The 72,089-nt window shown below is 36.7% G+C and overlaps 1 protein-coding gene across 1 annotated transcript; it reads right to left on the reverse strand.

Moving 5' to 3' along the window:
- Positions 1-21,972: 21,972 nt before the first annotated feature.
- LOC105049882 (glutamate--glyoxylate aminotransferase 2) lies at positions 21,973-31,871 on the reverse strand. The gene is made up of 14 exons (XM_010929661.4): positions 31,590-31,871; positions 31,249-31,413; positions 29,452-29,517; positions 29,124-29,241; positions 26,400-26,481; positions 26,224-26,311; positions 25,916-26,074; positions 25,422-25,595; positions 25,187-25,318; positions 24,379-24,444; positions 24,118-24,182; positions 23,575-23,666; positions 23,326-23,482; positions 21,973-22,285 (listed from the first exon to the last, which is right to left on the reverse strand). The coding sequence occupies exons 2-14, from the start codon at positions 31,363-31,365 to the stop codon at positions 22,156-22,158; spliced, it is 1,446 nt and encodes a 481-aa protein (XP_010927963.1). The 5' UTR covers positions 31,366-31,413; positions 31,590-31,871; the 3' UTR covers positions 21,973-22,155.
- Positions 31,872-72,089: the final 40,218 nt, after the last annotated feature.

Here is a 72,089-nt window from a genome sequence, read left to right on the forward strand (position 1 = left end):
TCAATATCGAGATGTGGTCCGATGAGTCTTGAGTTCTTATACTTTTGCTTTTAACTGTACCTATTGTACTTGTTTTTAGCAGTTTTTGTAACTAAACTTCATTGATGTAATGAAATGATCTTATTTTTTGAAGTCTAATGTCTTATTGTTATTTGCATGATTTTGATTTGTTGTTCTATTATCGAGAAAAAAAATTTTGAGTCATGAGCTTCGATGGACCTCCAATCTTCTGGATGATTCTTAGCTCATCTTTTAAGTGCAGTCATCTCAAGACATCTCCAGAAGGGAGTCGAAGCAATTTTCCAAAGTTTTCTAGGGTTTGAGATTTCTCCAAGTTGTTGAGTTTGCATAGATTCTCGATGTAGACTTCCCATGCAAATTTGCAGATGATGCTAGAGAGAGTTTGTCGAGTTGAAGAATTCGATCGTGTCATCGAATGTATTCTGAGGACTTTGTTCATGGGGATCCAAGCTTGGGCTAAGATATCTCCTTGTCATCAGTGCTACATCAACCAAAGCTTTGGAGATCTTAGTCGAAATCGAGATATCACTTAGCGGTCGATCTTTCGATCCTATGGTCAAGTTTTGTTTCATATTTATCTACATATCATCTTGTGACATGGGCTGTCTTTAAGGAAGGAGGAATGTTTTTGAGAGAATGTCCATGGAGATCACCTTCAATCCAATCCAAACTTGCCACATGGCATTTTATGATACATCCCTTAGGACTTTGAGTAGATAAGGGTGCAATAAAGGGCCGTATCGTTAGCTACTTCAGGATTAGCTAAGTGGCATAATCTGATTGTAGGGATTTTGTGGTGCCCCCATAGCCTTGGAGGTGACCACAGGTGGAGTCAGTGCAATACACTCCAGGTTCGCTAGGACGGGAGTGGTCCTAAGGTGGAGGCAGAGCACAGCTTCCATAGGCTCGAAGTTCGAACTGGTGAGGACTTCAAAGAGCTTGGTTGGGGCATTGGATATCTAGGATATAAGGTGGAGTAAGAAACTAAGCAAAGAGCTTCTGCTAGTAGAGGAGTCGACTCGGATCAGGTCGAGCTGGCTCAGACCCTTGAGAGAGCTGGCTCGAAATCCAAACAGAGAGCAGCATTTCGTGCCATGCGGTGGCACGATAGTCAAGCTAACTCAGGGTTCGATCGAGCCAACTCAAGTGTGGTCGAGTCGACTCAAACTTTGATTGAGTCAACTCGAGCTTTGATCGAGTTGGCTTGAGTCATGAAAACAGATGTGTAGGATTTTTGTTTGGGTTTGAGATCGGGTTTTAATCCTAGGATCTTAAGACTTGGTTTGATGGGTCTTAAGAGGATTAACTCAAGAGGTGAGTTCATGATTAGACCATGGGTGTACGTAGATTTGGGTGAGTGCATTTGGGTTAGTTCAGAAAGTTTTTTCAAGTTTGAATTTTGACCCATTGTATAGGCTATACATATGTAACCTGTAATATTATGGAATGAATCGAATCTTTTTTTTTCAAAATCCTCATTTTCTCTTTTCTCTCTGGTTGCACACCATCATAGGAGGGGAGCAAACCCTAGCAGCCACCTCCAAAGGTTGAAAGGAGTGAGGCATTCCCTTCTCAAGCAAAATCCTAGTGCCACCTCTTTCGTGTGTGGTTTGCTGGTGTTCTCAAGTTTTCACAATCTGAAAAAATTATATAATAATTGGTATCAGAGCCAGGTGGAGCATGGAAAAGGAAGAAGATGTCAGGATCTAAAATTTTCTATCAAAGATATTTTTTCTCAATCAGATCTATGTTGTTTGTGGTTGTGGTGTTGAAACATCATGAGTAGCAGGCTAAAGATTGATTTTGAAAAGTTTGATGGAAAGAAAAATTTCTCGATGTAGAGGACAAAGGTGGAAGATCTGTTGGTTCAGCAAGAACTAGATCTGACTTTAGAAAACAAGTCAAAGGAGATGACGATCGAGCTTGAAGTTCTTTGGAGAAGAGGGTCCATTCATTGATCAGATGGTGTTTGGCAGACTCGGTGCTATATGGCATGTTGGAAAACAAGACACCCAAAGGTTTGTGATCAAGGTTGCACTCCCTATTCATGGAAAGGAATATGTACCACAAGCTTATGCTGAAGAAACAACTCTACAACCTTTGGATGGAAGAAGATGGAGATGTGTTGGGATATATTCAGCGGTTCGATCAGTTAAGTATGGATCTACTCAATTTGGATGTGGCTATGCAGGAGGATGGCAAGTTCCTAATGTTGCTATGCTCACTATCCAGGAGTTTCAATCCACTGGTGATGACTCTATTGTATCAGAAGGAGATACTAGTCTATCAAGAGATAGTGTTAGACCTTCAGATGAACGAGTAGAGGGAGCAGATGGTGAAGGGTAGTGTGGAGCTTCTCCAAGATGCTATTATGGCCGGTGAAAGGTCTTGGAGGGGGAAGGATAGATACGAGGCAGTGGGGAGGCAGAGTTTCCCAAAAAGTATCAGAGAGGTAAGGTGTTATATGTGCCGGCAGCGAGAGCACATGAAGGGAGATTATCCTCAGAGGAAGAAAGGAAAGGGAGAAGGTTTCAAATTAGAGTCATCCAGTGCAGTGGCTGAGAGAGATGCATCAGATCATCTTCTAATGTTACTGGCTGAATGCAGGGAGGAGGCAGATCGATGGGTACTAGACTCTGCTAGCTCTTATCACTGTATACCTCACTAGACATGGTTCACTTCTTATACATAGGTGGGTGAGGGACAGTGAGTGATACTAGGAGATAGAAGCTCTTATGGTGTAGCAGAAGTAAATTCCATCAGGCTAAGGATGTATGATGGGAGGGTGCTGATCTTGACAGATGTACATCATGTCTCAGATCTCAGGAGGAACATAGTATCACTTAGATACTTGGAGGAAAAGGGCTTCATTTTTAGAAGTGATTTAGGGGTGCTGAATGTCTCCAAGGATAACAAAATTATGATGAGAAGGAAGAGGTTGAGGAGTTATCTGTACCAGATGGAGAGATATATTATGTACAAAGAGGCCGAGGTGATTGCTTCAGCTATGGAGGATCGGCTGGAGGTCCAGTCAATATAGCTTGGATAGTTGATGGTATATTTATCGAAGCCCCTATTGTGGGGTTGCCAGATCACAGAGAGGTGGAGCACTGAGGATAGGTGCATCCACATGTAGAGGAGCACCGAAAAGAGGTTCTTTCACAGATGATGATAAAGACCATGGCCATAGCATGATCTTTAGGCAAAGAGGTGCAGAGGGAGGTGGAGTCTTTCGGGTGCTCGGACAATGATGAGCTGGCACCAAGAAAGGGCCTAGGGTATATGCATCGGAGATAGATGATATGACGGTGACAGAATGTGGAGAGGATCCAAAGACCTATGAGGAGACTTCCACCAGCACAGACCATAGATGGGTCGGAGGTAGGGGAGTGGAGCTGCGGTCACTCAGGATTTTTTGATGCTGTGGTAGAGCATATCGCAGGAGCAATAACGGTCAGAGTCGTTGGGTCAGTGGTGACTAGAGTCACTAGAGCAGCGATGAGAAGAGTCGCTGGCGCTACGGTGGTTGAAAATCGTAAGTAGAGTAGCTAGTGGCGCGATAGGTGGAGTTGTGGAGGTAGCAGCGGGAACAACTGCTGGATCAATGGTAGGCATAGCCATTGATGATAGGACCTACAGGAGAGGTGTTTGGATGTAGGATAAGAGCTTCAGCCATAAGAGAGGTGATGGCAATCTCTCGGACAGCTACGAGACTGAGATATACTACGGTGGTGAGGAGGTCTGCACTATTGGCTTCACTTCTTATTGGCCAGGTTATGTAGAGGATCGAAGCTCGATAAAAAGTGGTGCTTGTCAAGGCTTAAGGGGCATCAAGGTGAAGATTGTAGGAATTTTATGGTACCCTTATAATCTTAGAGGTGATCATAGGTGGAGTCGATGCGATAGGCTCCGAGTTCGCTAGAACGAAAATGATCCTAGGGTAGAGGCGGAGCACAACTTCCATAAGCTTAAGGTTCGGGCTGGTGAGGACTTTGAGGAGCTTGGTTGGAGCTCTAGATATCTGAGATGAAAGGTGGAGTAAAGAACCAAGAAAAAACTTTTGCCAGCAGAGGAGTCGACTCAGATCAAGTCGAGCCGGCTCAGACCCCTGAGAGAGCCAGCTCGAAATTCAAACAGAGAGCAACATTTCATGGCATGCTGGTGGCATGAAAGCCAAGCCGACTCAGGGTTCGATCGAGCCGACTCAAGTGTGGTCGAGTTGACTCAAGCTCTGATCATGTCGACTCGAGTGGTGAAAACAAATATGTGAGATTTCTGTTTGGGTCTGGGATCAGATTTTGATCCTAGGATCATAAGGTCTGGTTTGATGGGTCTTAAGGGGACTAACTTAAGGAGTGAGTACATGATCAAACTATAAGTATACATGAGTTTGGATGAGTGTATTTGGGTTAGTCCAAAAAAATTTTTCAGGTTTGAATTTTGACCCATTGTATAGGCTATATATATATATAACCTATAACATTGTGGAATGAATCAAATCCTTTCTCTTGAACCCTCATTTTTTTTCTTTTCTCTCTGGTTGTACACCATCATAGGAGGGGAGCAAACCCTAGCCCCACCTCTTTCATGTGTGGTTTGTTGGTATTCTCGAGTTTCCACGATCTGAGAAAATTGCACAATATTGATTGCCTAATAGCTAGATGTGTATTGTTTGGGACCTATAAATAGTTCACTTGCCCTATAGAATCTCAGTGTATCTGTTAAGGAACATTCTCCCTCCTATTATCTTGCTGCTATGGAGCCATCACCGTGGTTAGTGAAGGGGATCACAAAGGAGAAAATGGCCACCACACATAGAGAGTCTTCATCCAAAGGGGCAAAGGGGGCTCAACCAGAGTCATCTACATCCAGCCAAGCCCCACCTCCTCTGAAGGCTCTAGAGGGATCGGTGAGGTCCACTTCTCCGCTTGCTGGCAGGGTAGGACACTCTGGGACTACAGCAAAGGCCTTTGTCGAGGCCAAACTCCATTGCATTGAGGAGAGTATAGGACCTTGGAGGACTTGAGGAGCTCGTCAGGGTGTCAGTGGCAGGATTCATCTAGGGCTTCGAAGACAGCAAGGCCAGTTTGAAGCGCATGGTCCCAAAGCTGGACCTGAAGTGCCTTTGCTCCATGAACAGCGATGAGGAAGTCAGAGGATTTTCTTCAGATAAAGACTAGGTCTTCATCTTTTTTATGTTTCACTCTTTGGTGTCCTCTGTTGGCACCTTTTGTAAATATGAAATGAATTAAAAGTATTGTTGCATCATATGCACCTTTTGTCTGAGTGCTTTTGCTTTTCTCATGTTGTCGGTGTCTTTTAGCCGAAGTTTCTCTTAACTTTAGGCACCAGATCTCTACCAAGTCATTTTCCTCAGATGAAGTCAGAACTTTTTCTGTTGTCATCTAAAAGTCATCGATGTGATTTAATTTTCATGGGTAGGAGGTCATACACTACCCAATGAAGAATTCTGTGGCCTTGTTTTGAACTGTTCATTTGGGCTGCAATTTTACCAAGTCATTTTCTTGGTTGACTCGACCCCAAATGTTGTTAGATCACTTCTGAGATCTTAGCTTATCAAGGTCCTAACTTGGGTCTGTATATCTCCTCATCATTTGGGATATGGTCATCTTATCTGCAGGTTGTCTCTTTCAGATGTCAGCTATTCCTGAGGTCATATTCTTTGCCGATGTAGATTTTTGAAGTTTACTTCAACTTAGTCAGGTAGAATCTGCCAAGTCGATGACTCCGGCTATGTCCTCAGATCAGTTTCAAAGATCTCATTCATGGAGGTCCTAATTTTGGCTAGGATATTTTCTTATTATCATCAAATCGCTTTCGACTGATATTCGAAGATTTTAGTCTGAGTCGAGATATCTTCAAAATTTGCTTGTGGAGATCCTAACTTGGATCAGGATATCCCCAATCGTCGGTGCCTTATTGACTATTATTCAAAGGTCTTAGCCTAAGCTGAGATATCTTCGAGAGATCGGTCTATCGATCCAATCATCAAGGTTCAGTTTGGTGTCTGAATATCCTATAGTCTTTGTTGTCATCGATGATTTACTAGGCCTGATGTTTGAGATCTCAGGCAGATCTGAGATATCTTGGGGGATCATACACCGAAGGATCACATCTCTTAGGATTCTAAGGATGTGAAGCATTTAATGTTGGTACTTCCCAATAATGATAGTTTGCTAGGATGGGAGTTTGATCGTCAGAAGGGATGGTCCTCGAGACCACTCCCATGGTGACACCTGTCATAGAGTCAGTGGAGGGTAGTTCAAGTCTGGCTCCTCTATAAATGGAGCCTTTCTCCCATTTTAGATTGGTATCGACTCAACATTTTCGATAATGTGGTGGCACCATCTTGTCCATCATTAGGAGATCGTTAGCACTTTCCTTCGAGTAAGGAAACCTCCACCATCACTCAATCAGTCATCAAGTGCCTCGAAGGAGCAAGTTGGCAAGTGGTTTGGTTTGGCATGGGAAGTATTGAAAAAATCTATTGCTCTAAAGAGGGAGCCGGACAAGTGGTTATCAGAGGCTGCTTCGACATTGTGCTCCATAAAAAGGTCTTTGACCTTTCTATGGGGCCGCTTCTCCTTCCCTCGAGGTGGCCTTCCATCCAACCTTAGCAGAATATCCTGAAGGTGGATGGGCTGTTGAGAGGGCACTTGCTACACCATCATCGATATCCTTTACCACGGTCTACTGGCTATTGGGAGGAAGGTCCATGGAAGCTGAGGTTACTACAGATTTCATCGAGGGTTGGTCAGTCCGAGGATGTTATCGGAGCTCCGATCTTGTAGCTTTTCTTTTTTGTTATCATAGCCTTTGTACGAGCAAAGTTGCCTTTGTAAGCCTTGTATGATTGTCAATGTTATTTGCAACCAGATTTTCATGGGGGGATCATAGAGGATCATTCCAAAGCATCATCCAAGGTCGATCTAAAATAGCTATTTATGGGCTTCGCTCGACCTATCAGAGCATCAAGTGGTCGGGTGGGGTTCCCAGAGGATCATCCACATCATCGATGCCCTCGATCACTATCCAACCCATAAATAGATAAGGAGCGCTATGTGGCCAATTGGGGTCCCTAGAGGACTGTCCCCTTTGTCGACATCCTTGTGAAAAAAGAGTACCCTATAAGCCAATCGTAAGTATATTGCGATGGAACTTTCTTTAAAATTTTTCAACTCATGAAACGATATTTATTATTTGAGACATTGATTCATCATATTAGCTGCATCTTAATATATCTAAGATTATGATGAACCCCAAAGATTAGGATAATGATTTTAGGAGATATGAATGGGTCATGCTAGTGAGATCTAAAATTTTAAAATCCTAATCTTAAATATTTCTGATCGTAGGAGCATTGAGTCGGGGATCAATATTCCAGATAGACTGGCACATCCTATGTATGTTCAATGGAGAGGGTGGCAGATCTCACTAGCCACTTGTGTGAGACACTAATACAAGGATGTGGGTGCTCATTTAAGAAATAAGTCTACTGAATTGACTCGATGAAAGAGAACATCTAATGGAAGCCTTATTTACATGTCAAAGATGGTTCCCTAAGTGGGAGTTGTGCAAGTGATCCTTAGACCTAAAATCACCATGAAATCTTATGCACATGAACCCATATTTTAGTTCATATCTAGGCATGGCATTAAGATATGTACGAAGTATTCTGAATATGGTAGAGTGTGTATGAAGGCTGTGAGTAGGTCAATATAGAATCGATCACTCCTAGTAAGAGGAGATCGCATCCTGTGTATTTTCAATCCTAGATGACTCAGAAAAATCTTTTGGCCAAAAGCAGGAAGGAGATTAGAAAGAGTTTCTAATGCTTCTTCATTGAAGTCATTATTGGTTAATTAAGAATCGATATGAATATGTATTTGAGTTTGACATGATTCCATACTCATGAACATATTCAAGGTGCAAGGATGATCGAAGGATTGAATTGCACGGTAATTTACCACTGAAGGATAGATTTAGTATTTTTATCAAATTTCGTATCTTCTGGGTAGTCATGATATATTGCTAGATGTCAATCTTAACTTGTAAATTTTTGATTGAATTAAAAAGTTTAATTCGATTCCCAATTAGAAATGATTCTAATTATTGAACTCGGGTTAGCTCGATTGGACCAAAATCGATTAGATTGAAATCTAATCAAATTTGGTTAACTTATATCTGAAACTACTACCAGCTAGATGTAAAACCCAATGGGTCACACACATATAAAAATTGGCTAAGGACCCTTTTGAAAAAGGTTGATTAAAATTTTGGATTCAATCAAGGTTTCGGTAAGCATGCTAGCACGTGTAAAAACCCTTGCTCCTTTAGAGACCAATTTGATCCCATCCCTTACTAATTAGCTAGCCCAATTTGGTAGATATTTGGGTCAGGTCATATCACTTAGAATCAGGCCAAATTGGGGCACCACATCCCATGTTAACACCAATTATGAAGAGTCCAAGTTGTGGTGGACTCTTGGTGCAAAACAGGTTCTGCGTATAAGTGTTGGCATAGGCAGAAGAAAAAATTTATTTTTTTTGTGAGATTAAATTATGTGTAGTAGTATAAATCACCCTCTATCCTCTGGTGCATATCTCAAAGTATGAGATATATTTTTTCTAGAATTTTTGGAGAAGAAAAAAAATTAAAAAAAGAAGGATGTCTCACGCATGCGCGCAAAAGTGTCGCATCTCTCCATGATTTGGAGAGTCCTTCTCCCTATCAAATGCTTTCAGATTAGAATGATCTTTTGTAATAACATTTTAAATTTGATAAGATATGCTTGATAATTTTTTTGGAATTTTTCCAGACTTATCTGGATGCCAAATGGATGCCATAAGTCGGTCCTGATGCTTGCACGCATGGTGATCAGCACTTGCATGAAGAGGTGCGAGGATAGCATCCTTTCATGAGAATTTTATCACTATTTTTAATTTTCTAGAATCTAGATTGAATTTTCAATCCACATGAATTTTTGAGGATTTTTTTGATTTGAGAAGGGACATGAAAACATCCCTTCTTTGGTTGCATATGTGCAGACCAGGGTGCTGATCGACGTATCATGGATAAGAGTCCTTCTGCTTGAAGAAACTCTTATCTCTGATAATCAAATCAGATATGCCTTTTGGATAAGGCATGTCCCTCTCTTTTGACATCCCTCTGGTGGCTATAAATAGGTTGGGGTGCTGGGTATCCGATGGATCGAAGAGGGGTTTCCAATTTCTCTCCTGTTGCTCTCTTTTCTTTCTTACAACCTATCTTAGTTTTAGGACAAGGCTTTGGGATTTAGGACAAGGCTTTGGGATTTAAGACAAGGCTTTGGGATTTAAGACAAAGCTTTATCTAGTCCTAACAAGGGTTATAAGGATCCTAAAAAAGGAGAATCAAAAGTTCAGAGGAGGTTCTAAGAGGGTGAGGTCAGGTTCTTGAAGAAACTTGATCGGTACGAGGCTAGTCGAGTTCTAGGGGCTAGAACTCTTGAAGTAAGGTGAAGAAGGAGTGCTGTCTTTGGTTCAATTTTCGTGTGGATCACCATCGGAGGGTGGACACTTGGACACCTTGTAGAAATTAAGATTAGTGCTACATGTATTCTTCTTATCCTAATTTATATTTATTATGCTTTGATTATTATAGTCAAGAGTTTCTGGGCATTAGGGCTTCCGGTGCATTGGATGTTTTGAATGAAAATTTTAAACACCTAACTCTTCTGCTGTGCCACTGAAATCCAACAGTGGTATCAGAGCCTATCTTGATTTATGTAATCAAAGATTAAATTATTATCTTGATTGTGATCAAGTATGAGTTTTTGGTTTGGTTCAAGTTGGGTCAAGGGTTGAACCCGATTGAACATCCAAATTCTATCATGTCTTAGAGATATGTTTTAAATATAAAATGCATAATATATGTATAAATTTTTTTAGTAGCTTAGTACTCTAATTAGAGTTCATCACCAGGCCATCCGGTCATAAAAGCAAGTAGGGTTCAGAGATCCTCTCTTCCTATTCAATAGGGTACTCTTATGGCGTATAGGGGTGCCACTGTGATATTTCAAGAAGAAGAACCACAGAAAAAGAGTTTTATATTCATGTATATTATTAGAACTTTATGTATATATGATATGCTTGAGATGTTTAGTTATAATCATATTGTATGATTCTGCTTCCATATCTTAGAGATATGATAAGATGCCATAATTAGTTGTTATGATTATTAAGATACAACTAGTATAGTGCATTCTTGTGATAGATTGAATTAGGATGTGTTTGAGATCATTAAAGCTCTCATAAAAATCATATTAAGTTGTAGTGTTGTGAACCAGAAGCTGACCTATTTTTTTGAATCGATTAATTAATTGGTGTCTAAGGAGTGTTTCAAGTACGGTGGTTATTTAATTGGTTCTGTTGCTGATCTGACCAATTTTATTAGTGTCTAAAAAAAGCAATGGAGGGATCCCCACCAATCTTAACACTTTTCTGATCAATTGGATTAGTTCGAATCTTGAATGAAGGTAGCTTAGTATTTTAAACACTACTAAGGGCCTTCCTTCATGCTAGGTTAATGTTACATCATGAACTATGGCTAGTTTGTTATGTTACCATAAGGCTTGTCATAAGGATTGATATAACATAATCCTGGTGCATAAAAGATGCTTACTATAATTTTGGATATACTGCTTTGTTGTGCTAACACAAAGGCAGTTATATTCGATTTTGACTGTGTTGAAATGAAGGATTTTACTTAACTAAAATATTATAGCTTGTTGTGTTAACACAAGGCTAATAATATTTTAGAGGCCAAGATAAAATATTGAGAATTGCATGAGATGTAATTGGAAAGAGTTTCCTACCTATGAACTCATAAAGGTTTGTTATGTTAACACAAGATCGTTATGAGGAATTAGGATCTCAATTCTACTAAGATAAATATAAAATATATCTCGTTTACCATCGAAGAGGGCTATAGTATCTGATAAAATAGTGAGAGACATAACTAGTTTTAAAAGTCCTCATCTAGTTATGCATGCCAAACATGAGTGGTCTACTGATACTATTATTTTATGTAGATTTAAGTCTATATTATGGCTTCTTTATTTTTACCCCATGATATAATAAATAAAACTATATTAATCAATACAACTATGTAGATTGATTGAAAAACTTATAAATTAGGTTTATATTAGAAAAAAATTTGATATTCTAGATTTTTCTAACCCTAGTTTGGTCAGTAATAATGAGAAGGTAATGATGTCCATATGGATATTATTTATGGTAAATTTAAAAATTGGGAGTATAATTACAAGAATAATCTTGTAAGATTGAAGTAGGGTGCAAGTGTAACACCAAAAGGTGTGTATATAATACAGACCTATTTTTATTGAGTGATTCAACTCTGATATTTGGATATTGGATACCACTAGTAGATCGCACTTTTGTAGTTCATTACTACAACTACAGAATATCAAAGATCTGAAAAGAGGTAACCTCAAGCTTTATGATGCAACTGGAGAGTCCATTAGCACAGAGGCTGTGAAAACCTGTATGCTTGATTTACCTTCAGGCAAAACTTTAGAATTAAAAGACTGTTATTACATGTCAAAGGTCATTAGAAATATTATTTCTATACCTTTGTTATTAAAACAAGATTATGAAATAAAGCTAATGAAAAATGGATGCCCTATTTTTTTTTTGAATTTTATGATAGTGGTTATATTGATAACAATCTTTTAATTTTTACACTCAATAAAAATATTTTTCATATTGAAAGAAATATGAAAGAAAGAGAGAAAATATGAATGTCACATATCTCTAGCATTGTCGCCTTGGTCATATTAGTGAGTCAAGGATAAACAAGTTATACAAAGAAGAATTCTTTGACCCAAATGATTATGAATCATTAGAAACTTATAAATCTTGTCTCATGGGTAAGATGACCAAGACTCCATTTTCTGGATATGGAGAGAGGACAGGTGAGTTGTTAGCTCTAGTACATATAGATGTATATGGACTGATAACAATTCAGGTCAGAAGAAGATACTCCTATTTTATTACCTTTACAGATGATTTATTAAGGTTCGGATATGTATATCTTATGAAACATAAATTCAAAGCCTTTGATAAGTTCAAGGAGTACCAAGGTATGGTCGAGAAACAAATTGGAAAAAGTATCAAAGTTCTTCGATCTGATCGAAGAGGAGAGTACTTATCCAGTGAATTTTTTGATCATCTTAAAAGTAAAGGTATTCTCTCTGAATGGACCCCTCCTTATACACCTCAGTTAAATGGTGTAGCAGAAAGAAAGAATCATACTTTAATAGATATGGTGCAGTCTATGATATGCTTCACCGATCTCTCAATATCTTTCTAGGGATAATACCTTAGAGACTGCCACATATATATTAAACAGAATACCTTCAAAGTCTGTTGCAAGTACTCCATATAAGATATGGAATGGAAGGAAGCCTAATCTTAAACATCTTAAGACTTTGGGCTGTCCTACTTATGTCAAAAATATTTTTGGACATAAGCTTAATGCTAGATCAGACAAGTGTAGGTTTGTAGAGTATCTTAATGAAATTAATGGATATTATTTCAACCATCCTACTGAACAAAAAGTATTTGTTAATAGGCACGCCACTTTCTTGAAACATGAATTTATCCAAGAAGGAGGCAGTGGGAGGAATATTGAATTTATGAAAGTTCATGATCTACAAACCGATCCAGAAATACCAGTGGTTGGACCATAAGAAGATCCTCAATCAAAAGTACCCAAGGATGAGGTACATCCACTATACACACCTCTTCTTCGAAGATCAGATAGAGTGCATCAAGCATCTCTGAGATATAATTTTATCATTGAGAATAACAATTCTATCAACATCATTTAGAATGTTGATCCACTGACCTATTCCGAAGCTGTCATGAATAGAGACTCAAACAGATAACTGAAAGCTATGAAATCTGAGATGGACTCGATGAATACCAACCAAGTATAGACCTGGGTTGATGCACCTGAGGGTGTGACCCCAATAGGGTGCAAGTGGATCTTCAAAAGAAAGATCAGAGTAGATGGTCAAGTAGAAACCTACAAAATTAGGTTAGTGGCGAAGGATTTCAGTCAAAGGAAAGGAATTGACCATGATGAAACCTTCTCGCTAGTGGCTATGCTCAAGTCCGTCTGGATTTTTCTTGCTATAGCAGCATACTACGATTATGAAATCTGGTAGATGAATGTCAAGATCGATTTTCAATAGTAATCTAGAAGAAGAGGTCTATATGACTCAGCCAGAGAGATTTATCTCAAGTGGGAGAGCAAATCAAGTATGCAGGCTAATAAGATCCATCTATGGATCGAAGCAGATTTTGAGGAGCTGGAACATCCGATTTGATATAACAGTCAAAAAGTTTGGCTTTATCAAAAATACAGATGAACCATGTGTATATAAGAAGACAAGTGGGAGTGTTATTGTCTTCTTGGTTCTGTATGTCGGTGACATACTACTCATTGGAAATGATATCCCAATGATGCAATCGGTCAAAACTTGGCTATCAAATAAGTTTTTCATAAAAGACTAGGGTGAAGCATCCTATATATTGGGTATAAAGATCTATAGAGATAGATCTAAAAGGATGTTAGGCTTATCCCAGTCATGGTACATAGACCTCATATTAAAGAGATTTAATATGGAGGCAAGTAAGAAAGGTTACTTGTCTGTAAGTTATGGTATACGTGTCTTTAAGAAAATATGTCTTAAAGATACCAGAAGAGAGGAAAAGGATGAATGAAATCTCTTATGCTTCGGTTGTGGGATCAATTATGTATGCCATGCTATGTACCAAGCCTGATGTAGCTTATGCTTTGGGCATAGCTAGTAGATTTCAGGCTGATCCAAGGAAGGATCATTGGAAAGCAGATGATAGCAAGTCAATATCAGGGTATGTGTTTATCCTAATTGATGGGACAGTGAGTTGGAATTGTTCCAAACAGCAGATAGTAGCTGACTCAACTACTAAGCCAGAGTATGTTGCTGCTAGTGAAGCCATTAAGAAAACTGTCTGGATGAAGAAACTCATCATGGATTTAAGAGTCGTTCCTAAGATTAAAGGATCGATGTCACTCTATTTTCATAACACTGGGATCGTTATTCAAAATAAGGAACTTAAGTCTCATTATAGATCCAAGCACATCCTCAGACATTTCCATCTCGTTAAAGATAAGATGTTGTCTTTGAACGATTAGACAGAAAGAATAATATAGCAGATCTATTCATTAAGGCTATACCACAGTAGCTATATGATCGCCATCTTAATTGTATGAGATACAAAGGCGATTGGCTTTAGTACAAGTGGGAGATTGAAAGAAGAGTGTCCTATAAGTCAATCATAAGTGTGTTGCAATGGGACTTTCTTTAAAATTTTCTAACTCATGAAATGATATTTATTATTTGAGATATTGATTCATCATATTAGCTGCATCTTAATATATCTAAGATTATGGTGAACCCCAAAGATTAGGATAATGATCTTAGGAGACATGAATGGGTCATGCTAGTGAGACCTAAAATCCTAAAATTTTAATCTTAAATATTCCTGATCGTAGGAGCATTGAGTCGGAGATCAATATTCCAGATAGACTGGTACATCCTATGTATGCTCAATGGAGAGGGTGGCAGATCTCACTAGCCACTTGTGTAAGACACTAATACAAGGATGTGGGTGCTCATTTGAGAAATGAGTCCACTGAATTGACTCGATAAAAGAGAATATCTAATGGAAGCCTTATTTGCATGTCAAAGATGGTTCTCTAAGTGAGAGTTGTGCAAGTGATCCTTAGACCTGAAACCACCATGGAATCTTGTGCATATGAACTCATATTTTGGTTCATATCCAGGCATGGCATTAAGACATGTATGGAGTGTTCTGGATATGGTAGAGTGTGTATGAAGGTTGTGAGTAGATCAATATAGAATCGATCACTTCTAATAAGAGGAGATCGCATCCTGTGTATTCTCAATCCTAGATGACTCAGAAAAGTCTTTTGGCCAAAAGCAGGAAGGAGATTAGAAAGAATTTCTAATACTTCTTCATTAGAGTCATTATTGATTAATTGAGAATCAATATGAATATGTGTTTGAGTTTGACATGATTCCATACTTATGAACATATTCAGGGTGTAAGGATGATCGAAGGATCGAATTGCACGATAATTTACCACTGAAGGATAGATTTGGTATTTTCATCAAATTTCACATCTTCTGGATAGTCATGATACGTTGCTAGATGTCAATCTTGATTTGTAGATTTTTTATCAAATTAAAGAGTTTAATTCGATTGCCAATTAGAAATGATTCTAATTATTGAACTCAGATTAGCTCGATTGGACCAAAATCGATTAGATTGAAATCTAATCAAATTTGATCAACTTATACCTGGACTTACTATCGACTAGATGTGGAACCCAATAAGTCACACACATATGAAAATTGGCCAAGGATCCTTTGGAAAAAGGTTGATTGAAATTTTGGATTCAATCAGGGTTTCGATAAGCATCTAGCACGTGTGGAAACCCTTGCTCCTTTGGAGACCAATTTGGTCCCATCCCTTGCTAATTAGCTAGCTCAATTTGATAGACATTTGGGTTAGGTCATATCATCTGGAAGTAGCCCAAATTGGGGCACCACATCCTATGTTAACACCAATTATGAAGAGTCCACGTTGTGGTGGACTCTTGGTGCAAAACAGGTTCTGCATATAAGTGTTGGCATAGGTAGAAGAAAAAATTTATTTTTTTATGGGATTAAATTATGTGTGGTAGCACAAATCACCCTCCATCCTCTGGTGCACATCTCAAAGTATGAGATATATTTTTTCTAAAATTTTTGGGGAAGAGAAAAAATTAGAAAAAGAAGGATGTCTTGCGTGCATGCACAGAAGCGTCGCGTCTCTCTATGATTTGGAGAGCCCTTCTCCCTATCAAATGCTTTCAGATTAGAATGATTTTTGGTGATAACATTTTACATTTGATAAGCTATGTTTGATAATTTTTTTGGAACTTTTTCAGACTTATCTGGATGCCGAACGGATGCCATAACTTGGTCCTGATGCTTGCACACATGGTGATCAGCACTTGTGTAAAGAGGTAAGAGGATAGCTTCCTTTCATGAAAATTTTATCACTATTTTTAATTTTCTAGAATCTAGATTAAATCCCCAATCCACATGGATTTTTGAGAATTTTTTTGATTTGAGAAGAGATGTGAAAACATCCCTTCTTTGGTTGCATACGTGCAGACCAGGGTGCTGATCAACGTATCATGGATAAGAGTCCTTCTGCTTGAAGGAACTCTTATCTCTGATAATCAGATCAGATATACCTTTTGGATAAGGCATGTCCCTATCTTTTGGTATCCCTCTGGTGGCTATAAATAGGCCGGGGTGTTGGGTATCCAATGGATCGAAGAGGGATTTCCAATTTCTCTCCTGTTACTCTCTTTTCTTTCTTACAACCTATCTTAGTTTTAGGATAAGGCTTTGGGATTTAAGACAATGCCTTATTTGGTCCTAACAAGGGTTGTAAGGATCCTAAAGAAGGAGAATCAAAAGTTCAGAGGAGGTTCTAAGAGGGTGAAGTCAGGTTCTTGAAGAAACTTGATCAGTACGAGGCTAGTCGAGTTTTAGGGGCTAGAACTCTTGAAGTAAGGTGAAGAAGGAGTGCTGTCTTTGGTTCAATTTTTGTGTGGATCACCATCGGAGGGCGGACACTTGGAAACCTTGTGGAAATTGAGATTAGTGCTACAGGTATTCTTCTTATCCTAATTTATATTTATTATTCTTTGATTATTATAGTCAAGAGTTTCTGGGTATTAAGGCTTCCAGTGCATTGGGTGTTTTGAATGAAAATTTTAAACACCTAACCCTTCCGCTGTGCCATCGGAACCCAACACCTTGGCCCCCCACTCGATCTGTCTGTGGATAAGGAGCGCCATATGGTCGAAAGGGGTCAAAGCTTTACCCAATGAGGGTTTTCGAGGCTGATCGACTGTATTCGATACGTCAGCCAAAGCTTATCATCGAATCATTTTTGAGATATTTGCTTGTAGTCGGATATGATCGGTTGTAATCAGGCTCCCCACTTGCTTGCTTTTATAAAAATCTGTATAGAAACTCAGTTCTTTTATATCAATATAATCAATAAACTCTCAACTTACCGACATGAAGTCCTCAAGTTTTCAGCAACCAAATTTGGGGAATAGAGGTTCCGTTGGTGGCTCTGGTTCGCTACCATCGTTGATGGGGTGACTGTGCCATCGCAACATCTTTTGATCATCCTTCTTGCTTTTTTTGATTTTTGGCATGATCTTCTGCCCCCTCTGCTGCTGCAAATGCCGTAATTGTGCCTACAACACTGGCTATAGGTTGATTATCATTGTCTTGCCATTTGCTGCGGACACCGGATGATGTGGACCCATACCAGGGCCCGACAGTCCAAGGTGTCAAATCATTAGTCATCATGAGCAGTTGCACCAAACGTATGGGCTCGTGAGAAATGGGTGGTTGGGCGACTCCTTCCTTACTCCACAGATAGATTGTCAGCAGGATATGATGGAGCAGTTGCTACGTCCTACCATGCTCTTTCTCTCTAATTGAGTTGCTGGATCCTTCCTCTAGTGCCAAACAATTACGTCAAGGCTCTGGAACGAGCTGATGTGGTGGAAGAAAGACATCGACTGGGACACTGGGGTGTTGTGGGAGATCTGCAAAAGAAGTCCACTCGTATCGAAGGGGAGTGCTTCAGTGGGGGACCCTCCGATGCTTAAGTCAGCCAGAGTTTTGAGCACAATATGAGAGAGAAAGAGAGAGAGCTAGCTTAGTATGGAGTTGTGTCTATTATCTTTTTTGGGATTCTTTTTTTACCTTTATATAGAGGAGGTGCCGAAGTTTGTTACACCTAAACCCATAGGTTGTTAGGATAGGAGGTCCACTCACTAACTAGGTTTAGTCGTGGGTGTCTATCATGGCCACGTTCTGAGAGTTTATTGGGAGATCTAACTAATTGCTTACATGACCCAACTTGGACAGTGTGCTAAAATCGGCCTATGGCCGAGGTGTTGTTCCGTTCAGATCCGCCTTAAAGGCAAATCATGGGATTTTATCTTTTGTGGTCAGGGAGATACCGACTCGGAGGTCGATAAGAGCCCGAATTAGCATTGGTCGGAGGACTCCGTCATTGATAAGATGCCGACCTGGGGTGGCGGCTCCTCGATATGAGGGTTGGAAGGAAGCCGTTGAGATCACCTCATCACAATACTCCACGATGGGTTCAATGGTGCACGCCATCATAGTTCACATTTATGCTTTCATTAGTTTGAGGATAAGTTTCAAAGACATTGGCTGAGATGGCATGACCCTATAACAAGGGTTTGATGGACTAGATGGGGTCTGAGAAATAGTGGGAGAACAAAAGATATAATGGAGCCTAGACAGACTTCGAGGAGAAAAAATTATTGGCCTAGAATTGACGGTCAGTTTTACTGCGTTGGAACATAAAAGTGCAGAAATAATAGACTTGAGGCTTATTATGTGTCGATTGTTCAGTTGATATCTATGTTAATCTTACAAACTTTTTTAAGAATGAATTGACTATCGATCTTGTGATTTGGATAGCTTATATTCAACGAATAATTTTTTCAATCTTATAAATGACCACCGCACTCTTTCGTACACGCAAAAAATTTGCCTGGGCTAACTAATACTAGCATTTTCACTTCATGATCAAGCTATTTCTCATGTACCGTACTAATTCTTTTTTTTTTTTTTCTTGAGGGGACGCATGGCAGTGTTTGTGCGGGTGTGTATTATGTATACTCTGTTGTACAAAGTATTGACAGATTTAAAACTTAAATCATTACTCACAAAGCACCAACCCTCTTGTAACGCATGGCAGTGTTTTGTGTTTGTGTGTGTGTGTGTGTTTTATGTATACTCTGTTGTACAAAGTATTGACAGATTAAAAACTTAAATCTAGACCATTCAGTTAAGATAAATGGCCAGGTCAAAAAAAAAAAAAAGAAAAAGAAGGAAAGTAGACACCAAAGGAAGTAAACATGAACATAGTGAAAAACAGCCATTTCAAAAGTCATTTGACGCAACAGAGATAGGCAATATCAAACAAAACCAGATGCTTAAAATGATTTGGCCCGGTTACGAAAAAAAGATATATAATTTCTCGAATTATCTGGAGCTGCTTTCTTCTGTCTTTTTTATTTTTTTTAATCTCATGCTGAAAGACCACCCATCATCTGTGCATCGAAACTGCATACATAACCTTCTGTTTAATAAAATATATTCTCATTAATCTAATTTTTACTTATTTAAAGGATAGATATCATACGGAGGATTTAAAATAATTAGATAAAATAATAATAATAATAATAATAATAATAATAATAATAATAATAATAATAATAATAAAGTTTTCTCATATACATCTCATGTGCGCCCAGCGACAGCTGTCAGTAGGGATAGCAATCGGATCGGATATAAATGGATCGGATCAAAAATGGATTGACTCAAAAAATTGTGAACCTGAACCCAATTTATTTAAATAAATAGGTCAGATTTTAAATAGATCAAATTTTAAAATCCAAATCCGACCTACTTAATAAATGGGTTATCCAATCCGATCTGTTTACGATCCGTTTATAATAATCTATTAAAAAAAAATCAATCGGATCAAGACCAACCCAGCAACTCATTTAAAAAAAAATAAAAAATAAAAATCTGAGAGCTCTGTCTTATCGGATCTGCACCCAATCGCCCTCCTCCCGCTCTTCGCCTCTGTCTGACCGCCGCACTGTCCTCGCCTCCATCTCTGCCCGACTACTGCGCTGTCGACCACCGTTGAAGCTCGAGCTAAGCCCCTCTATCTTCACACCCGAAGACAAGCTCCTGATGACCGACGATGACGAAATCGTGGCCGATCTCCTCGAGCTCTAGATCTGGCTTTGGTAATCAGAGAAGATCAAATAGAAGGACGAGAAGAAAGGGAGGATAAACGGTATCGTCACGGTGGAGGAGCAAGGCGGCGATGAGGAGGTTCAGAGAACGACTGATGGAGTGCAGGAACGGAGGGCCATCATCGTCGCGGGCTTTTTTCAAGGAGGAGGAGAGAGGGAAGGAAGGGGACATCACGGTCGCCGTCATCGGTGCGAGCAATGGAGCGACTAGCTGTGGGGGCAGTGCAGATGTTGCAGGGGCGACGGCATGGAGGAACTCTCCCGCCGGCATGAAAGAGGGAGGCGATGGAGGGTGAGGTGGTGAGAACTGAGAAGTATTTAGGAATTTTAAGTTTTTTAGGAAGAAGAAGAAGATAAAGAGAAAGCATGCTGGGTCATTCAAATTTTTTGGAAAGAGAGATCAAAATTGAAACGAACTGTCTAAATTTTATTAAAATTTAAATATTTTAAATAAAAAATATAAACGAGTTAAATCGATTGGACAGATTGAAAATTTTAAATCCAAATCTGATCTATTTAATAGATGAGTTAAACAGATCGATCTGTTTATGATTTGAATCTATTTAATATCAAACTCATATTTATTTATGATGAATCGAATAAAAATTAGATTGATGGATTGGATCATATGTTTATAGAAAAGGAGGTGGCGGCAGTGTCAGCATTATTTTAGGCGAGCTGTGGGCCCGTGCAGGTGACGGAGCTCATCAGCTCTGGGCCACGATGGGTGGATGGAAATGATACGTGAGCCCCAACAGGAGTCAGCGTTGGCAATGCCTACGTTTCTTCCGCGGACGGCGACGGCGGTGGTTCCTCCCGCCAGGATGCAGACGGCGCCGTAGGTTGACCACGGCTTCCCCATCTCGCCGACGTCACGACAGGGGGCGGTTATCGTCGTCCCGATGCGACGGATCAGGCCTGACGCGGGTTTCCGGGAGGGAATCCCGCCGGCCAGGGGAGTTCCCGAGCAGCACGTCATCCGTGGTACGAAAACCATACGCGATCAATCAACGGACACAGATCTCAATGTCCCACGAAGCGTGGGGGACCGAGATGTTTACAGAGGTCCGTATGACCGTGAGCGTGAGGTTAAACGACAGTAGCTGGACCTGCTGTGCCCGAGCAAATAATTGAAGATGCATCAAAATCAACACAAACCCTTGTATCAATCGGCATCTTTCGCGCAAAATAATGATCGGTATTCTTTTACGAAGACGTGGTCCATTGGATCGCACTGAACACAGATCTCAGAATACTCTTAAACTCTCGTTCATCAATCTGCACAGATCTCAAAATGATAATTGCACGATCCATCAATAAATTTATACGACAGAAGGTGAATCCTTGACCCCGACCAGATATCAAGAAGGCAAAAGAACCATCATCCAGAAGTACAACCATCATGTTCTACTGTTCCCTAATTGTTTCAATATGTCGAACCTATAACATCCAGATTACAAAAGAGCAGTCTTACCAATACACCAAGATCCACCAGGATAGAATCTTAGTAAGTGTTTGCCATTGGAGATCAAACTGCACAAACGAACCCCATCATATCCTACATGCAAATGCTTAACAATATTCCATGAATCACATTAATGATCTCCATGAAGTATCCTACAAAAATGTAACATAAAAAGATAGGAAAGGATCTATTCCTTGCTAGTGCAAGACCAGTAGAACAAAATTTCACATGCCACTTGCACAAACAGAACTCCCTCACCTATGTGGGCTAAACGGTCAAAAACTTGCATAAACTTAAGCTCATCAACAAAGCCATTTTTTTGGAGGATGTTATGAACGCATGATGAAGACAGTGATATATGATAGCTGCTTTCAAATTTGAAAATAATCATAAGTTTCAAACAGAATAACCCCTGACCAATTGAAGAATAATGGCAAAGAGAGAAATCAACAGAAGTCAATACACTGATTCCTTTGGCAAATTTCAATACATGGACTGGGGATTGTTTTAATCTTTCCTCTACAAATCATTATATACTAAAATCTTGAGAAATCAGCATTGACTTGCCTTCTCAGAAGTTCTTTTCCCATGCTCCTTCAGCATGCTTTAGTTTATTTCATATAACAAACCTACATCCTGGAGTAGCCTCTGCAGTCTTCATATTGTTCCATAAACTCATCATTGAATTTCTTGAAACTAGCCATGATTGCAGGCATTTCTTCCTCTGCTGGCAGGATGGTTGTTCTCAGATGGAAAACCCTGCCCCAAGGTGGGGAAAGCATTAATTAATGATTTCCATTGAAACCAATTTGCAGAAGTTAAAATGGGAATTCTGTTCGCTAAACATTATCATCATGTAAATTCAAATACAGTCAAGCTCCTAGTGATGAAAAAGGCATCAATTGGGTAAACAGAGTTGCAGATGAGATCAAATCCAACATATCAGATCAAATATTTTCTCAATATTGTTATACTGAAGTTTGTAATGTTTCCAAACAGGTTTAATCTCCAGATGAACACTATGGGAAATGTGAAATAGAGGATTTTAGAAAGCTCAATTAACAGGGCACTCTCTCTCTCTCTCTCCGGGGTATTAGGATGGTCCAATCCCCACCTTTCTACCCACCCCTCAAGGGTTACTCCAACCAGAATCAAACCCTTGCCCCCTTTGCCTAAGTGGCAAGAAATGATACCATCCAAGCAAGTGGTCGTTCGTAACAGGAGCATTTTGACTCACTTAGAAGGTATTAATCAAGATTTTTGCTCACTTTGAATTTTAAGCCTTCATGTTAGGTACGTAAGTTGAAAATCCTGATGTGTCTAGGTGGGTTTTTTTCTGATTGAATGGAATCACCAAGAGTTGTCAATTTGTTTGTTTTACTCTGAGAAATGAATCACAACAAGATATTTAAAATATGAGAACTTATATGACATGGGCATTTAATTCGTGAGTCAACATGAATGCTCAATTTGGACTCCACATCTCACCTTACAAAGAAAGTACATTGTGGTTTCAATCAAAGGAATCAACGCAAGAAAGAAAAGTCAGGGTGCCAAACCAGAGTGATGCAGACTTGACGTATGGCTTACATTGCAGGACATGAACCACAGTCACTTATATAATATGCAGTTTTGATCATTATCTATGAATTTACCATATAACATACATACATATACACAAATATGTAACTATATGTGTATCTTTGTGTGTGTAATACTTCTGTCAAAAATTTCGTCATCCAAAACCACAAGATGCTAGAAAATGGTACACTCAAGAATAAAAGAACTAGAATACTTACCCTTCTTTCTGCCCAAAACCTGAGCCTGGAACAGTGGAAATTCCAGTCGCTTCCAAGAGCTTGAGGCAATAGAAAACATCAGGAGCTTTGCCAACCTTTTTGGCGGCTTCAATTGCTTTTGGTGGTAAGCATATTTGTGGGAACGAATACATGGCTCCTGAACCAACTTTCAAATGAGCAGCCCAGTTCGAGAGTTGATGGAAATTTTGAGAATAATCAAAGACAGATACAATACTTGGTGTGTGTTACCTTCTGTAAAATTGCAAACTACATTTCTGCAACTATTGAATCCATCAGTCATTATATGCGCTCTTCTCCTCAGGGACTCGAGGACAGCCTTACTGCAGAATAAAACAATAGCGCATTATATCATAAACATGACAATATTCAGGAGTGTAAAAGTATATATCAACTCAGCATTGTCAATATGACAACCTTATGATATGGGAACTTTTTTCTATCTACAAACTTCAATTAGCCAAACAAAGATAACCCTTAGACTAGTTTTTGTTATCATATCGACACATCTATAGTAAATCACCATAGCTTAAGGTATTAAATGTATATTTGGACCAATGAATAAGACTCATAGATAACAGTGGTTTGTACCTCTCGAAAGGTACATAGCCTGTTGGGAACTATGTATCATGTATCAACCTTTATCACAGCATAAAATTTTAACTGTGTTTGCTTGGGAACGATACAAAATGATATAGATGGGTCAAAGTTAAATGCTCAAACTGTATCATTCATACACGTATATTAATATTATTACATCAAATAGTATCATACCTCTCTACAACAAACTTCAAGTGTGAGATATCTCCTGGTTTGGGAGGATTAACCATCAGCCCTAACTGGAAAATAAAGTAGTTTTTTGCATCATGAAACAGTATAATAATGGGAATAGGACAAACCAAGTAGATATAACTTTAACTAACATCATATTACGAGTATGCAACAAGAAACTTTGATATTCTCATAATACTGCAATTTGTATTGTTGTAAGAATATTAAAAAAACAGACCATTTTAATAAAAGTTATTGACTTACAAAGATCTGCCCGGGGACATTCGGACTGAGTGAAACAGATGCAACCTTGTAGATCTCATCTACTGTCTGTGCCAGATCAAAGTTAAGGAAATACCAGCATCAGTATTTTATGTACCAGAACCAATTACAAGCATACACCTATTGGATCTGTCCACAATGTCAACCAGACAAGTTACAGTAAATTGATATAGGGACTGATATTATTGGGTATTCATGTTGAGATATCTAAAGTCCCCATTTCCTGATTCTTCATATATCTCAGAACCATTTATTCATCACCATAAGAAAGAAAACTTCATTGTTTCCTTTTTTCGTTTGTCATGTATATGCTCAATTAGTTTCCATAATGTTTGAACTGACAAAAAGCACCATTAATATCAATAGAGGGTTCAAAGAGGACATTGTATCCGTCCAATGTCCATTAGTAAAAGCACTAAACTTCAGAATGGTTGAAATTTGTGTTTACTTTTTAAATTATTCCAGTTGCAGTAAAGGAGTAAATGTACAAATCATCCAAAAAAATATGCTGAGTTGGCAACCACAATGAGTATACAGAAATCAAAATAGTAATTTTTAAAATCTAGTCTACCTTTTTCGGAAATTCTAAGATAATAATTATTTACATTGTGGGGTGCAATAACTGATAGCATACCAAATAATCAAAAAAATTAATACCTAGCAATTCTCAGATCAACACATGATATTACAGAGGCAGAAAATGCACATATCAGCATATAGATAAAGATTTCTGTTATATATCATTGACCCTTAATTTAAAGAAAAATGAAGAAAAAGACAAACAGCATACCTGAGGAGGAAGATTAGTCATCTCAAAGTATCCTCCACGCTGTCCACATTCTCCCCAATATCCTTTTGACACAGTGTGGAAAGACACAAGTTGGACCTCTTTGCTTATAGGTGGACCCATGTCGAACAGTATCTTAAACATCAAAAAGTGATTACTTCAGGACAAAGTAGAACTCCAGATAACTAGTATTTGTCTAATCAGCTTCAGAGATAAAAACATGCAGTAAATTGCTCACCTTTCTTGCACTTATGAAGGGTCGTTCATCCTGATAAATGTTTTGCTGATAAACTTCATCTGCAAGCAGGACTAAGTTTTCCTGAAAACAAAATTTCAGCAATTCCCTAATATTGGCTTCACTCAGACATTGACCAGTTGGGTTTCCTGGGTTTATGATCACCATGGCCCGAACCTGAAATCATCAAAAATTGAACTAGTAAATCAGGTATTGCAAAATGAAAGAGATGCTATATAGTTTGCTATCAAGGTAGGATGCCTGAATATGAAAGTAAACAATAGTATTACAATTGAGCATGCGATCGTGAATTTAGCCATTTATGGTATAGAAAAAGAAGCAAGAACCATTATCCATGAATGATGCAATAATTCTTGTTAATTGTTGGTTTATTGAACTGATTGTTAATATTTGGGGGGATCCTCAATGTTTATTTTGGATGGATACAATACAATTAAAAAAAAATGAGAAGAGATTTAAGATAGCCTATTACTTACAGTTATCCCTTTTGAACGTGCTACTGCTACAGATTGGCGAATATTGTAGAAGTCAAGACCCCAATTTGCCTCCTCTTCTAAATAATATGGGACAAGAGAACCACCATATAATGATATCGTAGCTGAATAAAGGGGGTATTGTGGAACTGGAACCAAAATCTGCCAAAGATAGGCAACTAAATCCCAAACTCAGAGAACCAGAGAAGAGTAAAAGCAGCAGCATAGAAGTTAAAAATGTCAATTTTATTTTAGAAAAAGTTGGTCTTCATATTATAAATATGTTTGCAGTCATTCAAGAAGGATTATACCCCATCTTTCTCATTTCTGATAATGGTGTTTAGCATCTGCATCACACCTTTGCTGGCACCATCAGTGAGAAATATAAGTTCTGGATCACTGCAAAAAGTGCAATACATAAAATCAATTGTCATTGCACAAACTGAAACTACATGTGCACCATCATCATAAACATCTATTTTATTACCTAGGGTACCCATCACGCCTCTCAATAAAATCAGCAACTTCCTTCCTTATTCCGGGAAGACCTCGAGAATCACTATATGCACCTGCCAAAAAGAAAGTGAGGGCTCTCATTCAAGTTCACATGGCTAACTTACTATATAAAAAGAACAGAGAAGTCTGCATTCCATTTTGAACTTTTTTGCAACTTTGCATGATAATAGCTGATGAAAAATATTAAACAAAGACTAAGCATGTAATTACAAATCATTCATAGCAAAATTTGTTTTACAAGATAAGAAAAATACCAGGGAAAAAAATGTGAAAATAAGATATGCTAGCAAATATCAACTCTTGTGACTGCACTTGGAGAGTACCATCTTTTAGTTCACTACACAAAGATGGTAGCAAATAAATGTTTTGAATCTCAAGGATGCTGAATGCTAATTCAACTAGTTTCTTCCTTTTTTTCCCTCTGGTCCTCATGACTACATGAAAGTGCTAAGGGTGACAAAATGAAGCATAAGAAATGAATTTCTTTGACATCCTCAATTTCCCAGACTCTTGTAGTACAGCACATCTTCTTACCAGGTAATCTATACATCTGATTTAATAAAATTTTGTTCACTTGTTACTAATTCTTCCCTATGGAAGCATATCCTTGATTGAAGATCATTAGTGGAAAATCATGTAACAGTAAGTTTGAGATATTACCAAGTCATGTTACCTGGACACTGGCATTGGGCTCCAAAAAACAAAGTCTGATACATATCTGAGTCGAATACGTATTAGACACTTGGATACTTATGAAGTCCTATGGTTATCAATTTTAAAGATTAGTGGAGAGTTTGAACTTTTCAACCAATAAGTTTGACCCTCCATTTTCATATTAGAAGTCCATATTTGTTCTTGTTAGTGACTGACCAAAAATGTAGGTAGTGAAATAACATTGTAAAATTTTATTTTTCTTATATCCTTAAATTAATTGGAAATTCAGATGAAGATAGCATATTGAATGACCTTAACAAACAATATCTTTTTAAAATCTCCTTTTTATATTTAAACAAACAATGTTTAGAGGTATAAATGTGTAATTTACTTGAAATTAGGAATTTATCCTATGTATCCCTGTATCTCCCTTTTTCCAACTTGTCAAGTCAAATCCAAATCCGATTCTTATATCTATGTCCATGCAACACTGGTGACATGGGTACTACCATTCCCAAATAGCCAACCATACAAGGCTTAGAGAACCTCTCAGATTTTAGACTTCATCCAGTTACATTTAGGATTTATCCAAATGATGTTCTAGATGATATGGGTTGTGAAGTATGCCTTTCTTTCTTTTACAGCAACCCTGCAACATATCACCAAGACATCATGTAAGTCATGTTGGCGAGCCCAGGATTTGATGTCATCGGCTTCATTTTTGCTTAAGCATGTACAATAAGCTTTAGAAGGAAGAGTGTCCAACTCCAAGGACACTTATTTCTGCTTTTAGAATTTAGAACAATGCAGGAAAGTTTTTACTCTGAACAATGTTCAAGGCTATCAGACAAGATGTATTACCTGGACACTTGTCAGGCTCCACAAATCCAAGTCTGATACATATCTGAGTCGAATACGTATTAGACACTTGGATACTGATGAAGTCCTATGGTTGTCAATTTAAAGATTGGTGGAGAGTTGAACTCTTCAACCAATGAGTTTGACCCTCCATTTACATGTTAGAAGTCCATATTGTTCTTTTTAGTAATTGACCACGAATGTAGGTAGTGAAATAACATTGTAAAATTTTATTTTTCTTATATCCTTAAACTAATTGGAAATTCAGATGAAAATAGTAACAAACAATATCTTTTTAAAATCTCCTTTTTATGTTTAAACAAACAATGTTTAAAGGTGTAAATGTGTAATTTAGTTGAAATTAGTAATTTATCCTATTTATCCCTATATCTCCCTTTTTCCCTCTTGTCAAGTCAAATCTGGATCTGATTTTTATATCGATGTCCCTGCAACACTGGTGACAAGGGTACTACTATTCCCAAAAAGCCAACCATACAAGGCTCAGAAAACCTCTCAGACTTTGGACTTCATTCAGTTACATTTAGGATTTATCCAAATGATGTTCTAGATGATACAGGTTGTGAAGTATGACTTTCTGTCTTTTACAGCAACCCTGCAACATATCACCAGGATATCATGTAAGTCATTTTGGCAAGCCTAGGGTTTGATGTCATCAACTTCATTTTTGCTAAGAATATAGAACAAGCTTTGGAAGGAAGAGCGTCCAACTCCAAGGACACTTATTTCTGCTTTTAGAATTATAACAATGCAGGCAAGTTTTTCCTGTGCACAATGTTCAAGGATATCAGATAGTAGCTAGGGTGTTATCCATGCATTTATCACCGGCCTGATGGCATGAGTTTAGAACAGAAGTTCTAGAACAAATTTATTATTATTATTATTTTCAAGGAAAGAATTTACCTGGTCAGCAAATCTTCCAATGTCAGAATGAGGCAAACTGAGATTTGCTGAAATTGCAGATCATTATGCCTCTGACGTAAGGTTTTCTCCCAGTGAAATTATTGTTCAGTTTTGTATTTCAAATTCATATCTATTTAATTCTTCCTATATAGGTGGAGGGATGGAGGAAATTCTTAATTTTATCCCCAAATTGGAGATATAAGATGTATAAAGGCAATTGGAGGAATCAGAACAACAGTCCAAAAGACATGAAATTAAATACCTAAACCACCAGAAGTCATTGAAAGATAATGTTTAGCTCTAGCGATGGCATCTGCTGGGAAGAGAAGCCCCACATTAGGATCATCTAGTAAAAATGGAGCTTGACATAACGCTACCACCTGTGAGAAAAGGTGCCAATGTCACAACAAATTTGCAAATCAAAAAACAGATAAATAATGTTGCATTTTCATCAAATTTGAGCTGGATCATCACAATGATTTTTCAAAACTTAAGCATCAGAAAGGCATACTTTATTAAGCAAAAGACAGAAGAATGACAGCTATCCCACCATTAAATAAGACCAGAAGAAGAAATAGAAGTTTAAAAACCTGACGAGGGAATGTCAATGGCTTCTGTCCTAGAGCATGAGGATTGCCCACATTTGTAAATATGATCTGCAAATAATAATAGAAACAGTGAGACAGAAAAAGAACCAGCTCACATCACTATAAAGGAAGCTTGTACACAAATAGAGGCATGTACTCGAGTTTCAGATCCCAAGCAGTTGGTATGTAGTATAAATTTTATTAGCAGCTGAAGACCACTATTAGAAAATCATATGCATCAACATGATTGTGTACCAGACTGAAATGCTTGAGCACAAAAAGTCCTAACTCAGTGATTATAGAGTCAGCATGACACCAGATTGTGCTGCATATCATGTTTTGAATTCTGAAGTACATTCATGCTACCTGCCATATTCAATATATAACTTGAGAGTTTTCTGACAAATTTAACTAAGGTTAACATACACTTCTGTTGAATAAATCTGATCAAATTTTAGTCTCTCCAAACACCACGACTAGATTTTTTTTACACATTAAAGACAATATCAACTCGCAATTCTCCATAACTTAGTTCTCTACCCTGACCTTCATTTCTCACCTTATGCAAACTGAAGTTTAGCCATAAATCAAGCACAGAATTCACATTGATGTCACGCTCACCTTATGAAGATGCATGATCTTATGTTAAGGAATCTTTTGTCTTTCCTTAGCCTTGTTCATACAAGCTAATCTGTCTTATTGTCTTAAATGAGTTGTTCTTAAATAAACAGCAAAAGCATGGGCTAACTGTGAAGTTCACTTACTAGAAACAAAATTCTGAAGAAGTTTGCATGTCCCCTGCTCTTCTGAAGACCAGAGATAATTAATCATAGTTAAATGAAACTCATTTTTACTTCAACCATCAATGTAGGAAAACTATTTTATCACTCCTACTCAATCTTGTAACAAACTAGTCCAATTGGTGTCTTCTGAAAGTAGTCCTTCGAAAATCAATGGCATCATTAAATTCTCAAAACAATCTAAAAATGTTGCTTACTTCACCCGCCCAACAACAACCTTAAAGTTCAGTCACATTTCTATATTGATTTCTCAGGTGTTTGCTGACCATTGATCTTTATCAGAGCCTCATTTTCTTTAAGATTTACAATAATGTGTCTTGCAAAGAGGAGACTTTCAATTTTGCATATGTTTTATACTCTTTTCCTCAGCAATTTCCTCTATGATTCCAATTTCGGGTTCACAAATCACAATTGTCCATGTTTTGTAAACCAGCTGTACATCAGTAGGATATCGTACATGTGATGGCCCCCTTTCTAAATAGTAGCAGATAATTGCCCCCAAAACAAGGCAAGCACTCCAAAAGTAGTCTTGGAGTTTAGTTAATTAGGTCATGCACCTAGATAAAGCAATTGCAAACATATATAAGCATCTGAATAGGTACCAATAGTAAACGAAATCTTGTTGGAAAGAAACTTGAAATCATATAAACCAAATGTTGTAGAAGTTGATAACTTCTCATACATCGAATCAGATAATTTACTATAAGAAATTTAACAATATACTACATAGATAAGAAATATTAACAAAGCAATTATGCGACAATGATAGCCTTAACTTAGGATTCCCATGGATATATATACACATCCCTTCATACGTCTTTGGGCATGATCATTGATAAATGTTTCATGGATTTATACGTAACGTGTCCATTACAATTATAACTATTAGTACCATTCATATTATTAGAATTATTACAATTACTATTGCTATTTTACGTTACCATCGAGTGGAAAAACTGCAACTCTACAATCAGAAAGGCCACTGATAAAAAAAACAGACCTTCTTCCCTTCCTTCTGCAGCTCGGAAGCCCGTAGATAAAGCTCTCCTCTAACAGCATACGCGACCTTCTTCACATTCTCGTTCAGCGACTCGTAGTCCAACGGTCTCGGAGACATGGTGAGTTAGCTGATGGCCTCAAGAGAGAGAGAGAGGAGTATACGCTTCTGCCATGCAATTGCAACTATCCGTCAGAGTAAACTCCAGAAAAAATGAGAATAGATCAAACTCAATGAATAATCTGATCCTGCTATCAAAATCCATGTAACAAAATATGGATGGCTAAGATTTCTCCTAGAGATAATTCAACGATCACAACGACGACGGGAAGAACCAAGCTCACCTAATCGGAAGGCAGACGTAATAGTGGTGAGGGAGAGGGGGAGAGGGAGCGAGAGGTTGACTCAGGGGGTTAAGTAAAGAAACAGGGAGTAGATTAATGAGGTTAAGGGAAGGGGGTTATGTCTGTTTGCGATCGTCACCCAAGGGATAATTGGAGGTGGGCCGGAGATCCACGACCACAGATTATAAAAGAGGAAGGGTGGGGGGATGAGAGGGAGAAAGGTTATCAGGATCGAGAGAACGAGGGGAAGTAAGAGGAAAAGAAAGGAAGGAAGGGGCTCCCAGAAGTGTGGTGGAGAGGGCACCAGCCGGAACTCCTGGTGGAGATCGGAGAGAACCGTCTTAGAGAGAGAAAGCGAGAGAGAACGTGGGTTTGGAATTTGGTGCACAGGGCCATTGTCGTGGAGCGGTCTGCCACGGATGCCCAGGCCAGAACAGCATACAGGGCTTGGCACTGATCAGCTCACACGGCGTAAGTTCATTCAAGTGGGGCCCACTTCAAATTTTTTTGGTTGGTTACGTGTTAAGTGTTAGAGGAGATACTTGCAATGTCGCGATGGTGGCCATGGAGAAGAGCCTCGCGGTGGTAGCGTTTGAGTGGCGGCTCGCTAGCAGAAAGTAGCAAGGAGACCTGAAAAGATATATCGAAAATCTGCGTGCTTACATCCGCGCGCATGTATGCAGATGTTGCCATTCTTTATCTGTCGGTATCTTGTTGGGTTCAATTTTTAGAGTTTTATTAAAAAATATCAAAATAATCACCAGATGATTAGGGTTCATGTTGTGGGATTGATCTACTTTGACATCATCTATCCACAGGAATCGCATCATATATATATATATATATAATAATAATAATATTTTGTGAAGGAGTATTGTTCTTGTTGGATTGTGGTCAACTAAGTTTTTTAAATGAATTTTGTTATACCACCTCAAAAGAACATTTCTTCATATTAAATTATATTATTAATATATAATATTATTATATTTTTACAATTAAAATTTATTTATATAGGTAGTTGAGAATATGAAGTGATCCTAAGAATTTGAATGAATATTATTTTATTATTTAGATATAATTTTTTTTCAATCTAATTAGATCTAAGAGCAAAATTATTTTCATATATCCGACCCCGCGCAACGCACAGACCTTCGACTAATTCATAATCATAGGTTTTGTTTAGATCATAGATACCTAAACTCCCATTGCAAAGAAGTGTTGAGCCGATTTATTCTCATAAAAGGGTGAAGCATTAAAACATTTTGATGTCTTAGAAGGATAATAAAAATTAAAAAATAAAAAACTTTAGAAAATGAAGATTTTTTTTGGTTAAAATGTCCTGTGATTTATTTTTAATTTTCTTATTTTTTGGATTTCAAACTTTCTATATACTTTTAAGCATCATCCAATATCATGATATTATACATCTTGATCAACTATCAAAGTGATTTTCTACTTTGCCAAGCACATTTACTTAACTTGTCCAACGTTTGCTCACTTTCAAATGGCAACAGTTTCTTTTTTAGCTTCCTAGATTTACAAATATAAACATTTGTATACTTTATATTTTGCTGAATTTTGCATGTATTTTATGATATGAGTACCTAGTGAGAGCAAGTTGGAGATCTCAGAAACTATTTATCACTCTCCAACCTTATGAACCGAGTTAAGCACATTACAGGCAATTGCATATCTTTAAGATTTGATCTCACAGGATATGCAAAGTCTACCTTTTTATTCATACATATTTATATCATTTCAAACTTAAACAATGTTAGATAAGCAATAATTAATTTGATATAATTATTCCCAAAGAGCCTATAACCTTAAAATTTTACATATAAATATCTAAATAATTTGTTTAAAGAAAATTAATTTAATTTCTTTGATATCCTAGGCTCCTCACAGCTCAGTCCCAAGTCTTGACCATTTCGTTGCATCTGGAAAAAAAAAAAGAAAAGAAAAGATGTAATGAGCTTTACGAGCCTATTAAATTATCAAAATATCTAGTTCAATTAAATATTTAATACATGAAATATAAATTTTCAGATTACTTGATTTTTCATAAAAACATACCAATGAATATATAAAACATATTATATCTATCATCAAAGATTTCAAAATAAATTTTTCAAGATAATCAAGGGTCAACCATCCACTCTCTCTTCTAGTTTTCTTAACTGTGGCCATGATCAATCTATGACTAGCCCCAAAAAAATTTAGATCTTAACTACAATATACCATCTATTGGTCATGTGTTACTGATTGTCCTACTAGAGGTCTCAAAGGATACTAGCTCTGATATCACATAGAGAAACATGCTTTCATCAGCATGTACCAGCGATCAACCCCATCTAAGTAGATCCAAAAGGAAATTGGTTTCTAACTATAACACACCATCAACTGGTATGTATTCGTGATCGCCTCACTAGAGGTCCGAAAGGAGATTGGATCTTAAATCTATTTGATCATAGTCGGACTAGAGAGCCTGCAGCAGAATAAAAATATAACTCATTTTTGATACAACAAATTATAATTCATATCCAAGTAAATCATGTTATATTAGATCAAATAATTTATAAATTATTTTTATGTTGAGAACAAAGATACTTAATTTAAACAAAATATCATAACAATAGATAAATTTTTAAATTAAATCATATGCATGATAAAACATGCTAGGCTAGAGGCAACTTACAATTTTAATCCTAGAATTTTATGAACTTTCACCAACCAAAAAAATCAACCAAAATCTAAAATAATTAATCACCTTATTAGATTTCTATAAAGTGTAGAATAACTTGATTTGTTTCATAGTAGCTTCTAGTCCAGACTATCGATCAAGCCAAACATATAGGGGTCTCTACCAACCCTTGAATCTAACAATTATCTAATATACGTATCTAAATGAAGTTCATGGTTACCTATATGCAGAGGATTCAATCGCGATCCTGCCTCCCAGTTTCCACTTGATCAAAATTAAAACTTTGTATTAGATCTAAGTCATCAATTCAAAGGAAATTAGACTAACTAGGCTCGATTTGGGTCAACTAAAAAAAGATGAGAGACTCAATTTGGGTTCAATTAAGGTTTGATCTATTTAGTCCAACTCGACCAACATCGAAGGGAGTGAGATATTTGTGAAGGAAATATGCGGTAGTATAGTACATGCAATTTTAAAATTTTATGCAGCGAAAATAATAGATTAAACGATTTAATCCTAATCACATGTATAAGATCTTATCTTAGACTACCACATTATGATCTTTAATATGAAAATATGTACTTTAGATCTGAAAATAAAAATCGAATCGATGTCATCGATGCTGAAATTCTAGATCTAACTATTAGATCTACCATAGGAATCAAAACAAGTTATAGATCATTACCAAATAAATTTGATCTTTATCTCCTCTAGTCCAATGGTTAGAAAAGGTGTTCTTCAGATTGCTTACAGCCATATGGAGTCATCTGACCTCTATAAGAAGATCCATGTGAAGACAAACGTAGATCAGGGACTTGGAGGAGCTAGCCTGCAAGCAACTTCGACAGCTGATTTGTTCCTCCTTCTTCAAGTATCTTAGACACTCCAAAGCAAGAAAGGATCAAGAGGAGGAGAAGAAGCTCTGGAAATAAAAACCAGCAAGGGATAGATCATGGAATGTCCAAGAGAGAGGACCCCTTTTTATAGACTAGGAATTTGGATTTTTTAAGGAAGAGTACCAAGAGTCAATGCCAAAACCTTCTTTTGGCATCCCAAAAAATTTTAAAAAAATCATTAAGATGTGGAGAAGGATTCTAGAGTCTCACATATTAAAATATTCTCTAATAAAAATAAGAAAAAAATTAATATAGTACCAACAATATTCTATATATGAAATTTTTTTTTCCTAGTTTACCTCTTATCTCTAATTCGGATTGCATTCGAATTAGGCAAGAGATAATATTATGACTCATCAACTATTGCCACCCACTCTTATTGGACCCTCTATCATGATGCCAAAAATCACAACCCAAATCCAATTAGACATGGAGAAATTGGCATGGATCCAGGTGTGGCGCAAAAGATAAGGATAGAGTCCTAGTTGACAAGGACTTTTCATTTTCAATTTTGATTCTAATCCAAATCAAATTTGGATTGAATCTACTGATAGAAATAAATCTAATCCAATTAGAAACTCAAATATCTCATCAAATTTCTAACCCAATTAGAAATTAGTCAAGTCAAAATTCTGATCGAATCAGGATCAAATTTTTTTTATAATCGGGCTCGATCATATCAAACCCAATCAGGGTCGAACTGAATCTAATTCAATCAGACTTGTTCCAAAGCTCTTTATTCAATCAAATTGAGTCAATTAGTAATCTAATTACTAATAAATTTTATAAAAAAAAGTAGAGTCTCGGTCCCAGCGGGACTCTCCCCCAAAGTCCTAGTTCGAGTAGGACTCTTCATCAGAGTCACAATCCAATTAGACTCTTCAGCCATCTGATCTGATCAAATCTTCTAATGCGTGTGATCCCATAGATTCGAATCTAAATCGGTAGTATAGGAATAACTTTCTATACCAATCGATGTAACTATCTAGCAATGATGACCTAACGACCAGATAGATCGAAGTATTGCAAAGCAACCTTCTAGAACCTACTGGCGTATAGTTACCGTATAATTCATCTCTTTGACCCAAATACTCAAGGTGACCTAGGGTTTAACTATCAATCCTAATTTAGTCGATCATATTATATTTCAATATTTTAAATCCATCTCATGAATTATCCTGATCAAGATTTTACTAAATTGAAATACACTAATACATATCTCTAACTAATTCAGAGGGATCAATTCTATTTTGACTTACACATGACTTGATAATTACTTGACTACATCTAGTAACTTTTCATCACTGAGTTAGAAACTCAGATGGTCTGGTACTAAAGTAAATTAAGTTGCGTATAAGTCATCATGGTGGTCTCAGATCGGAGGGACACTTATATCCATACCCTTCACGAGCTACTCTTGACAGCGGAGTGTTCGGTATATATTCACGTTTGATACGAATGTACTCCTACATTCTATTTGCATGCCATAACAGTATCTCCATATTTTTTGGTTAAGGAGATAATTAACTCATATGGCACGCAACGACCTATACTCGATAATGCTATCATCCTATTAATAGTATATCATTTGGTTACGAATATTTTTAAGGATTTAACGATAAATCCTCTTTTGTCGATTAATTATAGTCTTAAGGACTTCATTACAACCCAGGAGTTCAAAGATGAATAATTTGTAATAAAAAATATCAAATAATTTTTATTAATAAAAATTTATATATAATTTACAAGATGAGCATAATCATCTAACGATTGGCTTTGGGACATATTTCTCAATAACTCTGCACATATTCACGTTTGATACGAATGTACTCCTACATTCTATTTGTATGCCATAACAGTATCTCCACATTTCTTGGTTAAGGAGATAATTAACTCATATGGCACGCAACGACCTATACTCGATAATGCTATCATCTTATTAATAGTATATCATTTGGTTACGAATATTTTTAAGGATTTAATGACAAATCTTCTTTTGTTGATTAATTATAGTCTTAAGGACTTCATTACAACCCAGGAGTTCAAAGATGAATAATTTATAATAAAAAATATCAAATAATTTTTATTAATAAAAATTTATATATAATTTACAAGATAAGCACAATCATCTAACGATTGACTTTGGGACATATTTCTCAATAACTCCCACTTGGACTAAAGCCAATCGGTACGGTATCGAATACCCATCTTCGACTTGTGGTCATCAAACTGCTTGATTTTGAGAGCTTTAGTAAATAGATTGACCAAGTTTTTCTTTCCGTTGATCTTCTCAAGGTCGACATCACCTTGATCCGCAATCTTTCGGATAAGGTGATAGCGGTGCAGAATATGTTTGATGTACTGATGTAATCTCGACTCCTTGGCTTGAGCAATGGCTCCAGTATTGTTGTAGTATAACAAGACAGGGCTATCAATGAAGGGTGCCACACTGAGCTTATCAATGAACTTCCATAATCAGATAGCTTCCTTCGTAGCATCGGATGCTGCGATATACTCCGCTTCGCAAATAGAGTCTGCCACAATATGCTGTTTGAAATTTTTTCAGTAGAATGCTCTACCATTTAGGATAAAAATATAATCCAATACACTCTTACTATCGTCATGGTCTGACTAAAAGCTGGAGTCGGTGAACCCCATCAATTTCAAGTCAGTTTCACCATACTCAAGCAACTGATCCTTAGTATTTTTCAAATATTTAAGAATGATCTTTACGACCTTCCAGTAGTTTTCTTCTAGATCAGACTAGTATCTATTCACTACCTCTAGTGAGTATGCCATGTTTGGTCTCGTACATATCATGGCGTATATAATAGAATCTACTGTCGAAGCATATAGAACTCTACTCATACGCTCTCTCTCTTGAAGAATTGTCAGATAATCTCCTTTCGAAAGAAAATTTTTTTGACTTATCGGAAGATAGCCTTTCTTGAAATTCTCCATGCTGAACTATTTCAGCATGGTATCTATATACATGGATTGGAAGAGTCCGAGCAGCCTCTTAGATCTATCCCTATAGATCTTCATCCCTAGGATGTAGGCTGCTTCTCCCAGATCCTTCATGAAAAATTATGACGACAGCCACACTTTTATTCCCTGTAACATAGAGACATCATTCCTGATTAAGAGAATGTTATCGATATACAACATAAGAAATATAATTATTGAGCCATTTGCCCACTTATATATGCAGGGTTTCTCTCCGTTCCTAAAGAAACCATACATTTTGATCACCTTATCAAAATGTATGTTCCAAATTCGAGATGCTTGCTTCAATCCATAAATGAATTTCTGAAGCTTGCACACCTTGGACTCATCTGTGGATGTAAACCCTTCAGGTTGTGTCATATACACCTCTTCATTCAGCTCTCCATTTCGGAAAGCTGTCTTAACATCCATCTGTCAGACTTCATAGTCCAGATATGCTGCTATTGCAAGCATGATCCAAATGGACTTGAGCATTGCCACAGAGAAAAATATCTCGTTATAGTCAATACCATAATGCTGACAATAATCTTTGGCAACAAAAATGGGCTTTATTGGTCTCCACCTTTCGGTCTGCGCCCCTTTTTCTCTTGAAGACTCACTTACACCTTATGGGTTTAACCCCTTTAGGTGGGTCAACCAATGTCCATACATCGTTGACCTTTATGGACTTTATTTTGGATTTCATGGCTTCAAACCATTTGTCAAAGTCAGACCTCTGCATCGCATCCATATAGATGATCAGATTCTCATTGTTCTCATCGAGTTCAATAGGATCTCCATCCCGAATCAAGAAACCTAAGTATCTATCCAACTGATACGGTACTCTACCGGATCACCTTAAGGATGTTTGTGTGTTGGGCTTCAGGTTTGATCTTATCAAATTCAATTCAAATTCAATCATTGGTGTCGGTTCTTCTACCTGTCAAACTTCATCAAGTTCGATTTTAGAGACACTTATTTTCTCACTAAGAAATTTCTTTTTCAAAAAGTGTGCCTTACTGTTGATAAACACCTTTTGTTCAGTAGACAGGTAAAAATAATATTTTTTTATTTTTTTAGGATACCCTACGAAATTATATTTATCAGAGCTAGGACTGAGCTTGTCAGTTTGTAATCATTTAACATAGGTCAGACATCCCCAGACCCTAAAGTAAGAGAGGTTCAGCTTACGCCCTGACCATATCTCATATAGTGTCTTATTAACTAACTTGCTCAAAATATTATTGAGCACAAGACAGGCTATTTCAAGTGCATATCCTCAAAAGATCGACAGAGTTACAAACCCGATCATGGATCGAACCATATCCAATAAGATTCAATTCTTCCTTTTTGAGATATCATTATGCTGTGGTGTCTCTGAAGGGGTCCATTGGGAGAGAATCTCATTTTCTCTTTGATATATCAGAAATTTACTAGAGAGGTATTCACCTTCTCGATCAGACTGAAGAATTTTAATATTTTTTTTAGTTTATTTCTCTACTTTATTACGAAACCATTTGAACATTTCAAATGATTCAAATCTATATTTCATCAAGTAGATATACCCATACCTAGATAGGTTGTCTGTGAATATAATGAAATAGCTATACTCTCCTCTGGTACATGTACTCATGGGTCCACAAACATCAGAATGTATTAGATCCAGCACATCACTGGCTTGTTCATCTTTTTCAGTAAAAGATGACTTGGTCATCTTTTCAAACAAATAAGACTCACAGGTAGATAACGATTCATAATCATCTTTATCAAGAATTTCTTCTTGAGCTAACCTGTTCATCATATTCTTGTTGATATGACCTAGCCTACAATGCCAAAGGTAGGCATCCATGACATCATCTATTCTAGGATGTTTATTTGAAATATACATTACATTAGGTCTAGATACAACATAGATACCATTATGCAACTGTCTATGCAAAATTGTAACACCATTCAAAATGATATCACAAAAATTTTTCTTTATTGATATTTCATAATTGAAATTGGCCAAAAGGCCTACAAAAATAATATTTAAAAAAAAATTAGGACAGTAATGATACTCATCAAGAATAATGTACTGAGATTCAAATACAAGCTTGATGATTTCTAAAGCTAGAACTGGAACTAATCTTCCATCTTCAATATTCAGAAATCTCTCATCATCTCAAAATCTCTTAGTGACCTGAAGATCCTGCAATGAATTGCAAAGTGAATAGGGCTATCAGTATCCAATATCCAAGATCATTGTATCAAAAAGAGAGAAGTTATAAGATGTTATCATATAAGTACCTTATCCAGTAACTGATTGCTTCTTCTTCTTTGGTCTGTTCGGATCAAGAAAAGCGATACACTGAGGATAATTCTTCTTTCAATAATACTGTTTCTTGCAAAAGAAGTACTCTATCTGACTTTGATCAGCCTTGAACTTGAGTTTCTGGGATGACTCCCAGCACCAGGCACATTTTTATTCTTCTTCTTTTTTTCTTTTTTAAAGGGATGATGACTACCTGAAGAAGATCCTTCCACTAGATTTACCGTCTCTTTATGGAGTTGATGATCTTTCTCAAAAGTCTGTAGTAACCCCAACAAACCATGGTAGTTGACTATAAGCCTCGTCATTTTAAAATAACTGAGGAATGATAGGTAGAACTTGGGTAGGGAGTTTAGGATTGCATCCTTCTCCAGCTATTCGTACAAGGGGAAGCTAAGTTTGCTCAATTTTTCAATCTGCTCGATCATGTATAATACATGATCGATAACAGATGCACCCTCGCTCATCTGGGCATTGAAAATGATGCAACTAATCTTGTACCGCTCAACATCGTCAGAGATACCAAAGGAATCTCTCAACACTTGAAGCATTTCTTTTGACTGAGCTTCTTCAAATTTTTGACTGAACTCATTATTTATAGAGGCCCGCATAATGCAACGAACCATGGTGCGATCGTTGAGCCACTTCAAATAAGTATCTCTGACTATGCCTCGGGCGTTAAGAGCAGACTCTTCAGATGCCATATCCGTTATCACATAAAGGATCCTCTCATGCTCCAGGACTATCTTTAACTTTTGATACTAATCATTAAAATTCAGTCTTGTAAGCTGCTCACTGTCCAACAGTGATCGAAGCGACAAATTTGAGGCCATATCTACACACATAAAGAAAACATAAAACCTAATTAGTATATGAATTTGTTAATCCTAAAGACTTGGACTTTAGTCTAAAGGTCCTCCCACTATTTTATACGAATTGATTGAAGGAGAAAAATCGCTTTTCCTCATAGGATCTTTCAGATTTCACCAAATCTGGGGCAGAATAAATTTAAAAATTTTTTATCCTACATATTTTTTAGATCTAAATCTCTAGATCTAATCTTATTATCTGATATTTTAAATCTAAAATTAAATCTAAAACTATGATGAAAGAAGAAATACCTCAAGGGTAATCTGATTATCCTGTAGATGATCTCTGCACAGTCCGAGGTTCTGATGTAGCCACGCAAGTGCCTGACCTCTATCGGTATCCACTCAGATAGGACCTAGAACATCTTCTCCTCACAAATCTATACTCCAAAAATTAGATCTAAATCTGATTAGGAAGATTTTCAAAAGTCTTCCTGAAGTTGGAGCAGCAGCCTATCGAAGAAGTCCTGCAGCCTTCTGTTCTAGGCATCACCACGCCTTGGATCTTTGCCAGATAGATGTCTAACTCTTTGGATGTGAAGAGGGGAGGAAGGAGAGCAGGGAGGATATAGAGAAGAGGGGAAGAGATGGCAGATATTAGATTTTATGTATAAAATAACTTCTACCTCGAAACCCTAGGCGCAGCAGGGTTTATATAGACCCTGTATGCTGTGCAGTGCCACATCATTCAACCAATCAAAAAATTCTAATAAATTCTGAAAAAAATTTGATTGGTGGAGTGATGTCATCTGATCATATCAGATAAGAACCTCACCTTATCTCCAAAAGATGGCACCAACATTGGATAAGCACAAATAGAGGTGGCGCCCAAGAGTTTAAATTGATCAAGACTCTCCAATCCTTATCCACTTGGGGCACCCACTTTAATCCAATTGGGCTCACACCATAATCTGATTATGGTACCCAATTTGATGTGGCTTGGCTTGTGAACACTCCATAAAAATTCTCTAATGAGCCCTCTTCAGTTTAAGACCCATATGTCAACTTTTGATAGATGTCCTAAAATAAAATTGGCAGGTACTAGGAATTAGCAGGTGTTGTCTTAAATTCATCTCATGAATTAAGATAAATTTTTTTTAAATTGGACAAGCTTCATTTAGACTGAGAGAAACCTTTCTAAGGTTCTCTGGATGAGTCAAATCACATTTGGCTCAGTAGAGATGAAAAGATTACACGAAGAGAAAGTTAGGCTCAATCGTGTGCTAGCACGATTTTCTTAAACCTAATTGGATCTTATCCAAATCAATTGGATTAGCCCAATTGATGACATCCAGATCCTAACCTTATTTGTGTGATCCAATTAGGTTCAATTCTGTATGGTAATGAGATATGTCATGATCTCATCATCGACATCATCGAAACTCCTTTCGATGGACCATAACTCTTTTGATTCAGACAATTAGAATGATCGATCATCAATATCATTCTAATTGCTTCCAAAATCTATCAGTGATATCTAGCAATATATGGTGGCAACCATCAGAACTGAAGATGAATCTCTCGATGCAGCTACTTGTGTGATTGAGTTCCTCTATCATGAGTTCCGACTGAATTAGGGTTAAGGTGAACTCGTCAAACCCAACATCAGTCATATGACTTAATTGATCGATCCGAGTCCGATGTGAAATCTTAATGAAAAACTCTTTTTCATTATTTCACTCTGCCATGGCCATGGGCTTAAGGACTCGATCTTTCAATTATCATAGGACTACTCCTCTCATCTACCGAGATTGATAGATCCCATCTTGGTGCGACCTAGTTTCTACAATGAATATGCTACAACCAATATACACCTCAGGGTTCCGAATGGCTAGGAGATTGAGTTATGGTATAGTCAAACTATAACACACTCAAGGTGAACTGTCGATGCACCTCAAGTCAAAGAACTAGATACACAACTGCAGCATCGAGCTAGTCTTTGACGAGAAGGTAGACTTCCTTATGACTGCTCGAAGTGGTCACGCTCAGTACTCTCGTTCTCAATGAATATCTGTACTCTCACTTCGATGTCTCCATACCATAGACTCAAGACACATCTACCCTAAAAAAATGATCGTACACCAATCTTCTGGATCGATCACCATCCTCGTGATGATCCTATGGTCAGGAGCTGTTTACGAGTTAGTTATGTAAATTCATGCCTTAAATTTTTAACTCTTAAAAATATGAATTTACATTCCTACTAACTCAAAGGATGTATCACAGACACAATGTACACAATGTGATAGAAGAATAACCTTTTTATTTATTTATAATCAAAATTACAAATTTGTCCTTAGATCTGTACAGGAATGTGTCAGCCGATCTAGCATGTAGGGCACACATCTAACATTGGTAGCCTCTACCTCCAATTCAAAGAATTACTTTAATTCTTTAGCAGGTACTAGAATCCACACTGACTACATATAGGCCCAAGGATGGTTCGATCAACCCATATACACCTATGGATAGGTTCTCAACCAATTGTTTCTCCAAATAACTTCTAGTATTTATTTAGCCCAGATTTTATTTCAGTAGGTGATGGGCCTTCATTGAAAGTTTTGGTTAGGTCAAACTATTAACATGAACCTACTCAGTGATTCTACCTAATGAGTGATCAGGTCTGAGGATGGCTCGATCAACCCAACCATCATCAGATAGTTCAACAAAGTCATCATATGATGAATGATAATTCTATTATTTAGAGTGAACATCAGACGGATGGTGCCTACAATATCAATCATAAATAATGATCCATTATCACTTACCTTAATGGGAGGCTATGATCTAGTTATCACCATAACCAGCTTATTTTAGGGACCTAATAATTTAGATGATTAAGTCAGTTTAGAGAAGAAGAGAGAAGAAAAGATCAATCAGTAGACCACAATCCTTCCACTGACTTCACCAAGTCACTGAATTGGATTAGGTCATGCGAATTGAACTGGCACCTAGATCAGTCACACTGATCAACTTTAATAGCATGGGCTAACTTGAATCACTTAGCGATCTAACCAAATTCTAGCTCACCAAATTGGTCAGATAAGTGAGATCAGTGGGGAGCATCTGCTAAGCTTGCCTTAGACACCATCGAAATGGTTAGGTAAGCCACTCCCAATTAAAAATCATCGATTAAAATGTCAAACTTACCTTAGACACTAATTGGTTAACTAGTTTCAATTTGACCAACTTAATGATTCGGGTTCAACCACTGAGCTACAATCAAGATCTATTTGATCTAATCAAAGATATGAACTTGACCATCTACAACTATTGTACTAGAGAAATCTTGATTAATCTAATTCAATATTTAGTTAGACTTAATCAATTTCTCTATATGGTCAATCAATTCTTTGATTCTAACTTTAAGTCTAACCCAATTAAAGAAAAAGACCTAATTTGAGCTAACCCATGCCCCATGTTTTATGTAATGTCATTAGATCTAAATCACAATTCTAAATCTATTAGGTTTAACACTTAATTCTTAATTAAGTTTTGCATCAACATGGTTAAGATTTTAAAAATAATCTTTCATGTAAACTTTTTACATCAAATCATAAAATATTTTAGATCAAATTTAAATTTTTATGATTTTAAATCAAAATAATTTTGATTAATCAAGATTTGATATAACTAGTTTCTTCACAATTTGCATTATATACAACAACACCTAGGATTTCAAGATCTAAGATTTTGCAAGAAAGTAAGTTTTCTCTTTTCATTTTCTTCTTCATGGGACCTCACAGTGGCAACCCTATATGCCATGAAGAGCATCCCATTGAATGGGAGGATAGGATCATAAAACCCTACTTGCTCCTATGACCGGACGGTCTGGTGATTACCCAATCCGAGTACTTTGCTACTCAGAACATCTAATCTAAACAGATGATAATCAGATCTAAAAATAAAATAATTTAGATCTAATCTAAATCATAAATAATTAGATAAAATTAAAAAAAAAATTAGATCTAAAGTCATATTAATTCATATCAAAGCAACCTGGCTTTGATACCAGTTAAAGAAAATATGTGATAATGCAGTACATATAATTTTAAAATTTTATGCAGTAGAAATAATAAATTAAATGATTTTATCCTAATCACATGTATAAGATTCTATCTTAGACTATCATATCATGATCTTTGATATGAAAATATACACTTTAAATCTAAAAAGAAAAATTGCATCAATCTCATCGATGTTGAAATTCTAGATCTAACTATTAGATCAACCATAGGAATCAAAATAAGTTAGAGATCATTACCAAACAAATTTGATCTTGATCTCCTCTGATCCAATGGTTAGAGAAGGTGTTCTTCAAATTACTCACAGCCATATGGAGTCATCTGGCCTCTACAGGAAGTCCATGCGAAGACAAGTGCAGATCAGGGATTTGAAGGTGCTAGCCTGTAAGCAACTTCGACAGCTGATTTGTTCCTCCTTGTTTAAATATTTTGGACCCTCTAAAGCAAGAAAGGATCAAGAGGAGAAGTTGAGAAGGAGGAGAAGAGGCTTTAAAAATAAAAACCAATAAGGGATAGATCATAGGATGTCCAAGAGAGAGGACCCCTTTTTATAGACTAGGAATTAGGATTTTTTAAGGAAGAGCACCAAGAGTTAACACCAAAACCTTCTTTTGGCATCCTAAAAAATTTCAAAAAAATTATTAAGATGTGGAGAAGGATTTTGGAGTCTCACATGCCAAATAATTCTTCAAGAAAAATAAAAAAAAATTAATATGATGCTAACAATATCTTATATATGAAAAATCTCTTTCCTAGTTTACCTCTTATCTCTAATTCAGATCGCATTCAAATTAAACAAGAGATAATATTATGACTCATAAACTATTGCTGCCCACTCTTATTGGACCCTCTATTATGATACCAAAAATCACAACCCAAATCTAATTAGGCATGGAGAAATTGGCATGGATCCAGGTGTGGCGCAAAAGATAAGGATAGAGTCCTAGTTGACAAGGACTCTTCATTTTCAATTCTGATTCTAATCCAAATCAAATTTGAATTGAACCCACTGATAGAAATAAATCTAATCCAATTAAAAATTTAAATAACTCATCAAATTTCTAACCCAATTAAAAATTAGCTGAGTCAAAATCCTAATCGAATCAGGATCAAATTTTTCTTGTAATCGAGCTCGATCATATCAAACCCAATCAGAGTCGAACTAAATCTAATTCAATCAGACTTATTCCAAAGCTCTTTACTCAATCAAATTGAGTTAATTAGTAATCTAATTACTAATAAATTCTTCAAAAAAATAGAGTTTTAGTCCCAATGGGACTCTCTCTCAGAGTCCTAGTTCGAGTAGGACTCTTCACTAGAGTCACAATCCAATTAGACTCTTCAGCCATCTGATCTAACCAAATCTTTTAATACGTGTGACCCCATAGGTTCAAACTTAAATTAGTAGCATAGGAATAACTTTCTATACTAATTGATGTAACCATCTAGCAATGATGACCCGACGATTAGATAGGTCGAAGTATTGCAAAGCAACCTTCTAGAACCTACTGACGTATGGTTATCGTATAATTTATCCTTTTGACCTAAATACTCAAAGTGACCTAGGGTTTAACTGTCAAATTTAATTTAGTCGATCATATTATATTTCAACCTTTCAAATCCATCTCATAGATTACTTTGGTTAAAATTTTACTAAATTGAAATACACTGATGCATATCTCCTACTAATTCAGAGGGGTCAATTCCATCTTGACTCACACACTGACTTGATAAATACTTGACTATACCCAATAACTTTTCATCACTGAGTTAGAAATTTAGATGGTCCGATATTAAGGTACAGTGAGTTACTTACAAGTCACCGTGGTGGTCTCAGATTAGAGGGACACTTATATCCATACTCTTCACGAGCTATTCTTGACAGCAGAGTGCTCGACACATGGTCACGTTCGATGTGAATGTACTCCTATATTCTATTTATATGCCATGTACTCCTACATTCTATTTGTATGCCATAACAGTGTCTTCACACTTCTTGGTTAAGAAGACAATCAACTTATTTGGTACTCAACGACCTATACACAATAATGCTATCATCCTATTAATAGCATATCATTTGATCGCAAATATTTTTAAGGACTTAACGATAAATCCACCTTTATCAATTAATTATAGTCCTAAGTACTTCATTACAACACAAGAGGTCAAAGATGGATAATTTGTAATAAAAAATATCAAATAATTTTTATTAATAAAAATTCATACATAATTTATAAGATGAGCACAATTGTCTAACGATTGGTTTTGGGACATATTTTCCAACAATTTGGTCTACACCAATTGAATTTTTTTTTTCCTAGGAGAGGGGAGCGTGAAGGAAAAAATTATTTGATCTGATCGGATTGTCAAGGTGCATCTGAAAAATTTTTCTATTCTAAAGATTACATAATAATTATGAGTTACCTTATTCACAGTAGAATAGAGATCAAAATCTCTAGAAAAAGTCAAATCCGATGGTTCACAAGGTCTGAACGCACAGACTCTCTACTTCGCACACATGCCAAGCTCCATAGGGAAGCGAAAAGACTTTCTTGGGCATTAATCTTTAGAAAGGAAGCGAGGGGAGGGATGAGATCTCATCTCATAGCAAATGGATGCCTCAGATGGAACCTTCCCATGTGAGAAGAAACCTTCATGCCAAGGCCCCATGCCAAGAAATAATTAGCGCCCCCTTTGTTGTTGCACAACTGTTGCCCAGCTATGCAACCCAAGAGGGGGGGGGTGAATTGGGTTTCTAAAAATTTAGACTTAATTTATAATATATGATGAACAAGACAAAGATTTTAATTCAATATTAATTACCTGAAGCAGAATTGCAAGGATATAATAAAGAAATAAGGTAAAGCGATAAAGCACACCACAAACACAAGGATTTATAGTGGTTCGGTGCCAACCTTGCACTTACATCTACTCCCCAAGCTCCTACTTGGGAATTTCAATCCACTATGCTTGTATTCAACCTGAATACAAAACGTCGGAAACTCCGACACTAGCTATCCCAAGCTAGATCACTTGTTTCCCGGGTACAAGTAAACCCAAAATACTCCGATTTCAGGTTCGGATCAACCTTTCCTTGTTTTGGAAATCCTCCAAAAACAAGAACAAAAACTCACAAAGAGTTAAAAAATTTTGAGCACAGATTAATACAATAACAGCTCCTTAAATGAGCGAATATAATAATAAAAATTTTACTCAAATGAAGAAACCCTTTTTGGATTTTCTTAAGATGGATGAATGCTTGAACGAATGCTTGAGAAGAGGTTGATTGTTGATTGAAGATCTCTTGAAAGCTTTGAAAGATCTTTAGATCAAGTTTGAACAATAGGCTTGAAAGATCCTCTTGAATGCTCTTGCTTTTCTCTTTCACAATCTCTCTTGTATATTGTGGATCCTCTCTCTTTTTCTTTTTGGATATTTCATTGATCTCAGGCTTTTTCGTGCAGATTTCGGATCCTCTCTTTCATTTTTTTCTTTTTTGATTTCACGTTTGATCTGCTATTTAATCTGCAATTTCTTTCACCATTTAAAGTATTTTATGACATTAGAAGCAAGAGAAAACAATTTAGACAGATAAAGAGCCGTTAGAGGATTTTTAGGAAGCATAAAAGGCAATTAAAATGGGCAAAAAAATAATCGTTGCTGACATTTTCCGTCGCAGGGGTCGACTCATGAGTTGACTCATGCTTCAGGGGTCGACTCATGAGTCGACCTCTGTTGCAAAAACCAGAGAATGCGTTTCTGGAAATTCTTGGCTCAAATTAGCAGGGGTCGACTCATGAGTCGACTCATGCCTTGTGGATCGACTCATGAGTCGACTCACAGGTCGTGCCAAGCCAGAAAACTAGCGTGCCAAGGAGAATTTTTGCTTGCCAATCAGCTCACAGTGCCATGAGTTGACTCATAAGTCGACTCATGCACTTCAAACCTTCATAACATCAAAAATATAAGTCCAAACACAATAAAATTTTCACCAATAGATTTCAAATCATTTGTTCTACCAAATGGTACTATCAAATCAGGATTTTAGTGAAATTATGATTTTGCCCTTGAAGAGCATAAGGACTTTTTCATTTTAAAATTATTTGTATCCCTTCAATCTGCTTTGTAATCATCAAAATCAATCTAGGAGCAACAATCTCCCCCTTTTTGATGATGACAAAACACTTGAACAAAAGCATTTATGTGAATGCATTAATTTCAAAAGAATGCACTATAGGTGTATATGCTTGAAAAATATGATTCTTTTGGCATGTGATATAAATGGTCATATGCAAAAATAGTTTGTCCATTTTCATAAACATTTGAAAAGAGTATTAGATCATTTTGAGTTTAAGATATATCAGAGCAAGAGAGAAAAATAAATTTTTCAATATATCAGAGCAAGAAAAAAATAATTTTTACAATGTTATCCGAAAAGATTTTACAATGTATCAGAGTAAATGTTATAATATAACAGAGAAAATTTCACACTGTATCAGAGCAAATTTTATAATGTATCAGAGAAAATTTCACACTGTATCAGAGCAAATTTTGTAATGTATCAGAGAAAATTTCACACTGTATCAGAGCAAATTTTATAATGTATCAGAGCAAGTTAAAAGAAATTTTAGGGAGTATCAGAGTAAGTTAAATTTCTTAAGATGTATCAAGGTAAATTTCAAAAGATGTATCAGAGCAAGTCTGAATTTTGAAATATATCAGAGCATATTTAAATTTTTAAAGTAAATCAGAGCATATGTAAAGAAGTAATTTAAAAGTTACATAATTGCATTGTACTTAGCATTGTACTTTTGGTATTGTTCTTTAAATTCTTCAATTAATTTCTCATAATTTGTAATTTTGCTTTTGATGGGTTGCTTTTTGTTTAATTTCTCAATAATTGAATTGCTTTTTGTTTAATTTCTATTTGATGCCAAATTTCTCATAATTTGTAATTTTGCTTTTGGGGTTTTGTCTTTGATGAGTTGCTTTTTGTTTAATTTCTCCCCCTTTTTCTTTCATAATTTAGGGTTTTGCTTTTAATGAGTTGCTTGCTTTTTGTTTAATTGTTTACTTTCTCCCCCTTTTTGACATCATCAGACATGGTTAACTTTTCTTTTTTCAGAAATATTCTTTAATTTCTCCCCTTTTAGAGTATATCACAGATGTTTGCTCCCCCTTAATATAGCAATTATCAACAGCAAACAACAACAAAGAGAAGACAATATTTCAACAAGGAGAATATATATAACCATAATATGATCAACATCATTACAAAAGGTAAAAATATAAATAAAAGATGATTCCATTAAAAACATAATTGTTTCAATACATAATTCTTTAAAATAAAATTCAATCAGCTAATTGTCAATACATGGCCCCAAGGTATAGATCCTAGAACAAGATACTAACACCTAGGATCTAGTAATGATCAAGATAAGTCAATGATCGGAGTCATCAGAGATAGGGTGAGGAGATGATGGATCAGAAGTGCGTCCTCTACCCCGTCTGCCTCTGCCACGAGCAGGAGAGCGAGATGAACTGGGTGGCTGAGAACGCTGAGATGCTAAGGACTGAACAGAAAGGGTGAGTCTGATAGAATCAAGTACGTTCAGTGCTCTTGAAACAGATTGAAGTAGAGCAGTGAACTGAGTGGTAGCATGCTCACTCGATCCTCGGATCTCTTTCCTCAGTAGTTCATATCCACCTTCTAGTGCTCCTCTGAGTCTGCCAGCCTCTGCAGTGAGGTCTGTGACCTAATAGTAGACTCCTGTGGTTGGGGATGGGCCAAAACAAGGACTTGCCCCTGCAAATCAAGAACTCTGCCAGTCAGTCTCCAAACTGTGTCCTCAAGCTGCTGTATCCTGATGGACTGATCTGAAATCATCTGAAATACAGTGGAGATGTGGGGAGTAATGGTCTGATCAGAAGAGGCAGCTCCAGGTGCAAAAGAAGTACTACTCCACTGGCTAGACAGTAAAGAAGCCACACGCTGTGAAATATGCTCGATCTGATCGTCAGCCAGTCTGAACTCTGAATGAGGTGCTCTGCTCTCTGGCTGATACACTGGTGTGGGCAACCTAGTAAACTCTGAAGGGCCAGCCTCAGTATCAGGAATGAACTGGGTATCTGGTGAAGCTGCCCTGAAGTCATGTACAGGAGAAGATGGACCTTCTTCTTCTACTCTGCCTTCAGTTCTGTCCTCAGCTCTTGTTTCAGCTCTATCCTCAGCTCTTTCTTCAGAGCCCTTGATCCAACCACCAACAGTCTTTGTAATTCCCATTCGGTGCAGGCTGTGTTGGTTGAAAGTGTCCACATGAGATAGCTTGGTAGGTGCCTCCCCCTCATAGCTAACTCTAAACCTCCTAAATACTCTAGTAAGGGCCATACCATAAGGCAAGTGTGCCTTGGATCTGTTCAAAGTTTCTCTCATGGCCTCTATCATAAGTGCAGGGAGGTTCAGGGGGGTCTGAGTGATGACATGAAACATGACACATACATCTCTGCTGGAAAGTAAGTCATGTCTACCACTCCTAGGAAAGAAGAGCTTTGAAACTATCTGATGTAGCACCCTCATCTCAATGGACAAAATCTTTGCTTCCAATTTGTTTAAATTTTCTGAATAAGTTTCTCCTAAAATAATTCTGATCCCCTCTTCTTTAATTGGGAGTTCCATATATGAATATCCTTCACTAGGCAACTGAAGTATTTCTCCCAATATCCTAGAATCCAAGCAGATATCAATTCCCTTTACAGTTGAAGTCACTGACCCGTTTCCATAATGTAGATTCTGGTAGAATTCTCTAACTAGATCAACATAGGTGACTTCCTTAAGAGAGCAATAGAGTTTCCATCCTTGGTTTTTAATTTTACTTGCAAAAGTAAAACTTTCTTTCTCAAAGAACCGAAAATCTATATTTTTTCCGATTTCTACTTTTCTATCAGAAAGAGGATTTACACTGGGGCTTATGGAGGATTGAGAGGGACCTTGAGTAGGTACTGAAACTGGAGTGGGATCAGTTGAAGACTGAGCATGCCTTTTCTTTCGGACAATTTCTTCAGGCTCACGGATTGATTTTCTTCTTTGGGGAAGCTTCATCTTTGGAGCCATATCCACCAAAAGTAGCAGACAAGAAGACTTGAATTGAGTGGAGGAGGGATCACAAGAGAGTGAAGAAGGATTTTGGTGGAGAAAAGAAGTGGATTTTGAAAGTTCGATAAAGTGCTAGGGCACGTTCCAACCGCGCCGAGCAAAGCGAGAAAGCACAGAAAATCCTTTTGAAGGAGGCGATTTTTGGTGGAGAGGAGGAGGGAGAATTGCCTCGAAATTAATCCTTGGATTTGGAGCAAGAAGAGTTGGAGAAGACGGCTTTTGGAAGAAGAACGATGGGAAGATGAGTCGTCTCACAAACAGTAACCCTTATAAAAACAATGAACCCGTTGAAAGTTGGTGGGATTTACAGGTTTGCCATTGAGTCGACTCATGGGGGTCGACTCATGAAGTTCAGAAAATCAGGAAAAATGTGAATAAATTCCAAAAAAATTTGAAATTTTGAGTGAAGGAATTTTGCTCAATGATAAGTTCTTAGAATGATAAATTTGAGCTTTTGGGACCAGGATAGATGTTGAAAATTGAGCTCTAATCAATTCTTTGGAAATTGAAAAATTTTAGGCAAATGGATCTAGAATTCCTAGATTTCTCCTAATTTCACAAAGTCTATCCTCACTAAGGGCCTTTGTAAAGATATCAGCTAATTGATTTTCAGTGCAAACATATTCAAGAATTATATTTTTGTTTTGAACATGTTCTCTTATGAAATGATGTCTTATTTCAATATGTTTGGATCTTGAGTGTTGAATTGGATTTTTAGATAGATTTATGGCACTTGTGTTGTCACATCTTATTGGTGTTTCATTAAGTTTAATTCCAAAATCTTCGAGTTGTTGCTTAATCCACAAGATTTGAGCACAACAACTTTCGGCTGCAATGTATTCGGCCTCAGCCGTAGACAGTGCCACCGAATTTTGTTTCTTGCTAAACCATGAGATTAGGTTAACTCCAAGAAATTGGCAAGTTCCACTTGTGCTTTTTCTATCTAATTTACATCCAGCAAAATCAGCATCTGAATATCCTAATAAATTAATTTGTGAGTCCTTAGAGTACCATAACCTTAGAGTTTGAGTACCATTTAAGTATCTAAGGATTCTTTTAACAGCATTCAAATGAGATTCTTTAGGATTAGTTTGATATCTAGCACATAAGCAAACACTAAACATTATATCAGGCCTACTTGCAGTTAAATATAATAATGAGCCAATCATACCTCTATAGTATTTTAAGTCTACGCTTTTACCTTCATCATCCTTGTCAAGCTTACATGAGGGACTCATTGGTGTGCCAATTGGTTTGCAGTTCTCCATTCCAAATCTTTTGAGTAGTTTCTTGGTGTACTTGCTTTGGGTGATGGAGATTCCCTCTTTTGATTGTTTGATTTGGAGTCCGAGGAAGAAGGTGAGTTCTCCCATCATGCTCATCTCGAACTCCCCCTGCATAAGCTTAGCGAAGTCTTGACAAAGGGATTCATTAGTAGACCCAAAAATTATGTCATCAACATAAATTTGTATAATTAGCATATCATTTTGATTTCTTTTAATAAATAGGGTTGTATCTACATTGCCTCTTGAAAAACCATTATTTAGTAGAAATCTGTTTAGCCTTTCATACCATGCTCTAGGTGCTTGTTTTAATCCATATAAAGCTTTATTTAATCTAAAGACATGATTAGGAAAAACATGATTTTCAAATCCAGGGGGTTGTTCTACATATACTTCTTCAGAGATATATCCATTTAAAAATGCACTTTTAACATCCATTTGAAATAACTTAAAATTCATAAAGCAAGCATATGCAAGTAGAAGTCTAATAGCTTCTAATCTAGCAACAGGTGCAAAGGTTTCATCAAAATCAATTCCTTCTTCTTGATTATATCCCTTAGCAACCAGTCTTGCTTTATTTCTAATTACATTTCCATGCTCATCTAATTTGTTTCTAAAGACCCATTTTGTGCCAATTATTGAATAATCTTTAGGTCTTGATACTAAGGTCCAAACATTATTTCTTTCAAATTGATTAAGTTCCTCTTGCATAGCATTAATCCAGTTATGATCATTTTCAGCTTCTTCAAAAGTTTTAGGTTCAAGTTGAGATACAAAAGCACAATGATTAAGTATATCTCTAAGTGAAGAATGTGTTTTTACCCCATGCATAGGATCACCGATAATTAACTCCTTAGGGTGGTTGTGAACATACCTCCATTCCTTGGGTAGGTCATTTATACCTTGAGGTTGTTCTTGAATTTCTTCACTTTATCTTCTTGATCCTTGTCTTCTGGAGTTGCTGAGTCTTTCAGAGTGATCTCCTTCATACCTTCTATTAGTGGCTCTGCATCATCAACACCCTCATTCTTCCTTGAAGGAAGATCGTTAGATTCATCAAAAACAACATGTATGGACTCCTCAACTACTAAAGTTCTTTTGTTGAAAACTCTAAATGCTTTACTGGTGGAGGAGTAACCTAAAAAGATTGCTTCATCTGATTTTGCATCAAATTTACCAAGTTTTTCTTTTCCATTATTTAATACAAAACATCGGCAACCAAAGACATGAAAATATGCAATATTTAGTTTTCTTCCTTTCCAAAGTTCATAGGGGGTTTTCTTTAAAAATTATCTAATTAAAGTACGATTTAAAATATAACATGCTGTGTTAATAGCTTCCGCCCAAAAATATCTTGGAAGGTTGCTTTCACAAAGCATGGTACGGGCCATTTCTTCTAAGGTTCTGTTTTTCCTTTCAACTACCCCATTTTGTTGGGGTGTCCTAGGAGCAGAGAAGTTATGGCCAATTCCATTTTCATCACAAAAATTTTCAAAATCTTGATTTTCAAATTCAGTTCCATGATCACTTCTAATATTTTGAATTGAAAATCCTTTTTCATTAGAAACTTTTCGATGAAATTTAGTGAAAATATGAAAAGTTTCATTTTTGTGAGCCAAAAAGAAAACTCAAGTAAAACGAGAATAATCATCTATAATTACAAAGCCATATCATTTTCCTCCTAGACTGGTGGTTCTTGTTGGTCCAAATAAGTCCATATGTAAGAGCTCTAATGGTCTAGAAGTTGAAACAGTGTTTTTGGATTTAAATGATACTCTAGTTTGTTTACCTAATTGGCATGCATCACAAATTCTATCCTTTTCAAAATTCAGTTTTGGCAAACCGAGAACTAAATCCTTTTTAATTAATTTTGAAAGAGAATGCATGCTTATATGTGCAAGTCTACGATGCCACAGCCAACTAGTCTCATTGATTTTAGCATTCAAGGATACTAGGCATTGCATGTCTAATTTGGCTAAGTCATTCAAATCTATCATATAAACATTGCTATGCCTATGTCCTATAAATTTAATGCCATCGTTAATAGGACTAGTCACAATACAAACAGATGATTCAAAAACTACTTTATACCCTTTATCACAGAATTGACTAATGCTAAGTAAGTTATGCTTTAAACCTTTAACTAGTAAAACATTCTCAATGTATTTGGAGGGAGTGATACCAATGTTACCTATCCCGATGATCTTTCCTTTGCCATTATCTCCAAAGGTGACCATCCCTCCATCCTTAGCATCAAGCGTGATGAATTGTGATTCATCACCAGTCATGTGTCTCGAGCATCCACTGTCAAGATACCATTTCCTGTTTCCTTCTTGGGATGCTAGACACACCTCATTTTCATGTGCCATCAGGCACAGATTGGCTTGTTCTGTTGAGGTTTCCTCGTCAGAGCTTGAGTCATCACTCGCACTCCAAGTCGCCATCATTGCCTTCTTTTTGAACTTTTTGGGACCTTTCTTCAGTTGTGGACATTCGGATCTGAAATGTCCCAGCTTCTTGCACTCGTAGCATGTAAGGGGTTGATCTTTCTCTTTTTCTTTGCTTTGTTCCCCTTTTGTGAATTTCTTTCTCATCCCCTGTTTCCTTTTTCTTAGAAACTTCTTAAATTTTTGGGTGATGAGTGCCATCTCTTCATCCTGTTCTTCATCTTCAGATTCATCCATTTCATAATCAGGCGAAGTTGTGGATTTGAGGGCAATGGTTCTTTTCTTTTTGACTTCATCCTCTTGATGTTGCTTCATGCTAAGTTCATGAGTCATCAAGGATCCAAGAAGCTCTTCTAGAGGTAGAGTGTTCAAGTCCTTTGCTTCTTGGATGGCAGTCACCTTGGCTTCCCAAGTTCTTGGCAGTGACCTGAGAATCTTCCTTACAAGTTCACTGTTAGTATAAGATTTGCCAAGACTCTTCAAACCATTAATTATATCAGTAAAACGAGTAAACATGGCAGTTATGGACTCATCATGCTCTATTTTGAACAATTCATATTTATGTACAAGCATGTTTATTTTAGACTCTTTTACTTGATTTGTTCTCTCATGAGTTACTTCTAACCTATCCCATATTTCTTTAGCAGATGCACAAGTAGAAATGCGATTGAATTCACTAGCATCTAGTGCATAATAAAGAACATTCATGGCTTTGGCATTTAATTGTGCCAATTTCTTGTCAACCTCATCCCATTCTTTCTCGGGTTTGGTTGACTCCTCACCATCTATAATCTTGGTGGGTGTGTGAGGACCATTCACTATGATACTCCACATATCATAGTCGAGTGCTTGTATGAATATCTTCATCCGAGCTTTCCAATAGGTGTAATTAGACCCATTGAAAAGTGGAGGTCGGTTTGTAGATTGCCCCTCGGCTAGAGAAGTACCGACATGGGTTGCCATAGATCTTTGGCTCTTTGATTGTTAGATCAAAGAAGGACTAGAGCACCGGCTCTGATACCACTTGTTGCCCAGCTATGCAACCCAAGAGGGGGGGGTGAATTGGGTTTCTAAAAATTTAGACTTAATTTATAACATATGATGAACAAGACAAAGATTTTAATTCAATATTAATTACCTGAAGCAGAATTGCAAGGATATAATAAAGAAATAAGGTAAAGCGATAAAGCACACCACAAACACAAGGATTTATAGTGGTTCGGTGCCAACCTTGCACCTATATCCACTCCCCAAGCTCCTACTTGGGAATTTCAATCCACTATGCTTGTATTCAACCTGAATACAAAACGTCAGAAACTCTGACACTAGCTATCCCAAGCTAGATCACTTGTTTCTCGAGTACAAGTAAACCCAAAATACTCCGATTTCAGGTTCGGATCAATCTTTCCTTATTTTGGAAATCTTCCAAAAATAAGAACAAAAACTCACAAAGAGTTAGAAAATTTTGAGCACAGATTAATACAATAACAGCTCCTTAAATGAGCGAATATAATAATAAAAACTTTACTCAAATGAAGAAACTCTTTTTGGATTTTCTCAAGATGGATGAACGCTTGAACGAATGCTTGAGAAGAGGTTGATTGTTGATTGAAGATCTCTTGAAAGCTTTGAAAGATCTCTAGATCAAGTTTGAACAATAGGCTTGAAAGATCCTCTTGAATGCTCTTGCTTTTTTCTTTCACAATCTCTCTTGTATATTGTGGATCCTCTCTCTTTTTCTTTTTGGATATTTCGTTGATCTCAGGCTTTTTCGTGCAGATTTCAGATCCTCTCTTTCATTTTTTTCTTTTTTGATTTCACGTTTGATCTGCTATTTAATCTGCAATTTCTTTCACCATTTAAAGCATTTTATGACATTAGAAGCAAGAGAAAATAATTTAGGCAGATAAAGAGCCGTTAAAGAATTTTTAGGAAGCATAAAAGGCAATTAAAATGGGCAAAAAAATAGTCGTTGCTGATATTTTCCGTCGCAGGGGTCGACTCATGAGTCGACTCATGCTTCAGGGGTCGACTCATGAGTCGACCTCTGTTGCAAAAACCAGAGAATGCGTTTCTGGAAATTCTTGGCTCAAATTAGCAGGGGTCGACTCCTGAGTCGACTCATGCCTTGTGGGTCGACTCATGAGTCGACTCACAGGTCGTGCCAAGCCAGAAAACTAGCGTGCCAAGGAGAATTTTTGCGTGCCAATCAGCTCACAGTGCCATGAGTTGACTCATGAGTCGACTCATGCACTTCAAACCTTCATAACATCAAAAATATAAGTCCAAACACAATGAAATTTTCATCAATAGATTTCAAATCATTTGTTCTACCAAATGATACTATCAAATCAGGATTTTAGTGAAATTATGATTTTGCCCTTGAAGAGCATAAGGATTTTTTCATTTTAAAATTATTTGTATCCCTTCAATCTGCTTTGTAATCATCAAAATCAATCTAGGAGCAACAACAACCCAACAACTCACGATGCTGTTGGATGTTTGTCACACAAAATAAATTCATATCCATCATGGTTTAGTTTTTGTCCTTTAAATAGATGTGGCACCCCATGACCAAATCAGATTAGGACTCTTAATTCAAACAACATTTGAATTTATCCAAACCTTATCCAACTAGGAGATGCAATAAAGAAAGGATAGTGCCTACCCAATGCATGAACTCTTTCATGCATGCACATAGAAAATATGGGGCGACAATATATGGTGTCTCACCCTTCTTTGGTTGGCCACTATAAGAGAGAGAATCCTTAGGTTATTGGACTCTTTGGTTCTTAACTAATTTGGGTCCAATCTGAGTCCAATTTGAATCTTATTTGAATCGGATTTGAATCAAACTCGAAGAGGTGGTCAATCTCAATCTAATTAGAATTTTGATCCAAGTTTAATTTAAATTTTTAATCTAATTAGGTCTTAATTAAATCAGATCTAATCTAAAATTAATTAGAATATAAATTCAATCTCTCACAAATCCCATGAATCATTGATCAGATCATTATCATCTTCAAAATTAAACCTGAACCTCATACCTAGTGCTAGCTAGATATAGTCAACTTATTTAATCTCATATGATCCTTAACTTAATTCTCAATTAAGCTAATCTATTCGTTCAATCAAATCAAGTACTTCCAAATTGAACTCATAGACTTAAGTTAATTCTTTCCTACTTTGTCTAACTTTGTGCGTGACTTTATAGATTCAAACACTAAGCCGATAGAACAGAAAATTATTTTCTGTACTAATCAAAGTTATCATCTAACAATAGTTTTCGACATCCAAATAGGTCGAATATTTGTAAGGCAACACTCAAGAACTAAGAAATATGGTTACCGCATAATTCATTCTTTTGACTCTGAATGCTCAGGATGACCCAGGATTTAACTGTCAACTCTGGACTAGTCATCTATATTGTATTTCAATTTTTTTCTGATCTTATGATCCATCACATGGCTTGCCCCAACAGAGATCTTACTCAATTAAAATACAGTGATGCATCAACTCTTAAAATTTAAAGGGATCAATTTCATCTTGATCCACACACTGACTACCACAAATATTTGACTGTGCCCAAAAACCTTCCATCATTGAATTAAAAATTTAGGTAGTCCCATACCAAAGTATAATGAGTTGCTTACAAGTCACCGTGGTGATCTCAGATTTGAGGGATACTTATGCTCATATTCTTCGTGAGCTGCTCTTGACAGTAGAATGCTCCATAGGTGAGTCACTTATTCAGTGATGATATACTCCTACATCTCATCTGTATGTCATACCAGTGTCTCTACACTCTTTAGTTACGAGGACAACTAATCTACATGGCACACAATGATCTACACTCTAAAAATATCATCATCCTTTAATAATGTATTATTTGGTCACAAACATGTTTAAGAACTATTCAATAAATCTTTCTTTATCAATTGTCATATAATTCTAAGGACTTCATTACAATATTAAAGTTCAATAAAGAAGATGTACACCTTGTGATGAAAATATCAAATAATTTTTATTAATTCATAATTCATATATAAATTACAAAGAGCACAATCATCTGAATGATTGGCTTTAGGACATATTTCCTAACAACTTTCACTTGGACTAAAGTCAATTGGTACAGTATCTAATACCCATCTTTCATTTAAGTTTGTCGAACTCTTTGATTTTGAGGGTTTTAGTAAATAGATCGATCAAGTTCTTCTTTCTATCAATCTTCTAAAGATCGACGTTACCTCGATTTATGATATCTCATACAAGGTGATAGCGATGTAGAGTATGTTTGGTTCTCTGGTGGGACTACTATTCATTATTTTGAGCTATGACTCCAGTGCTGTCACAATATAAGAACTAGACCATCGACAGAGGGTCCCATTCCAAGCTCATTAATGAACTTTCACAACCAAACTATTTTCTTTGCAGCATCGAATGCCATAACTATTAGAAATTATGTCCTAAAACCAATCGTTTAACGATTGTGCTAATTATAAATATATATGAATTGATTATTAATAAAAGTTATTTAGCCTATTCATCATAAAGTTATATCTTCTAATGAACTTCTATATTGTGATGAAGTTCTTAGGACTACTTTGATAGATAAAAAAAGATTTATCGCATAGTCCTTAAACTTGTTCATGTCTAAATGATATATTATTACTAAAATGATAGCAATTATCAAGTGTAGGTCGTTGTATGTCATATGCGTTGGTTGTCCTCATAATCAAATAGTATGGAGACACTGGTATGGCATGTAGGTGAGATGTGTACATTATCACTGAACGTGGTCAACTACAGAATACTCTACTATCAAGAGTAGCTCACGAAGGGTATGAGTATAAGTGTCCCTCTGACCTGAGATCACCACGGTGACTTGCAAGCAACTTACTATACTTTGATGTTGGACTATCTGAATTTTTAATTCAATGATGAAAGATTTTTAGATGTAGTTAAGTACTTGTTAAGTCAGTGCATGAGTCAAGGTGGGACTGACCCCTCTGAATATGCAGGAGTTAATGCATTTGTGTATTTCAATTTAGTAAAATCTAGATCTGGATAATCTATATGATGGATTTGAAAGATTAAAATATAATATGGATGACTATTCCAGGATTGATAGTTAAAACCTAAGTCACCTTAAGTATTAGTATCAAAGGGATGAATTATACAATAACCATATGCTAGTAGGTCTTGAATGTTGCTTTGCAACTATTCGATCTATCTGGACATCGGGTCCTATTACTAAATGATAACATCGATTAGTTTAAAAATTTATTCCTGTGCTATCAACTTAGATTCAAACTTATGGGATCATACTCAAAAAAAATTTCTGACTGATCAAGTGGCTGATCAATGATTGATAATCGTTCAAGGGTATAATTATCAATTCGATTGATGATTAACCTTAAGCAAAAGTTGTAATGAAATAATTCACTAAGTATTGATAAATTAATAGAAAATTAATTAGCAATTAGATTATTAATTAGCTCAATTTGATTGAGCAAAGAGGATTGGATAAAATTTAATTGAATTTGATTCAATTAGGTTTGATCCGATTAGGTTATGAGATGACCTAATCGCTCAGAAAGAATTATCCCTAATTTGATCAGAATTTTGATTCTATCAATTTTTAATTAGATTAGATTTTATCTATTTATTTGAGCCTAACCTAATATAATTTGGTTTGGAGTCAAATAAGGAATCCTAGAGTCCATAAAAGATTGGACTGCTCTTCCCTTGCGCCATCCAATTTTGGATACCATCCTTTCTCATGCTAAAAGAGTTTTTGCATAAGGTTTCTTCATGCAAACATCTGATGTTGCCTCATGCTTTCTCACCACCAAATATGGATAGGTTTTGATAAGGAAAGGTTTGAGATTTGATTTCAAATATAATTCCTTATCAAGAGGAGTTTGTTCTCATCTAAACTACCTACATGCCATCCTCATTTCTTCTTATTTTATGTGACATTTTGAGAGGGTTTTCACCATGGAAAATTTTTAGATTGGCATGTGAGAATATTGCCACGTCCTATTTTTTTTTGTTGCCCCTTGGTTTAAGGTTTTGGTGAGAGTTTGAATTCAAATACGATTTGAATTTGAACTCAAACTGATCTTGGATGCCACCTAAAGATGAGATCCTTTTGTGCGACAAAAGGAGGATTTTTTTCATCATGAGATACTTTAGAGGTCTACACACACGGTGAAGGGGTTGGGGCATGACAATCATGGCATGAGAGAAAGATGAGAGCCTTCTCCTCTTTAGGTGTTTGAAACCTAGGGTTCTAGGGTTTGACTCTGAGATTTAGGGTAGAAAGAAAATAAAAGAGAAGAGTTCTCTTGTGTTCTTCTTCTTCCACACCTCTTATTCCTCCATGAGAGTCCTTTTTCAACATCTGAAAGGATTCAAGAAATTTGAAAGAAGGATCTAGATCAGCCAATAAAATAGTGTTCACACGAGCTAGCACTCTTGAGCAGACTGATTAGATCGAAACTTCGAGTGGACTATCCGTAGAGGTTGGACATACTGTGTGACTATAAACAACTAGTGAGAATCTCTTTATCATATTTATAAGCAGCAATGATCGTCGATCCATACTCAGGTATCGAGTTTTAAACTCATATTAGATGTAGATTTGATCTACTGCTCACATCTATGTATGCAGATTTTATTTTTAGATTTTTAAATTTTATATGCCATATATCATGTCATAGATCTTAGAGTAGATTAATTTATTAATCAGATCATATGTATGTTAGATTAATATGATTAATCTAGTTACTTTCTACTATGATCTATTTCAAAAATTTTTGAAATACATGCATGAAATTGCCTACATTTTCTAGCAGTGGAATCAGAGCTTAGGTTTTTTATGATATATTTGTTAGATGTGTGCCCTAGATGCCAGATTGGCTGACATATTTTTGTACAAATCTAAGGGCAAAATTATAATTTTAACTATAAATGAATAAAAGAGTCATTCTTCTATCACATTGTGTACATTGTGTCTGTGATATATCCTTTGAGTTAGTAGGAATATAAATTCATATTTTCACGAGTTAAAAATTTAAGGCATGAATTTACATAACTAACTCATAAACAGCTCCTGACCATAGGATCATCATGAGGATGGTGATCGATCCAGAAGGTTGGTGTACGATCGCTTCCTTAGGATAGATGTGTCTTGAGTCTATGGTGTGGAGACATCAGAGCGAGAGTACAGGTATTCGTTGAGAATGAGAGTACTGAGCGTGACCACTTTGAGCAGTCATAAGGAAGTCTACCTTCTCGTCAATGACTAGCTCGATGCTGTAGTTGTGTGTCTAGTTCTTTGACCTGAGGTGCATCGACAGTTCACCTTGAGTGTGTTATAGTTTGACTACACCATAACTCGATCTCCTAGCCATTCAGAATCTTGAGGTGTATGTTGGCTGTAGCATATTCATTATAGGAACTAGGTCGCACCAAGATGGGATCTATCAACCTCGATAGATGAGAGGAGTAGTCCTATGGTGATCGAAAGATCAAGTCCTTAAGCCCATGGCCATGGCAGAGTGAAATAATGAAAAAAGAGTTTTTCATTGGGGTTTCACATCGGACTCGAATTGATCGATTGATTCATATGATTGATGTTGGGTTTGACGAGTTCACCTTAACCCTAATTCAGTTGGAACTCATGATAGAGGAACTCAATCACATAGGTAGCTACACTGAGAGGTTCATCTTCAGCTCTGATGGGTTGCCACCACATACTATTAGATGTCACTGGTAGATTTTGGAAGCAATTAGAATGATATTGATGATCGATCATTCTAATTGTCTGAATTAGAAGAGTTCTGGTCCACCAAAAGGAGTTTCAATGATGTCGATGATGAGATCACGACATGTCTCATTACCATACAAAATTGAACCTAACTGGGTCACACAAATAAGGGTTAGGATCTGGATATCATCAATTAGGCTAACCCAATTGATTTGGATAAGATCCAATTAGGTTCAAGAAAATCGTACTAGCACTCAATTGAGCCTAACTTTCTCCTCGTGTAATCTTTTCTGTCTCTACTGAGCCAAATATGATTTGACTCATCCAGAGAATCTTAGAAAGGTTCTCTCAGTCTAAATGAAGCTTGTCCAGCTCAGAAAAAGCTTATCTTAATTCATGAGATGAATTTAAGACAACACCTGCTAATTCTTAGCACCTGCCAATTTTATTTTAGGACATCTGTCAAAAGTTGACATATGGGTCTTAAACTGAAGAGGGCTCATTGGAGGATTTTTGTAAAGTGTCCACAAGCCAATCCACATCAAATTGGATGCCATAATCAGATTATGGTGTGAGCCCAATTGGATTAAAGTGGGTGCCCCAAGTGGATAAGGATTGGAGAGTCTTGATCAATTTAAACTCTTGGGCGCCACCTCTATTTGTGCTTATCCATTGTTGGCACCATCTTTTGGAGATAAGGTGGGGTTCTTATCTGATATGATTAGATGATATCACTCCATCAATTAAATTTTTTTTAAAATTTATTAGAATTTTTTGATTGGTTGAATGATGTGGCACTGCACAGCATACAGGGTCTATATAAACCGTGCTGCGCCTAGGGTTTCTAGGAAGAAGTTGTTTTATGCACAAAATCTAATAGCTGCCACCCCCTCCCCTCTTCTCCATATCCTCCCTGCTCTTCTTCCTCCCCTCTTCATGTCCAAAGAGTTGGACATCCATCTGGCAAAGATCCAAGGCACGGTGATGCCTGGAATAGAAGGCTGCAGGACTTCTTCGACAGGCTGCTGCTCCAACTTCAGGAAGACTTTTGAAGTTCTTCCTAATCAGATTTAGATCTAATTTTTGAAGTATAGATTTGTGAGGAGAAGATATTCTAGGTCCTACTTAAGAAGATATCGGTAGAGGCCAGATGCTTGCGTGGCTACATCAGAACCTCGGACTGTGCAGAGATCATCTACAGGGTAATCAGATTACCCTTGAGGTATTTCTTCTTTCATCATAGTTTTAGATTTAATTTTAGATTTAAAATATCAGATAATAAGATTAGATTTAGAGATTTAGATCTAAAATACATATAGAATAAAAAATTTTTAAATTTATTCCATCCCAGATTTGGTGAAATCTGGAAGATCCTACGAGGAAAAGCGGTTTTTCTCCTTCAACTGGTATCAGAGCCAAGTTGTTGGCTCTATTTCAGATCTAATTTAGATCTAATTTTAATTTTTATTTATTTGATATTAAAAATTTCAGATATCATATCAGATGTGATAAAATCTGAAATCAAAATATTTAAAAATTAAATCTAAGAAGATCTAACATGTTGGAAAATATGTCCCAAAAAGCCAATCGTCAAGCTGTTGACGGTTGAGCAACCAAGTATTGTAATAGATTTGTTAATAAATAAAATATATTTGGCATCTTCATCATAAGCTTTCATCTTCTAATGAACTTCATTGTTATGATGAAGTCCTTAGGACTATTTAAGTTCGATAAAGAGAGGATTTATCGATTAGTCCTTAAAACTGTTCATGATCAAATGATAAGCTGTTAATAAGGACGACAGCTTCTATCGAGCATAGGTCGCTGTAGGTCATATGGGTTGGTTGTCCTCTTAACCAAGGAGTGTGGAGACACTGGTATGGCATACAGGTGAGATATAAGGGTACATCGTCATTGAACGTGACCAACTCCAGAGTATTCTGCTGTCGAGAATGTCTCTGATGGGATATAGGTATAAGTGTCCCTTAGACTTGAGATCGCCTCAGTGACTTGCAAGCAACTCACTGTACTTTGGTACTGGACTAACTGAATTTCTAATTCAGAGACGGAAGGCTTCTGGGCACAGTCAAGTACTTGCGAAGTCAGAGTGTGATCGAGATGGGATTGACCACTCCAAGAGTTGGAGAAGAATGAGTCACTGTATTTCAATTTAGCAAAACCTTGGCCAGGGTAATCCATCAGATGGATTTGATATTTTAAAATACAATGTGGACAACCTGATCAGAGTTAACAATTGAACTCTGGGGTGTCCGATGATCATTTTGGTCAAGGGAATAAATTATATGAAAACTATATCCACATGGGTTCTAAGGATGTTGTTCTACACATTCGACCTATCCGGTCGTCGGGTATCATTGTTAGATGGTCACTTCGATTGGTACAGAAATTTATTTCTATGCTACCAGTTTAGGTTCGGACCTATGAGGTCACACACATTAGAGTTCATGATCCGATCGGATGGTTGATCAACGATTAAGAATCGTTCTAGGGTTAAATGATCAATACGATTGACATTTAACCCAGTGCAAGTATTGCAGGAGGATCGATTAGCAATTCGATTGCTAATTGGCTTAATTTGATTAAGCCAATGGGCTGAGATTAAATTTAATTAAATATAATTTAATTAGATTTATTTTGGGCTTGATTGGATCAAGTCCAATTGGTTTATTGGATAAGCCAAGTGCAAAGAAAAACTAGTCCTAGTTCAACTAGGACTTGGATAAATCTAATTTCTAATTTGATTAAAAAATTAAATCAGATTTAAATCTAATTTAATCTGATTAAATTAGATTCTTAATTGGGTTAAGACCTATTTTAATTAGGTTGATCTAATTTTGGTTTGATTTGGTTTGGGAAATCAAATTAAAACAAGACATAAGATAGAATTCTAGTAAGACTAGGATTCCACCTTGCGCCACATAAGCCTTCCCCATGCCCTCTCTCTTATTCAATGCCAATCTCTACTTATTTTGTGCGACAAAAGCCCTCTCCCAGGTCTCTCCCATGTTCACAAAAGGTTTCCTCTCTTCTTTCTTACATGGAAGGTGGTTTGGATCAAATAAAAAAGGGAATAAGTTTGGATTTTGAATTCTAAGAGATAGAGTTTTAGAAATCCAAAACTCTTTCAATTTTGCATCGCATTTATCCAAAATTTTTTTGGAATTTTTGCAGATTTTAGTGTATATATTGTGCACCCTTTGCTAGTGATCTATGCACAAAAATATGGAGGAGGTGCTCAAGAGTTGGGCGCCCCTTATCTTGCCATGTTTGGATAAGCCTTGACTAGGTATTTGATCTAGACAAGGACTCTATGATATCTCTCTATATAAGATGATTTTCTTCATGAAATTTTTGGAGAAGACAAAGATTTGAGAGACCTTTAGGTCATCCAAAAATTAGAGAGAAAGACCTTTGGGTCGTGGAGATATAAAAGACACAAGTTAGGGTGTCTAGAGAGAAAAACGTGAAGAAGAAGAGGGTCTTCTTCTAGGGTTTTTTGTTTTCATATCTTTCTTCCCTCCATCTTGAGTTTCCTGAGAGCATCTCAGATTTGAAACTCCTCTTTCTACTTTTTCATCTTTGGAAGAGTCCAAATCAAGAAGAAGGAGGCACCTGATCAACCATCAAAGAAGGATCAGCGCAGTACTAGCATACTGTGCTGATTTCCTGAAGTAGGACTTCTGATCGAGATTCGTGGGCTCATGTGGATGACTTCTAGAGGCCGGATGCGTGTGCGGCTTGCAACATCATTCTTAAGACCGGATCAGCGAGGTTAGAGCATCTAACTTGCAAGGTAATAGATCTGATCTATTGTTTAATACATACATTAGATGTGGTATAGAAACATGTTGATATGATCAACATGTAGTTCATGCTATATTTATATATTTTAATTTCTGATTTAATGCTATGTAATAATCATGTAATAGGATCTTAGATCTAGGGATTCTCTAGTTTTAAAAATAAATTTTGATTTATTTTAGTCTTCCGCTGTATGATCTTGAAAAAGTTTCAAGATCTAACTCTGAAACCCTAGATCTGGTTCCTACATAACATGCATAAGATGCATGAGTAGACTAGGATTAGTTGAATCCATGAATAGTCTTAAGTCTTATGTTTTAATGAGATTAAAATATGAATTAAATCTAATTTATTCTTTATTTTTTTGATGTTATAAGTATTATAATAAGATCAAAAAATAGAAAATAAAATTTTAATTTTTTCATAAAATTGATTTGCTGCATGCCTAGACTAGTTATAGAATTGTTCTAGTAACTTATCTAGAATAAATTTAATTTTGAATAGTTTAATTTAAATTTTATTTTTTAGATATTACATGTGATGTATCAGATCTGAAAGTATGTTAATTAGATTGATTTTTGATACATAAGATGTATGCAAAGTATGTATTAGTTAGATCTTAAATTGTATATGTGATATATTAATTTAGATCTAACTAGTTTTGTAGTTAAATTTATATTTCTGATTAGGGTGTTCCTTATGGCCGTCCGGTCATAAGAATAAAGTAGAATTTTAAGATCCTCTCTTCTCATTTAATAGGGTGTTCATATGACGTGTAGGGGTGCCGTGCGTTCATCCTTAATCAGAAATCAAAACTTATTTTTCTGCAAAACTCTAGATCCTGAAATCCTAGGATTTATTTTACATGCTTTGTTTATGAACCTAAACTTAATTAATGAATTAAGCTTATAAAATTAAGTTAGATCTAAAATTGAGAATTTTAGATCTAAGATATTTTCATAAAATTGAGTTCGGACTTGGGTAGCTCAATTAGGTCTAGCGGTTGATCAAACCGAATCAAGAGTTGGTTAGGTGGGATCATGAAAGCTAATAATTGATCAGCCTAATAGAATTAAGTCTGGGTTAAGGTCGAATCATATTTAAATGTGACTCGATCAAGTTAAGACCTAATTTGGCTCAGTGGTTAGAGCCTGGATTGTAGGCTAACCCAATTAGTTCTGGTTCGATAATTTGGTGTCTAAGGTAAGTTGGACAGATGTGACCAACTAGTTTTTAATTGAGAGCTACTCGACTCGAATGCGTTCTTGTCGAGTTAATGGCATATCCCTCCCATCAGTCTCACTTATCTGACCATGTGTCGACTCAGTTCTGATTAGAGGTGGCTAACAATTCGAGCTAACCCATGCCACTAGGTTAGTCATAATTATTATGACTATGTCAAGTCAAGTTTAATGAGATCTAAATCAAATTTTCTTAAGAAAATATTAAGTTTAGATCTTCCACCATTATGGATGTGCGGGCCCTTCTCGGGGTTGATTATTCTCGGCTGGTTACAGTGGCTCAGTTGCATCGAGAAGATGCAACCATGTCCATTAGGTATTGGATGCTATGAATTAGAGGATGGGTTGGGTTCAATATTTCGGATATGGTGAGGGACTCAATCAGAAATCTAGTTCGTGCAAATGGTGGGTCTAACTTAACTAAGGATTGGAGCAATATCCCGAGCACGGTGAGCTTCATGAATTAGAGATCAAGTTTTGGGTGCACCATGATTAGAGAATCATTGGACAAGAGTTGTCCACTCATCAGTTGACCCATCACCAATAACTATTAGGTGAGGTGGTGAGCCAGTCGGTGAGACCGCACCACCCACTAAAAATTACTGATCACAGAGATTTTCACATCTCTACCAAGGGAGTGTAGGGATCTAAGAAAATAGTGAGAGCCTAATTTGTTTAAAAATAAAACTTCTAAATAAATTGGTTAAGTCTGATTACAAAATCTAACTAGAAATTTTTGACTCTCTATAGAAAATATGTCTGCCTCAAACCCCCTGACCAAAATATTAGACACCCACAGATTGACTGGACTCAATTTCAAAGACTGGTTGAGAAACTACAGAATTATTTTGGGTTCCAAAAAATTAACTTATATCTTGGATCAGGATCCACCTGCCATGCCAGCACGTTCGACTGCTGAACAGAGAGCGTCTTTGAAAAAGTGGACGGATGATGATAACAAAGCAAGGTACTACATGTTGGGTGCAATGTCTGATGACTTGCAGCGCCAACATGAGAACATTTTGACTACCCACCAAATATTGGCTCACCTGCAAGAGTTGTTTGGTGAACAGAGTCGCACGACCAAGTATCAAGTATGTCAAAGACTTTTTAAGGTCAAGATGCGTGATGGGCAGTCAGTCCAAGATCATTATTTGACAATGATCAAGGATCTTGAGGAGCTTGAGAAGCTCAATATCATCTTAGACAAAGATTTTCAGATTGATGTGATCCTTCAGACCTTGTCCGATGCATATGGTCAGTTCATCATGAACTTTCATATGCATAAGATGCAGTGTACCTTGGCCAAGTTAATGAACATGCTAGTTACGGCTGAGCTTTCTATGAAGGGTTCAAAAGGCTCAGTTTTTATTGTGGAACGGACTTCTTCCAAAAGAAAGTCTTTTGGAAAGAAAAAGAAGTCTACCAAGAAGCAGAAGGTGGATGGCAAGAAGAAGAAGACAGAACCAAAGAAGAAGGCTATTGATAAGGGAAAATATTTCCACTGCCAATCAGACGGCCATTGGAAGTGAAACTATCCACAGTACCAGGCCACCCTAAAGAATAAGAAGGATGGTCTTTTTGGAGGTATGCTCATTTTAGAATCTAATCTTACGATTTCTTCTGCATCCAGTTGGGTGCTTGACTCTGATTTTAGTGCTTATTTGTGCACTTCTATGCAGGGTCTTGAGGAGAGCAGGAGGCTGAGGGATGGAGAGCTGATCCTATGCATCGAGAACGGAGCAAGAGTTGCTGCTGTAGCTGTGGGAACCTACCCTCTACGATAACCGTTAGGATTAGATTTATTTCTTAGAGATTGTTATTATGTGCCTGCAGCAAGCAGGAATTTGATTTCTATTTCATGTTTAGCATAAGAAGGCTATGTGATTAGCTTTCATAAGGACCATTGTAATATTTTTTATGAAAATAATAAAGTTGCAGATGGTTTTCTTATTAATGATCTCTATCAGCTACATATTGATGTATCTGTATTTAATATTGAGCAAAATGTGAATGCCATAAGAATTAAAAGGCCTAGAGATAGTCTAAATGATAAGTATCTGTGGCACCTAAGGCTAGGTCATATAGTGGAAGACAGGGTTAACAAATTAAAAAAATTTGGGCTATTGAGTCCGTTGACTTCCAAATCATATCTAGTTTGTGAATCATGCCTTCAAGGCAAAATGACCAAGCTTCTTTTTGTGGGACATGAGAAAAGGGCCACAGACCTACTTGCCCTAGTACATACGGATGTGTGTGGCCCATTTGATGTGCCGGCTAGAGGCAACTACATCTACTTCATTACCTTTACCGATGATATGTCTAGGTACGGATATGTGTTTCTAATAAAACATAAGTCTGAAGCTTTTGAAAGGTTCAAAGAATTCAGACATGAGGTAGAAAAATAAACAGGAAAGCCCATTAAGGTTCTTCGATCAGATCGAGGAGGTGAATACTTTAGTCGAAATTTTTTAGACTATCTTAAGGATAATGGTATTGTCTCTCAATGGACTCCATCTGGAATGCCTCAACTCAATGGGGTTTCAGAACAGAGAAATCGGACCCTATTAGATATGGTCCGTTCTATGATGAGCTTCACGGACCTCCCTGAATTTCTTTGGGGACATTGTCTCATGACAACAATTTATGTATTGAATAGGATTCTCTCTAAAACCATTCCTACCACATCGTATGAGATATGGCATGGTAAGAAGCCAAGTCTGAATCATCTCAGAATTTGGAGTTGTCCGGCTCACGTCAAGAGACAACAGGAGGACAAGTTAGAGTTCAGATCTTTTAGAACTCGATTCATAGGATATCCTAAAGAGTCATTAGGATACTATTTCTATATTTTGGAAGACCACAATGTGATTGTGAGTCGAAATACTATTTTTCTTGAAAAATAGTTTATTCAAGATGGTGGCATCAGAAAAATAATTAAGCTCAAGGAGAATGTCTCCCAAGAGCAACGAGCTAAAGAACCTGAGGAA

Source organism: Elaeis guineensis, chromosome 6 (genome assembly GCF_000442705.2).
Source record: "Elaeis guineensis isolate ETL-2024a chromosome 6, EG11, whole genome shotgun sequence".
NCBI classification, from domain to species: domain Eukaryota; kingdom Viridiplantae; phylum Streptophyta; class Magnoliopsida; order Arecales; family Arecaceae; genus Elaeis; species Elaeis guineensis.

What these genes read in the sequence shown, in the direction of transcription:
- LOC105049882 (XM_010929661.4), bottom strand. Translation starts at nt 31,365, where the DNA reads ATGTCTCCGAGACCGTTGGACTACGAGTCGCTGAACGAGAATGTGAAG. An exon ending in CCTTCATAAGTGCAAGAAAG is followed by an intron (nt 25,319 to 25,421) that starts GTGAGCAATTTA and finishes TTGATGTTTAAG; the next exon opens with ATACTGTTCGACATGGGTCC. An exon ending in GGTTTTGGGCAGAAAGAAGG is followed by an intron (nt 22,286 to 23,325) that starts GTAAGTATTCTA and finishes ACCTTGGGGCAG; the next exon opens with GGTTTTCCATCTGAGAACAA.